Below are 72,089 nucleotides of genomic sequence, written 5' to 3'. Positions count from 1 at the left end.
AGAGGGAAAAGGCAGCGCTGTGTTTCCAATCCCTGAAATGCTGAGTGCTGCAGAGCTCAGACGTGAGGCGGGGGAGAGCTGCTGCTCGTGCAGTGCAGAGGCGACCCCGACAGGCTCCTTGCTTCAGCACCTCTGCACTGGCACCTCAGCACCCTCCTCATCCTCACTTGTGACACCTCTTGCTGCACTTTGCATCAGAAATTGAGGGTTATCCTGAGGGATTTTAGATGGGATGAGTCCTTTGGCAAGCAGGCTGCAGCAGTCCATTGCAATGCTCCTTACACGAGCTCTGGGTGGAATGCAGGGTGAGTGGAGGGGACAGAGGGAACTATATTGTCTTTTTTCCCTAATAAGAAGTGCTACAGAAAGAGAATACAGTATACAGTTCACCTAACTAATTTTCCACCCAACAGTCACTGCAATGTTCTCTCTAGGATCAGAAGGAACAAGGCAAGAGGCAGGATAATAAATCCAGACTGCCTTTTTGCAAGCTACAACCATATCACTATGGAAAGAGTTTAACGACATCCACTCTGGGGAGAAAAAATTAAAAACAGAGGCCACTTCAGCCCACCCTTGGCAACACGATTAATTAAAATTAAATTCAATAAAAAATAACTTTTAGATACCATCTGAATAAAATCTGCCATCTAAATAGTGCTCTCTGCAGACATAAGGCTATCTGTGCTGCTGAGCTGATTTGAATGGGAAGATCCATCATCTTGGGGTGCAATATATCCATTTCCTACCTGCCTGCCATGTCAGCCCACACTTGCAGCCAACACCCTTCTCCTGCCCTGAGAGACAGGGGCTCTGAGGGATCCTGGTGTGCAGGGCAAGGTGGGGAGCAGGGAGAGGGCTGGGCACAGCTGCACCCAGCCCAGCTCCTGCGCACCTCCAGCCCTGGCTAATGCTGCTCCTTCTGAATTAGTGAAGAGTGTTTGTCAGGCCTGGTTTAGCTTGAAGAAAGCGAATGTCACAGCACTGTCTCATTTCTGTGTGACATTGCAGCAGGAGCAGCATGTGCACACAATGGGCTGGGAAGGTTTTAATGTTTTAGTGTGCTTTGCTGGCCATCACATGGCTCCAGCATGGAGAGGCACCTGCCTGCTGCAAACCTGCTCTCAGCCTGCCCTGCTCATCCCCACACCTGTACCTGTGGGGTGCATCTCAAAATTTTAAAATTTTGGGCTCCAAATTTTAAAATTTGGTCTGCCCAAATTTTAAAATTCATGTACCTGCTCACCCTTCCCTGCTGTACCCCTTCCCAGAGCACAGCCTGTCCTGATGGAAAGGCAGAGCTTCATCCTCCCACATTTTGCTGGGCAATCTCCCTCCAAAGACGCATGAGAGAATTGATAGAAAGTCAGTCACCATTGAAAAGAAAGCAGAAATATCAGCTGGTTTTTGTTTGTTTTATTTTTTTAATTTCAGGGGACTTTTAATTCCTTTCTGTGGTGTTCATTTGCACACAACTCCCAGCGGATGAGAGGAGAGCCCAGATGATCCAGGCTGTATCACATTCTTATTAGATTAGACAGCATCAGCTTCCCCCAGGCCACAACCCCAAGGACAGGGAATTACATGAGTTTTCCATCTCTCCCTTCCTGTTATAATCGATAGTAAAAAAGTGAATTGCCAGTAGGGGAGGAGAGTTATGTCCCTGGGGGCACATCCCACTGCAGAGCACTTGGTCCCCTTTGGTTGCTTACAGTAACTCAGACTGTTATCTCTCCTGCTTCCAGTCCTGCAGATGTGTGGTGTCATCCCTCAGGAAAAAAAAAAATCCCAAGGGAGTAAATCACTATCTCAGAGGTTTGCCTCCATAAATCAGTATTGCTCTTCTGCCCATACTGGGCCTGCTTTCCCCTGCCTCAGTTTCCAGTCAATCAGTGAGAGCTGAGGCAGGATTGCTGATTTTTAGCCACCAGAACAGGCATTTGCCCCTTGCATATCTCTCACCACCAGTTTACTGTGTAACTGCATATTTAGATATGTCAAATATGCATCTAACATTAGAGGAGATAAAGCTGTGAATGGCTTTGAAGAGATGCTTAGGAAAGGTTTGCTATGACACAGATACACCTGAAGGCATGGAAAAGAGGAGATGGGGAAGATTTTGTTTCAGACAGGCTCTCCAGAGGCTCTTTGGTCAAGCAAATGCAGTGGCATTATTAAAAATGGTAATAATGTCATGAAAAATTAAATGGCAGGTGGCAGGCAGAGTTTAGGATGGAACAGGGGAGATGTGGATTGTTTTACTGCAGCCTGTGGATATTAAAACAAGGCATTTAGAGACTCATCCAAGAACAGTTTGCTGGCATCTTTCACTGACTTCAGGGAAAGCTGGATCAGGCCTTAAAAATCAGGAGGATGCTGAGTTCAACCCACTGAAGCTAATCCTGGTTTGCACTAATATGCAGAAGATCAGCTCAGATCTGTTGCCTAAAAATGCCTAGACCTACCTATCTGTATAGTTCTGCAGGTCAGAGAAAACTCAACCCTGCATTGATATTCCTCTACCTGCATTTCAAGGGACCAGAAATATCTCTGGATCTTCAGCTTTGCATGGTGCCTCAGGACACAATCCTCTGAAGGATCTGCCACCTTTGCCCAAACTGGCCTCGAGGCACAGCTGGCACTTCCTTGCACCATTATTTTTCATCTCCCTGCTCTGCCAAGGCTCTCCCACACCATGGACTGTCTGCCTCACCCCTGGTGCCCTCCTGCTCTTGTTTGAGCCTCCACAGATTCCTTTTATTCCTGGTTTGAGCCAGGCTGGGAGGCAGGGCTGTTGAGGTAAGAGCTGCTGCAGTAAGAGCTGTAGAGGCCAAGTTGCTTTTAAAAGCCACTTAATAAAGCTCGGCACAAAAACTAAAATGAGTTAAAGGAAACTAATGCAAATCTCAATTTTTAAAATTCATAACATTTATCAGTGTCCATGTGAGGCAGAACAACAGAAGTAAACATCAACTCCCACTGACTCCCCAGCTCCCTGTCCTCACTGCTGGATCAGTCCCTCTCCCTGTGGCTGGTGTTACTGTCTCAGGGCATGTTAAATGAATGTCTGAGCTACTTCAGCCAGGATCTTTTCCTTTGTAAGAGGCAAAGATCCTCCCCAGTCTAAAGGAGGACAGAGGCTTGTCCCAGAGCTCTGGGAAAGAGTGTTTGCTGGAGATCTTTTACATGCTGAACATCTCTGACACTCCCTGCAAGTTGCACAACTCCTGAAGCTGCCAGGAGGGGAGGGATAATCACCTCTGTGCTCCAGCCCTTCCTCCAAAGCAAAATGTTCCTAAAATTCTCAGTGTAGATGTGACAATTGCATTTGAGATGTGTTTTGAAATGCTGGTGAGAGTCAGAGAAATGATTTTGGAAATGGCCACTTGTTATTGCACATCCTTGGTTTGTAGGCAAATTCCTCTGAGACAAACCTGCTGGGCTGGCTGGAAATAAAGCCCAGAGTGTGCCTGCTCCTGCAGGGAGTCTCTGCTTGCGGAACTGCCATGGCACTCCAGCCCTGATGCCCAGAGGTGACCCCAGGGATTCTGCATGCCACCAGAGGCGCAGACCCTTCACACCTGTGCTGCTCACCCAGGAGAGCCCATGGCTGCTCCTGAGGGCTTTGCAGCTCCACACGTGGGTGTCCCATTCTCCATGGACATATGCCTGGTGACTCCAGGTACCACCAAGCCCCATGTTGGCTTATTCCCGGGACTGTAAAAAATTATGACCCCCTCAGCCTTGGGTAATGACCCTTGTGACTTGCCTCTGACCATCCCCCTAAAAACACACTGCTGAATTTTTGTTTTCTGAGCGCTTTTCCTCGATAGCATCCATCAGACCCTGTCTCTTTATTCCTTCCTTCTCTTACAAAGTCTCCACTCCAATTCTCTCCTCCAGATGAGACCCAAAGCTGCTAGCATTTATCACTGTCACCAAAGTATCCCTTTCTTCTGTTTGCTGACACTTCACCCACCGATCCCAATTACTGGCTGTCTTTTCTTCCATTCATACAAATTCCCCATGCAACTTTGGATCATCAATTTTCAGCAAATGGGCTCTTGGCAAGTTCCAGGCCCTGCCTCATCCCCCTTGGCTGACTGGCTGCTTCCGACACATGGTGTCCCTACTGCTCCCAGGCCAGATGAATGAAACTTTGTCAGGGGAATGAAGAAGAAAGTGAATGAAGAAGAAAGACCTTGTTTCCCTCGCCACATTCCTCCCATATCCACAGGAATTCAGCTCTTGGTGAAAAGCATCAGGTGGGCGATCACAGAAGTCCCAGATCCAGTGCCTGGTGAAGCACTTAGGTGGAGACCACAGGTAATGAAGCCCAAACTGACAAGAGAAATGACAATGGCCCTGAGGAGGGATGCAAGATGCACATTTATGTGGCCAGGATGGCATAGCTCTTGGTCACACAGTTCTCATCAGCAGGTCAAAGGGGGACCTCAGTGCAGTCCTTCCTGTGCTGGAAGTCAAACATTTATTTAACGCCTTGGGAGATCAGGCTAGCCCTTCTCCTCCCCAGCCTGCTGTTGGATTGCTTTGGAGTGTCTGGGAGCACTGTGGAGCTGGTCCCAGCTCAGCACTTCTCTGTCTGCATGTGTCTGCAGTGTGCTCCTGCCTCAGCACAGGCTGCACTGTGGCATTTCCAGGTAAGTGCTGAAATCAATTAATAACTTCTCCACAGCCCTTTGCACCTTCCAGCACATCCACGTGTCCCTCCTCCAAGTTCCCGGCTTGTGGAATTGTTATAGGTGAGGAGGGAGAAATTTGTATAGGATTCCCTTGTAAAAACCTTGAACGCAGGCACGTTGGGATGCTGGTAATAATCCTTCTGTTTCTTAGCATGTGATAACTGCCTCCTAAAATATTAATCAAATCATGTCATGTGATCCTAAAAATAGGCTTTCCAATTCCACTCTGTTCTCTCCTTAAGGTTTCTTGTCTGTTGTGGTTTAACCTTTTCTGGCATTTCACTGATTGTAGCAACTGCTTTTCCAGAGTATTGCAAAATCTCGTGCCCTTTCCCAGTGTGTACACACCAATGTTCATCCCTCACACACCACTCAGCTTCCCCATCACTTTGGCACAGGAATCTCCTCACACACATTAATGTACCCAAGGACACCACAGAAATTTATTCTGATACACAGTGCTGCATAATCCCAACATCTTTTTAGCTCAACTACCACCTCAGCTATCCTGGCCCCTCCAGGACAAGTCAGAAGATCCACACACACCCCTCAAGATTTTGGGGAAGCCAATTAGCCTGTGTACCCCTGGCAGGTCTTGGAGCACCCAGACTTCATTGCTTCCTTTCTGCTGCTGCAATGCTAATGGATGGAGTTCTATAAATATTTGATTGACCTGTCACTGCCATGCTGCTCTCATTTATCACTTGCTCAAGTCGGATCCGAATTACTTCGGAATATTTTGTGCTGTCTTTACAGAGTGTTCAATTCTTCTCCTGCCAACCCCACTGCCCCTTTCTCCACACCACCTCCAACACAGCACAGCACACAATGGAGCAGCTCCTGAAAACAGCCTTTCCTGGGCCAGGAAATGAAACAGAGCCCAGCGCTTGGGCCAGTGGGACGGAGAAAGTAAATCTAAAAATATTCAGAAATAACCCAGACAGGGCAGGGTGATATATGCAGGGTGAACACACCCTCAGTGTGAGGGAGTACATACCACAGTGTATGAGATCAACAGCCCCTCTCTGCCATTGCCAGAGTGCTGTGTCCCAAAAGTGGATCAGAGATTTACAAGAAATTCAGGTAATTTGCTCGTCATGTTACCCATAGGAAGTGAGTAATTCTCTTCTCTCACCACTCTAATCAGAGCCTGGGTATTTTACTAGCAAGGGCTCAGGAAAAAATTAGGATATATAGTCCATACAATCAAATTCTATTCTGTTCATTTTCACTCCTGTCTTCTCTAGATTTTTACATTTGGGATGAAATCAGCAGATTTCAGGGCTTGTGGAGATTGAAATGACTGTGTTTAGTGATGCAGACCCTGCTCATGCAGAGACCAGTGTTGCTGTGCTCATGGTAATGAGCCCCCGAGGGTGCTCGAAGCTGCCCTGGGCTGACACAAAGGCCTTTGCCTTGATCCCCCTGCAAACCCTCACTGCATCTGCTCCAGCACCCCCAGCCCCACTGTGCTCCCCACTGATGCCACATTCCTTTTTTCTGTGGATCTGCCTGCAAAATCCCAGGGCTGAGCCAGCTCTAGAAGCTGCCCAGGACTGCTGTTGGAAGTGGTCTATAAATCCCACGGACTGAGTTGCCTCTGCACAGACAAATCCTTCTCTCAGCCTTCAAAAAACAAAAGCCTGACACATTGAACGACTCCTATCATTAGAATTACCCCTCTCATTAGCTCTCCCCCTGTGCCCCCCCCCTTGCACGTGTCAGCAGAGTGCTGATCCATCCTGCTTACCCCAGCTCTTACCTGCACTCCAATTACTCTCCCATCTCCCCCACTGGCTGTTTTCAATACTATTATCTGCTGCATTTGCTGGATCTGGCTTTCAAGCGTTTGACTGATGCCTGATTCCTGTAACCAGAACATGTCTGTTGATTGGACTGTCAATGGATTTCTTGGCAGAAAGGGCACTGGGCCTTGCAAATGTGAAACTGTATTTCAATCTCATTTAGGAGGAAAGAGAAAGGAGAAAGAAAAATACCCAAAAGCTACATTTTCACTTGCTCTCTTTGAACAAGTGCTTTAGGTAAACAAGCATTTTACCTTTTTTTAATAAGGTCATTTGTGACATCACTTTCTTATCAGAAAAAGGAACATTTTGTGTTTTGTATTTTCAGCCCATCTTTATTTTTCAGCAAATGACCTCTTACAGATTGTGTGCGGGGAGAGAAAGAGTGGGGAGTGGGGTGGGGGATGTCCATCCATCCATCCATCCATCCATCCATCCATCCATCCATCCATCCATCCATCCCTGTCTCCTGGCTGCCTGCAGTGACACCTGGCTCCAACAGGAGCAAGCAAAGCCATCTCTGGTCAGCCCTCCCCACGCCTGCTTGCTGCCAGAGCCACTCTGAAAGAATACACCTTTGACTTTCCTAAATAACAATGCAATTACCTTCCAAAGCTGGCAGCCAAAGTACTGCTGAGAGATGGCCACCATTAAGAAGAAATTATCTGCTCTCAGGGAATGGCCAATTTGTTAACTCGTGAAGGAGGAGAAAGATCCAAGTCACAGACCACATGGGTGGGAGATTGCTGCTCCAGCTGGGGGGAAACCTCCTGGGGATTGAAGGATGAGTGCTGGGTGAATTGGATCTGGTGCATTTTGCTCCCTGTGCTGTGCAGGTGCAAATAAACAGCTCTGCACCATGCAGCTCCCCTCCATGCACAGGGCAGGAGTCCCACGGAGTCATTCCATGCATGGAAGCCACTCATGTGGAAACAACTGGATGGCCCTGCTGCCGGAGCTCTGAGCTCAAACAGAACTGACCTGTCACCTGCCTGTGGCTGAGGGAGGCTGCCAGAATTGCTGGCATCACCTGGAGTTCCCAAAGCCCCAGGGTAAGGAGCTGCATTTGCAAAACAAAAGCAGGGAAAAGACAACTCTTGAGACAGGAAAGACTGGGACATGAATAAATTACCTGATATTTAAATAAAAGACTTGAGGTTGGCTTCCGTTGAACTGTACATTTTGGGCTGGACAGGTGAGCTCTTACACACTATTTTTTTCCCCACTGCCTTACTAAAGGTTCTTTGATGGATAAAACCAGGATAACTGATCTGTGCAGAAAGACACAGATTCTGCTGAATGTTGGAGGTAATCTTTGATATTGCTCCATCTCTGTGGCATTTTCACATCCAAATGCAACCCCAAGAAGCCCACTAGTGAGCTAGCTGGGAATAAAGCTGAAATCCCTGGTGTTGACAGGACTATCTGAAAATATCAACATGTGCAAACTCAGAGATTTGCTTGAGACCTTTCTGGAAGACAAAAACACTTTCTGGTTGCTCAGAAATGGATCTGGTGGGCTTATAGTGCTAAATAAAGAACAGCAGAATCAGTGAGCTTTGAAGATGACAAGATTTTCTAGGTCACATTGTCTTTTTTTTCCCCCTTGGCCAATACAGACTCTTTTGTAGATTGTAGCCTTGAGACCTCCTTCCAAACCAACTCTAAACGTTACAAGCAACACAGTTTGACAACTACTTAGTGGATACACACAGGCAGCAGCTTTGTAGGTGCTGAAGCTGTTAGGGTATGGCTGGTAATCTAAGCAAGTATCTTTTGAATATTTATTACCTTTTTAAGAGGAATGAGCTGGGGAAAAAATATAGTCTGGAAGAGAGTTGTGCACAAAATCCCTCCCTGAAAAGGGGTGAATAGTCACTTTCTTCCCTCCCCACAGACCTGATCTGCTGCTCCCATGTCTCCCCCTCACCATGGGCTCCTGGCTGGGTGAAGCAGCCCAGATGTGGAGGAGGGGATGGACATGAAACCAGTGTCTTCTCAGACCTGGAAAAACAGCTAAAACTGGACTTTGCTGCCTAAAGCCTAAAACCAGAGCAGAGGCAGAGCCAGGGCTGCCATGGGAGATGGAGGAAGGAGAGGGTTGTCAACAGATGGCAGAGAGGGGTGCTGGAATTCTGGAGAGTTAGGTCCATTTCTTCTTATAGAGAGAATGAGTCTTCTTTTTTGTTGGTCTCCTGGCTTTTCCAATCACTGGTGCTGCCTGTAGTGAGGAAAAGGCAAATATGTCAGGAAATACAGACTTAGTGCAGACTACAGACTGTGATCCCCTCTGGTCTCAAAGGATGGGACATCATGTGGTGAACTCAAAGAGGGTGAGCAAGCACATCTGCCAGGAGACAAGTCAACTCCTACAGAGCTGTCTAGGAGACCTGGGCTTTCAGCTCAAAAATCCCATTCTGGGGAAGTGAAATAGACTCAGGAGAAGCTTCTTGGCTTCTCCAGCAAGACTTGAAGGAAAGGCATGGCTTCACCAGAACTGATTAGCAAAAATCCAGGCTATTTCAGTGGACTTCTGTGTTTTACAGATGCTTATGTCCAAGCCAGAACCTTGTTTCTCACAACCACATTCAAAACACTCCAGCTTCAGGCAAACCTATCCTGAGGCTCTCTTGCTGAGCCCTGAGGAGAAGGAGATGGGACAGGAGGCAGTTTTGGGTTCTATATGGACTTGTTTCTATGAACCAGGGACTCTGGGCTCAGTGTGGGAGCCAGGGAAGCTCCAATGTGACCACAGGCACCATCTCATTGCACTGCTGTCCTGCCTGTTGCATGGTGCTGGAGGGAAGCACAATCAGGGAAATGCTGAGAGACAGGAGGAAGAGTGAAGACCAGAGCAGCCTGAGAAGCAGCAGCATTAGTAGCAGGCCAAGAGGAGGTTATTCCCCTGATACATCTCCTCTTCCCACTCCCCATCATGCCAGCAGCCTCTTTCGCTTCACAGGGAGGTTGTGAGGATTCATTAGTTAATGTTTGTGGAGCTCTGTATAGATGGAGAGAGCTATGTAAGTGCTAAGTATTATTATTATTACAGACAGTCACTGTTAAGGCAATGGATATGCTCTTAAGTGTCATTTCATATTTAATTAACGTACAATAATTGTCTTCCTAAACCTGCAGGTAAATCTTTATTCCTGACACTCTCTTTAAAGAGACATTGCAGCAGAGCTGCTGCTAATGGGCCTCCTCCCTGCTGGTCTGCTGGGGAGGAGTGGGAGCTGCTGGGAGCAGGGGAGGCAGAGCCACAGGGAAGGAGAGGCAGCCCAGGCTTTTTGTTCTCTCCACCACACCTCTGTGCACACACAGCAGCCCCACAGTGAGCTGGTCTGACCCGAAGGGTTTGCTTGGGAGCCCCAAGGGAGGTGGGTGCTGTCCCTCGGGGGAGGGCAGAGCTCCTGGGTTTTCCCTGGGGTCAGGCTCCTGGCAGCATCAGCTGAGCACTGCACGTAACTGAGTAACTAAACACAGCTGCAGCTGTGCACCTTGTCATTATCAGCAGAATTAAAGAATTTAAAAAAAAAAAAGGGTCTAGAGAAGCTTAAAAGTGCAGAACTGGGAATTTCCCTGCTATTTTCCAGGGACATCTTTGCCAAGAAATGGTATTCTCAGAGCTAGGCTATGTATCTTTTACTGACAGAGGGAAGCAAGGAGAAATCATCTGTGGGGCCATCTGCTCCTCGAGCAAATGGGAAGGGGAAGCCACTTCTCCCACCTCCCAGCGATGTTTGCATTTTCAAGAGAGACAGGGGGAGTAAAAAAAGAAGCAGTCCATCATTATGTCAGAAGTAACACACCTACAGGAGGCACAGGAGGATGCCTGGGCCTTCTGGGTCAGTCTTTCTTACCCAAACACCTCTTTTCTCTAAAATTTGTTGACAGGTCAGTGCCTGTTATGAGCATATCCCCAAAAACCCAAAGGACAATTTTCCTGTAGGTGCCCAGGGGGAATCACAGATGCTGTGGAGGGAGTACCAAGCCCTGCACCTTCACCTTTGTGATCCCTTTCTTGTGACAGGCAGCTTTCCCTCACCCCACATTGCTCTGCCCTTACTCCAGCACACGCATGCCCTTCCAGTTCCCACAACAACCCTAATCTTATTGTCTCAATGCTCCCCACAGCAACCCTAATGTGATTGTCTGGATGTTCCTCATCAGCACTAAGTGCTCTGGAGGTCACAGGTGATAAAGCTCCTGGTACTGCCAAGGACCAGGCTTTGCTCCAGCCACAGCCCCAGCACCATCCTCCCTTTCTCTCCCCATGGCCTTGGAGGCAGCCAAAGTGACAGAGCCCTGGGAGCTCCCCCTCCAACCTCCCCCTTTCTTCCTCTGCTCTCATCCATTGCATTTGCAAGGCAAAGATTCTGTGGCTTTGGGCATCAGCTGGGGAGGGGGAGAAAACAGCAAGGAGGGGAGAAGAGGGGTGCTGTCAAGGTAGAGAACTTGGGGAACCCCTGAGAGCAAGCGTGTGTGGGCAAGGGGGGCTGCAAAATGCAGTGCAGCTGGGCAGGAGCTGCAGGGATGGGGAGACTGTCAGCTGGCAGCTCATGGTGAGGTTTAAAAATGTAAACTCCGATGTAAGGTCAGGCTGGGGGTTACAGGAAAATCGGTCAATTTTTTAGTCTGATTTCGGGTGTAACCTCTTGTGGTTCAGAACATAGCAGAGGTCAGTGAATTGGCAAAGTGCTGTCAGGCCCTCAGGATGCTCTGCTGGCATCTCAGGCTGCCACAATTGACTGTTTAATTGCCAGGTCGGGGGAAAGAGGCCAATGTGTGCTCAGGGAGAGATGCAACTGCAAGGGCTGGGGCAAGGGCCAGGCTGCTGCCTGAAAGGGATATTGGTGAAATTCCTCCTCGATGCAGGCATCACATTCCTGTGATTTGTGGCTAAAGGAAAAGCACCTCTGTAACAACACTTCTCACTTTCTCTGCAACCCAAGCACTTTTCAACTTTTCCTGGATTCCCAAAAGGCTTCACTTGCCAGAAATACCTTTCACCAAGTCTTCATTGTAGCAGACACAGGATCTGCACTCATCACCTCCTGCTGCCCTTCCTCTGACTGTGTCAGCAGCCCCTGCCATGCAGCAGCTTTTGTACCAGTCACTGGGGCAGTACAGGCTGCCATGACCCTGGTGCTTTCCAGAGCACTCCACCTCTGTGCTCCCTCACCAATGCAACCTTAGGTGCCTTTCCAGACCTGTAATTCATGGCTCATGGTGTCCATGGCACTTCTTTCCTTAAGGAACCAGATGGATGTCTTTTTGCTATCCAAAAGCCTTTTTCCATGACTTCTTACCCTGTATGTGTATTCAGCAGATGTTTGGGGACATGGTTTGCAGGGTCTGTCAACTTTCATTTCCTTCACAGTGGCTATGAGGAACCCCACAGTTAACCCCACAACTTTTTCTGGGTTGGTTTTATTCTTTCTACTCAGCCCCAGTCTAGAAAGGAGAAGCAGTGGAGATGTACTTGAAGAGGAGAGACCTACAGAGACACCTCAAGTTATCATACAAAATCAAACCCTAAACCCACAGAAAGTCTCAACAAATAGGTGAAAAATAATGTATTTACTTACTGCTGACATGACCTCCTATCTGATATATTGAATAATGGCATGAATTTTTAATCCATTTTCGGGGTAGAGATTGAACTTTCTCTAGAAATATATCTCATACATTTTGGATATTGCTATTAGTTAGGATTATCAATGCCCTCTTCCCCCCAAGTCATCACCATGTGTTGCAGGTTACCCAATAGATAATTGGAACAATGATAAAGAATAAGAAAAAAGAAAAGAAAGAAAGAAAGAAAGAAAGAAAGAAAGAAAGAAAGAAAGAAAGAAAGAGAAAGAAAAAGAAAGAAAACTTTAAGCACACATCACAGCAGATCTTAAGAGCAGATGCAAAATAATGTCATCACCAGTTCTAAAGGACAATACAAAAAAATATCATTAAGGAGCCTGTATTTCAACATATTGTCCAGAAAGTGTTCTAGTGTCGAAAAATACAATAACACTCAGAAGAATCTAGCATTTTCAGGACTCAAGTATGTTTCTACCTGTTAAAGGGAAAGGCAAGAGAAAGAATCCAGTTGCTATGGAAATCAGGCCATCTCCATGGGAATTCAGAAAGTAGAATATCCTCTTGGCCAGTAATTCAGTCACTGAGCAGCCGTTACTTGGCCATGGCATTGAACAAATCTGAGCTGCTCCAAGGTTGTATCATTTCCCCACCACTACTTCCCTGTCTCAATGTAAATTAATTTTATGAAGAATTGGGTTCTTACAGAAGTAAAGGACTTCTTTTGTGAGTTGTTTCTATGAAGGTGTGTCTTCAGCTCCTTTTACTGGGATCCAGATTTATGCGGGTGCAAAAACCAGAAATTCTTGGTGTTGCAGCTCAGTAAATGGTTTTGCTTTCACATTTGTTGTTGTGGAATAAAAAAGGGTCAGGTAGTTCAGCAAGGAATAAAAGAAAAAAACGCCACATTAACGAACAGCAATAAGAAGAGCTGACAGTACAAATCCAAGCCTTTTTCAGGGCTCATCCCTTTGACTAAGGAACATTGATGGTTTATCAGGGGGATCCATCCCTTGACCCTAGGCAGGTGTCCCTGGCTCTGCTGCTCCTGGCACAGGTGGGGGCTCAAAGCTGTGACCCACAGGGGACCCCATGCACGGCTCCCCTGAAGGCCACAGGTCCCCATCTCTGATTTTGCCCTGGTGTCACAGCATGGAGGAGGTCAGGACAAGCAGTCTCACAGGGTGCTTTGCTGCAGTGCTCTTCCCTTCATGTTTAATCAGTGCCATTTGGTCATTTAGCCAGGGCATTTGGTCCCTAGAGCCCAGGAGATATTGGATATTGCCTGCTGAAGGTGAAGGAAGCTCTGGCATGGCTGATGGGAGGCAGGTGATGGATTCTCAGTGCTGAAAGCCTGCTTTGACTGCTGTGCAAACACCGTATATTATATCTCTAAGTCCTGTATAAGCCAAGAAGATTAAAAAACACCTTGTTGGAAAGATCCTTGGTGGGATATGCCTTTGTTCAGAGGGATGGCTGCATTATGGTAGAAATGCATGGATGTCATTCAGCACTGGGGATGTTAATGGGGCTTTATTTGAATACATCTCAGTGGGTAAGTGAGGCTCAGAGACAGAAATGTCTGTCTGGTGTACGTGTGTCAGAGAACGCTGCCTGACAGTGATGGAAAGCTGTGTGATGTAGTTTCATCTTTCAATGCATTTAGATTTTTAGAGCTCAGGCTAAGTTGCCCAACTTAATTTGCAATCATACAAAGTAAGGGTTAAGTGAAGGTCACCGGCTACTCTCATTTAGAGTGAAACCCCTGCAATACTTGCATGCTTTGACCTTTTCAGTGTTTTCCAATTCCACTGACCAGCTGCACTCTTTATAGCACTGTTAACCTGTGAGCAGTGTGAGGATTGGTCATCTCCCATAGTAATGCAGAAAATTTTAAAAGGTTAAAATAGTTGAAAATATTCCTGGCAAGACTCTGAATCCCTAGGAAGAGATTTTGTGTATGTGCAGCAGGAACATCCTGCTCTGCAAGGTTTGCATTAGAAGTAAATCGAAGAGAATGCAAAACAGGGTTGTACACAGATGGAACCAGGTCACATAAGTTCAGACAGACCTGGCTGCAGGTTATCTCAGCAATCAGCTCAGTGGAGAGTGAGATTTAATAAAATAGGGATCCATGCTGTCTCAGGGCTCTAAAAATAATACTAAAATAAATTCCAGCAATAATGCAAAGCTAAGGACTCGTGTCTTTTCCAAACATCACACACATAACCCCAGGAAATGTGAGGCTTCAACATAACTGGAGTTAATGGCAATGAGCACTGGGTGTGCAGGGATGGGATGTGCTCTCTCACTTCAGCAATGCTCAAAAAATAAACTTCTTGTGATCCCCTATCATTTTTTATGCTCTACTTTTTTCTCCCCAGGTTCCTCGTTTTGCAACTCTCCCTCTCTCAACCTTTCATTAAGAGAAGTGGAAAAATTTTAAACCCAGACTGCCATACTAAGTCAAGTTTCTTGTCTTCCCAGTATTGTGTTTTCCATGACAATGGCTCTGGTCCCAGATATCTCCTAATCACAAGCTATCTCTTCATACACACAGCTTTGCAGTTTTTCCCAATGTCGCAAATATTTCCTGGAAAAGGGAAAAGCAGATAGTTTATTCTGAGCAGTGAAGGGGTCTTTATTTCATTGTGATACACTCCAAACCTACAGGAAGGGTCAAAAGTCTCAGCTTTTGCCCTAGGAGTTCTGACAGCCGCAGGCTACGCCTCTAACTCTGAGATCTGTGTAAGAGAGCAGTGGGAATTCACTCCTCATTAAAAATTCAAGTTGTCCAATACATTGGTCAAGGTCTAACAGAGTTTGCAGTCTGCAGCTCTGAGGTAAAAAAAGAATGGAGTGGGAGGTAGAGACCCACCTGATCATGCCCATGAAGGGCCATGGCTTTCTCCATCTCTCTCCATCCTGACACAGCCAGGAAGAGCAGGAAATGCCATTTCCCAGGCCAGAGCCCCTCTCAGCCTGGCAGGGGAAGGAGCTGCAGGCACTGCTGGCTGTGGTACGTGATCCGCAGTCAGCAGTTTGCTGCAATCAGAGCTTCTGCTGAGCACGTCTAAAGCCTGCCCCTCTGCTGTTAATTGAATGTAAGCCCTTTGGTACTCGTGTGTCTTTGATCTCACTTCCAATGAGACTAAGGCTATTAAGGCAGAGGAATGGGGTAAGCACAATGCTGGCAGTAATCTGTGTCAGGATGAAGGCACCGCACGCAGGAGAGAGGAATGAGAGGAGCATAATTCCCCCCCTTCTTCAGATCCAATACCAATGGGAGCTTTTTAATATTCACTGGATATCAACTACAAAGTGATACAAGTGATGGACATGAGGGGAAAAAAATCATGCAACCAACACATATAAAAAATCCTGTTTGCACTAAAACACCCCAACACTTCTAAGGCAAAGACTACCTGCTCACCAGGGGATATAAATGACTCTTTGAAATAAATGCACATTACTGCATTCATCAGGCAGCTTTACTGCAGGATTCGAGCGCTATGAAACACAGTGCTACAAAGAAGTGCTGATCATATTGAAAGCAAAACAATAAAAACATGCAAATTAAAAATATTTGGAGTTAATTTCTTCGATTCATTTTGTGCCTGGAGCAGTTACTGTTTGGACTAGGGATGACTTGTAGATCTAATAGGTCTGTGATAGCAAAACCAGACACAATTTTAATAGTTAAAATGGCACTGTTCAGGATCATTAGAATAAAAACTTACCTCCCTATCCTGGTTCTGAATTTTATCCCAGGATTACCAAAGTCAGTGCTTATATAACATGCTACATATTCCATAGCAAATTAAAAAATTAGCTAGTAAATGCACATAATGCTTATTTGAAGGGCTGGAGGTGAATGTACTGCACCTTTCAGACAGTGTCATGCTTATTGTAACATCATGCTTTTCAGATTTAGGGATCTAAAACTATGAAGACAAAGTATCTGGTTTTGGGACCTATGAAAAAGTTTAGTTTTAAACTGAAAGGACATCAAAGTTGGTTATTATTTAATGATTAAAGTTCATTGGGATTTTTCTGAAATATGGTCCTAAAAATATGGAAATAAAAAACCGAAGAAAGTAGAAGACAACCTGGAACAACTTTGGTCTGTTTGTTTTCTGGTTAGAAATCAAACAAGAAAAAATTATGCAGAACAGTTTTAAAAAAAAAAAAGCAAATAGCAAAAAGGTATTTTTAGCTAGCTCAGACCAGAACAGAGGATATACACACAACACTGGCAACTCCTATGTGCTACATATCCTCATAGTTAATAAAAATCTGACAAGGAATTTTAGCATCTGCAATCACTGGTCTGATGGCACTTTTTTATGCTTGTCCATTCTGTGCACTCAGAGAGGCTGGATGGTCTGTGGTTTTGCTACGGCTTATTCCATATCCAGCAGCCTCCGCAGAGCCCCAGGTCTCTGGTGGCACTTTTTCAGCAGGGAAATGTGTTCCTGGAGGTGCTCTGAGAGGAATGAGCTCTGCCACAGGGCAGCAACCCCTTGTCCATCCGCAGCCCCCTCCTTCTGCAGCTCTGTGGTGCAGAGTCTCTCCTTGGCTCTCTGTGGAGAGTCTGGACCCCGGGCCAGTGTCCCATGCCTCTGTCCTGTTGCTGCTGACAGCAAAACAACAGCAAAACCTCCTCAGCTGAGGCAGGACATCCTCCAAGCTCTCACCATCAATGTGTTTGTTTTCATGGACTCTTGTGCCAGCCCAATCAATCCCTCCTTGCTGATACAGGGCAAAACCCACCTGCAGCAGCAAGTCCTGAGCCTTCCTTTAGGAGACAAAGGTTCCTGATGGACAGCTTGATTGTCTGTTTTCAAAATATAGTCACAAGCATGTGAAAAATAGGATCAAACTGACTTGCTTCCTATGAAAACAAATTCCAGTGCTTGGAAACTGAACATAATTTTAAATGTTATCATCCAACTAATCATGTTTTACCTCTGTTGGTATTCCATTTTTCTGGTATGAACCTAGGTCAGTTTTGCATATGTCCAATCTATTTTATATATACATGTTCACTCTATTTGCACACTCAGATGGGAGACATATGCCTCTTCTCATTTGGGCAGGCCATAGTGTTATTAAAATGGAAATGTGCAGGCTTTGGGATCCAACTGCAACATATGTTTAAAAATGAAGGATAATTCTTTACTTGTAACTACCAGAAGAACTCAGAGCTTTTGACTCCATATATAATTACCATGAGACCTTAACAGTTTAATTCACTAGGTAATTACATGGTTATTTTTTGTTCTATAAAAGGTAAAGAGGTAATATTTAATTTACAGGGTGCTGCATAATCCTGTAATTACTCAGTAATTTCCATGTCGTCATACAGTAAAAGTAGGGGCCTTTCCATGGCCCAGATATGACATGAAGGAAAGTCAAACGGAACTCAGCATTGTCAGGAAAATCAGGGGATTTCTTGGCCTACTTCAGTTATGAAATTGAGAGAATGAGGGGTTGAGAAAGTGAAAGACAAGGGCCTTTAGTGCAATGACAGCCGTTTGCAAATAGGGAATTTCCCTCTGGGGCAGAGCCGTCTCTTGCCCTCTAGGATTTTGGAGAATCAGCATTGCCATGGGCTCAGCCCTTCCAGACCCCTCTTCCCTTGCTCCATGCCTTACAGCCCATCTATTAGAGCCAATGCCCAGATGAAGGGCCTGTGATGTGGGTTTGCTTTCTATAACTGGCTGATTATTGTTTCTATTGCCCAATAACTGGTTTGGCTGTGAGGATAAGCTCTCCAATTCTCCACAGAATGGAGTAGCAGTGATTACAAGAAAGATGGCAATTTCTCTCAGAAATAAACTCAGAGCTCTTGTTAAGAGCCCTTCTCTCAGTCCTCTGAGTTACTTGACATGGAAGTGACTGCATTGTTTAAATGACAGGTAGGGCATTTCCAACCCTACAACATCATGCATGTTCTACTTGTTCTCAGCATCCCCTTCTCCCCCTGCTCCCCCAGCACAGGAGTCAGGCCTTCATCCAGGGTGTCTGAACATGTAATACTGCCCTTCCCACTCCTCTGCAGATTTCAGCATGATGTCCTGTCAAACAGGGCTTTGGCAAACACATGTATCCTATTTACCTAGAAAAGATCAGCCAAAGTCTTGTTACATCTGCATCGCTTTCCTCTGCAAATTGTGATGTGTTCAGAAAGGCCTTTGAAAATGCCAGGACCTGTCCCCTGATCAGCACTGGGCACCTGCAGCTTCCATCACCGCTGAAGGCTCTGGTGGTGCCCCCCACACCTGTGCTCCAGCCTGTGCTGTGACATTTGCTCTCAGGCAGACAGGCAGTGTGAGAAAGTTTCCCTCTCCAAAGTCCCATGGGAGGATTCATCCTGGGCTGAGCCCACAGTGAGGAGAGCAGTGCACATTTATATAAATAATAGCAGCACCTGCAGTTCCTAACAATAAAAGAAAGAGCCTATTAATCTTCATGTTTCAGGGTATTGGTGGCTGCTGCCAGGAAATCATCTCCCCACAGCCTGGGACAGCAATGCACAATTGCCTGGCCACAGACACCAGGGTCTCTTCCTTTCTCTGGGCTGTCCCTTTTCCTCTCTGGCAGTCTCATTTTTTCCATGCTGTCCTCTGAGCTGCAGTGAGCTCCCACTTGCTGAAAGCAAGTATGAGAGGGCAGTAAACATGATTTCTAAGGTGCAGCACTCTCAGTGCACACCGCAGCCCTGGTTAAAAAACATCCTTGTTCTGCCAGTGTACTTTAGGCATCCACTCCCCTCCTCTCTTGACACAATAACCCATAAAAACTGTGCTCTAATGCATTAATAATCTGTGAGTAAAGGTCCCAAAGTGGCCATTGACATTATAGCCATTAAGGTGCAGTGTGTCAATAGCAATGCATGGCATGAGAGCAGACACTCTGCCTGTGTGTGTGAGCACACATCCCCTCTGCTGTTTAATCCCACGTAGTCAATTCCAAGTCACATCAGCTTCTCTCTGATCTTGGGGGACTAACATGACAAGAATCCCCTACCACTGCTACCCCCTGCATTTAACAAGAGCTGTTTCAGCACAGGAAGGATGGAGAGATTCTGAACCTGCCTCCTCTCACACGTACAATAATTTATTGGGCTGACAGAGCCTGACCACAACACTGCTCCTGCACTGTTAATTTCTGTGGCATTTTCTGTTAACATGAACAGAACAGAGCCCTCCTCTGGGATGCCAACACTCCATAGATCCAGGCATCTTCCTCAGAGATGGAGATATTCCATGTAGGCCTATAAAAAGGAAAATTAATTGTGTCTACACACCCACACACTTCCTTAAAATACCACTAATATTTTACATTTCTCCAGTGGCTTTCATCCTAGAAGTTTAGGAAGCACTTTGAAACCTTAAGTCTACAGATCTCACCCCCACTCCCTGAGAAAAGAGCCCTCAGTGCTGTGCAAGGCAGCAGCTGCTTGGCAGCATCTCAGAGGCACCAGCAGATCAGGACAGGACGTGAAGATGTCTGTTCATCTCTTAAAGAACAGCTGATGAGCAGAAGGCAATTTAAGAGAAGCGATAGAAAGGATCAACTCCTGCCATATTACAAGGGCATTTTAAAAAAAGGCATTTTGGAAAGGAGCAGCTTTCTGTAATATGTCTAGACTGCCCCAGAGAGCAGAAGAGCTGCATGTTGGCTGGGTTAGCTGTGCCATGTGCCAGGAACTCAGCAGAGCACTCTAGACCCCTGGGTCATTTGGGGATCAAGATGCACAAATTCAGAATTTGCAGTCCTCTTACTACTCCCTTTACTTTTTCTACCCTTCTACAGACCCTTGGCTTTAAGCCCTGGGGTCACCCATTCTCTAAGTGGGCTTACAGATATTAGCCTAAATACAGTTACAAGTTCCAGTTCTCCTCTTTCTTGGAGGTGGGGAAAAGCTCCAGTGAGCACTCCTGTGAGGTTCTCAGCAAGGGCATCTGGTGCTCAGTGCCCACACCTTGGGACATTCTTGATCTGCCCCTCCCCTGGCACACTCTGCACCTCCTGAAGGTGCAGGAAGGGCCTGGAGCCAGGACCCCCAGTGTGGCTGCTGCCCCAGAGGCTGCCACTGACAGGCAGGCACCAGCTCATTGATCCAAGCAATCTCCACACTCCCATCAAGGCTCCCTTGCTTACACAGACCTGAAGCAAAATGTGGATGCCGGCTGTGAAAGGCAACAGGCAATGCTGACCTCCTGCATGAGGCATGAGATGGCTTGGGGAATCAATAACAACTTCAAAAGGCATCCCTAAAACTTGGAGAAAGGCTTACAGGTTGTCCATCTAAGCATGAATGAGCAGTGCTCCTTGCTGAGGGGGGGAGCTGACTGTTGGAAGGAATGAGGAGCAGGGATCAGACTGGGGCAGGAGAAATCAGAGCAGCCTAGCAAAGGGGAAAACTGAGCAGCTGTAAGTGAGCTGCAGAGACAGAACCGGATAGCCCTGTCAAACATGGTCTAAAACTATCTTTTACAGGGTAATCAATCTTCCCAGAGGGACTCTCACTCAGGAAAAGAGATAAACATCTCAGACTAGAGACATCAGTGGCCCTTGTGCAGGGCCCATCTCAAGCCCCAGTGACTGTCTCTGGGACACAGGAGCCCAGGGAAGGGAAGGAACCATTTGCTCCTTACTGGGCCAGAAACTGCCAGCAGAGCTCTGGCTACAGAGAGCCACACTGTGGTCACCACCAATATGGGGATGGTGCACAAACAAACTCTCTTTGGCCCCCCTGAGAAGGCTCAGACATAGATCTGGTTGACTGCCCCTCACCTGGTGTTGGAGCAAAGGGAAAACCGAGCTGGCTTCCTGAAAGGACCAGAGCAAATGCCTGCAAATATTCTGCTCTGCCCTGAGGTAGCAAGGAAGGAGGAGCACATCATGTTGCTGACCCACAGCAGAAGAGACTGACAGTGAAAGAGGGATCTGTCTGGCTGCCCTGTGACACTGAATTTAAAAAAGAAAGATTGCTTAGTCCAACCAAGCGAGAAATCTTCTGCATTTTCCCAGAATATATTTTCGTGACTTGGTTAACTCTATGATTAACCCTAGGCCTGACATCAGAAACTCTGCTCACCAGAGAAGGAGGCATGTGGAATGTTGCTTATTTCAGTCTGATACAGAGAAAAGGCCAATCTACAGGCATACTGACACGATCAGCCCACTCTTAAATTTTAGGGGAATAATGGTGCACTGCAGAAAGCCTGACTCAGACTTCCAGAAGTTGCAGGAAGGTTAGCAGAAAGCAAGAAAAATACTTAGCATAAAACATCCCAGTTTCATCCACACAGGCTGCCAAAAGAGAGGAGGAGGAAGAGGGAGAGCAGGGGTTTGAATCATGGGTTATCTCTGTGTGGGAAGCAGGAATCAGGTACCATGCACAGCATCTGGCCCACATCCTGCACTCTCAATGCAGCCAGTGGGATTTTAAGCAGATTGACATAGATGTAATCAGGAGCAGGAGCAGGCAATGTGCATATTTGCTATAGGGAAGGCAGTCAAACACTGGTTCTGCACATCAGGGGAATCAGTGACTCCCACAAGTGGAACATCCTCCACAAAGTATTGCTATTTTGAACTTGGTGGGTCTCAGCCCATCATTTCTGAACTTAGTGAGGCTTTATGAAAACCCCAAGGATGTTGAAAGTATTCTGCTCCTGAAAAGACCAGTAACAGTAAAAAGCTGAAGGCTTGTGATTCACTCTGAAGAACTAGAAACAGAGATTTCAGCTGGGTCAGCCCCTGGCAGGAGATGTGTAAAACACAGCCAAGCTGAGGAATGGGAAACCATAGAAGCTGCTGTGTGGAAGCAAATACAAGTGCTGGAAGTGAAAGGCAGTGTATTTTTGAAGTGCATTTCCAGGCAAGTAGGGCACAAGTAGTAATGCAGCTCTAGAAAATGCTAAACAGGTGTTTCATGGCCTTCAATACCGAGCAAGTTCCCTGCACTGCTTGCTGGGGCTGACTGAAGTGAGCTGGTTTCCCTTCGCAATGTTTCTTGTTTTAATTCTTGCACAGATGCCAATGTCAGCATGATGCTTGCTCTGAGATCACACCAGAGGGTAAAACTGCTCCTTGTGTTACACACAGGGGACTTCCAAGGGGGTTTTGGTAAAAATTCTATAGTGCTGCAATTTTTTTTCAAATTGTGGTGACAATCACATTTGACTCACGCCTCCTACCCCGATTCTGTGAACAAACCTCATCTGAACTTTGAGTTAATTGCCCAGACACAGCTGGTCTGGCTTGCAGTGCCACTGTGCATACTTCAAATGGCAGTAATTTCTAAAGGAGAAAAGGGGAGCTGGGTTTTGCTGAATGTGACATTTTTTTGCCGGCTTGCTCGATCCCAACGTCACCATTTATGAGGAGTTCTTGCTAAAAGAGTTTGGCACATTGACACTCATCTGGCCACAATGCCAAAGGACCTTGGACACCCTGTGACTGCTGAAATGCTGCCCAAGGACACATCCTCCCTGCTCCCAAGGCTATTTTGAAAGCATTCACCCACAGAGAGGGTGGCTTCAGCTAAACTCCGTTTATGCGTACGGAGGGCCAAAGGCCCACTTTTGTGGTTTGCTCCACACACTTCAAGGCTGCTCAATATTTCTCTTTCACCTGTTTTCATGGATGCTGGGAAGGCCAAAGAGGTCTCTGTGGAGCTGCATCCCCACCCTCTCAGGAAGCACAGCAGGTGTGCTTTGGTCTGAGGTCTGAGTGTCTGTTCATGCAGAGTTTGAGCCACATGGCAGAGGGTACACATTCAATCCTGGCATCAGAACTGCACACAGAAAGCCTGGAGACAGGAAAGGACCTCTAGATGCTTTAATCACCTTTATATTCCATCTCCTAATATGTGCACAAGGCATCGTGAGATTCTTTGATACGAGACCTCAGCTCTTTGCCACGATCTTTCAGTTTTGGAAGAAATTTGCAGGTCAAACCCCAAATACTAGTCCACAGCTATCCTTGTGGAGGCAAAGAAGACAAAATAAAAGAAAGAATGTGGGATATCACAACCTTTGGCCCCAGATTATCCTGCTTAGAGCTATCTAGTTAGAGAGGGACAAAGGAGAAGGGAGGCAGCAGCATGGTCAGCCCTGAATAACTTGGCTTCCCCCATCTCTTTCAGAACCCTTCTCCTAATTTTCATGTCAATTTTGTTGATTAACTATAAATTATGCAATCAGTCCCTTCCATTTATGTCTGTTCCAGTAACAGAGGTCACTGGTCACTGCCCAGAGGACCCTGATTTCTGCCAGTACCTCTGACAGCTTCCTCCCTTCACCCAGATGAGGGGCTGCAGCCCCACAGCCCCACAGACCTGGCCAAGAGAAGTGTACTTCCCACCTCCCAGCAGCAGAACGCTTCAGGGAAGGGGGACAGCACAGTGTGAGGCTGCTGAGCAATGACCATGCCAAATGGGATTTCCCAAAGTGAAGCTCCACTGGCAGAGAGCCTTGCATCTGAGAATTGTCTCCCATGGCTAAGGAGTGCATTCATGAGGATGGAGAGAGCAGCTCAGATGGCTGACTCCCTCGCTGTGGAGAGCTGGCAGACTGCTTAGCTCAACTATTTGCTATTATTTCTGCATGGCACACGACCGGGCACATGGAAATCTTTCTCCTCTGTGGCTGCCTGACAGACCTTTTAAAATAACAGCACAAGCCAAACAATCACGCGACCAACAAAGCAGGAAAGAAAATGCTTTCCATTTCCAGAATGAATGGAAGAAACTCTGCCCTCTTATTTTTTTTCCTGTTGTGAATACCAAAGGAGCACTGAAGTTCAGCAAATCAGATTGGAGCAGTTTAATGGCATTTGTGCCACTGTGGTGACCGGGGCTCCAGGCAAGAGAAAGGCTAAATGGTGTGTAAAGCACTGCTCCCTCCTGCCCAGCTCCTGCCTCAACATGCAGGATAAGCCCATGGCATGTGCAGTGGGATGCTCCCTGTACCTGCACACTGCCCTGAATTCTTTCCTGCAGGTTCCATTCTCTGTCCCCCTGCACTGGTGGGGAGGAGATAGATTAAGCCCAGGAAGCAGGGAGGGGTGGGTGAAGGGTATTTTAAGATTTGGTTTTGTTTCTCATTATCCTACTCGGATTTGATTGGTAATAAGTTAAATTAATTTCCCCAAGTTGGGTCTGTTGTGCCCATGATGGCAGCTAAAGAGTGATCTCTTCCTGTCCGTATCCCAGCCCACGAGCCTTTCATTATATTTTCTCTCCCCTGTTCTGAGGAAGAGACTGAAAAACAACTTTGCTGGGCACTTGGTGTCCAGCCAGAGCCAGCCCACTGCAGTCTCCAATTAGCACCAATCAATCATTTTCATGAGATGTTGGTGCATTGTATGAGATGTGCTCCTGCAGACTCTGACAGGTCTGGCCGTAGGTCAGGTTCTGAAAACCAGGCACATTTTATCACCAAAAAATTTTACTTGGATGAGGTGGAATGAAGACACTGGGCTACCTGGGTTTATGATAAAGTACACCAGGATTTCCTTCCAAACTAGGAGCCTTTGGGAAAAGATACCAAGGTGTTTAGAAGAACATGGGAGAAGCCAAGGAAGGAAGCTGGCACAGCAGAGCACGTGTGGTTGATGACAAAATCAAAAACTACATCTGGTAACTGGGGCTGTGGCAGTGCTGGCTTTTGGTGCTGTGGAGTATAGAAACTCAGGCAAACAGGATCAGAGGCAGGGAATTTTACAGCAACAATCTGATTGGACCTGAGCAAGGATTTATCAATCAGGATCTGGAAACCACAGCCAAACTGTACAGCTTTTCCCTTCTAGCTCCCAGTGGTGACTCATGGCTCTGCAGAAAGCAAGGTTGGAGCACTTTTGCCAGCCTCTGTGAATTAGTGGAGACTGACAAAGGTCAGTGACACAAAAACCAGATGGCTTCACCCAGACCAGGAAAGGAGGTGACCTTAAACCTGAACAGGACTTAATCCTTTGCCTGACAGCAGGAGCAATGCAATCATCATCACAGTGCTCAGGATCTGTGTGGCCTCACATCCCTGGTGTGAAGGATGATCACATCCAGAGACGAGGTTTGGCCAGTGCTGGCAAACTGGGATTTGGCCCTGCACCCCCCAGGATTTTTCTGGCTTTACAGACCAGGCTTTTGGTGTGCTCATAGCCTGCAAAGGGGATGGTAAATAGATAAAACTACATGGCAACCTGATCTCTTAGCGTACACACATCAAATTTGTTAACACTCACTTAAAAATTGCCAGCCCTCAAGAAAATAACTTGATACTCTGCAGAATTTTCAGAGTCTCCAGCACAGCAAAGTCAGAGCTCTGGTCTAAGACCAGATTATAACAAGTGTTGAGCTCGACAGGCAGAGAGGGGCTTCATTTTGACAGGCAGCCTCTGGCAGAGCTCTCTGTAACAGGCTACCAACCCAGCTGTCTCCCTGCCCCTCTGCCTGGGATAAGCACTCACTGCCTCTGTGTTAACTTATTCTGTCAGCGTGGAGTCTGGTGATAAATCACTGTCTGGGGAATGGAGAGCATCACAGTGCAGACAGAAACACCTCACCCAAATCTCAGCCTCAGAGGTCACTTCCTTTGGCAGGGGAGCTGTGGGCACCTTTGATTGCTGCAGCAGGTTGCAGCAGTAAACATAAGGTCCAGAGCTCAGATCATGCCCTTTCATTTTCCAGCACAAACCTCCCCCTCTTTGCGCAACATATACCATTAAAGTGAATCACCTGATCCATCTACTTTGTTTTATTGAAAGGAGAGAAGAAATAAGATGGCTGTGACTTTCTTAGAGGGGGAAGGCAAGGGCTGACTACCCAGCTTTCCGTGTGAAGAAAATTGCAAAGCAAAAGCACTCACATTCCCCTTGCTGTGAGACCACCCAGCCTGCCCTGGCACAGGTATTTTGCAGGCTGGGAGCTCCAGCCCAGCCGCTGTGCCAGGTCCCTGTGCAGGCAGGCTGGGATCCCACAGCTCACCTCCCTCCTCCAGACGTCTCTCAGCAGTGGGAACAAAAGCCCACAGGTCTAGACAATTAAATCAAAGTACGAACTGAGGAGGTGAGTGTGCTCCCACGTCCCTATTAAAATGCATTAGCATCACCCGAGGGGGCTGGAAGACAATAGGCTTTGAGGAGGAATCCTGACGGGGAAGGAAGATTGTGTCTTATTTGAGAAGGATGGAACCGAGCAGATGTGGTCAGTCAATGCAAAGGGCTTAATTTCAACAATCATCATCATCGTCATCATCACTATCAACCTCGAACTTCAGGGTTTTCTTAGCTGAAAAATGATGCAGCTCATTTGGTGTCAATAAATCTAGCTCCTCAGTGGAAAAAAAACCTTAAATATTTCAGCACTTTGGGGCTGACTCATGCTGAGCTCGAAATTCAGAGGTTTGCAGCAGGAACTCCAGCTATGCTTGAGCTTAATGAAAAAGTACACAGGCAGTATCCTCAGGAGCTAAACTGGCTTCTGCAGCCAGCAGGTTGGATTTTCAGCATTGCCCCAAACTTTATTTTCTCTGCTACAAACCAGAAAGCACTCCCCAACCCCTATCACAAAGATATGAACTTCTGAGGCTTCAAGGCTTTAGTGTTTTCCTTCAGGGGCTCACTGATCCAGGGCATAAAAGCAGGAGCCTGTCCACACTTAAACAGCACCAAAACAACATCCCTGCCACTGAAGGTCCCTTCTGTCTGGGAGGATTGCATTGTATGGGCCCAACTTCTGCACTGGAGAGTGCTGAGTGCTGTGCAAGGTGATGGAGACTGGGAAGATGAAGTGTAGGATCCTGGAAAAAAAGTAAAGAGATTCTCAAATGGTCCATAGGAGGGAAGGTTGTTGCAGACATCTTTTTGGGAAAATCCTTTCTTATGATTTTTCCTGCTGAAGCTGAGAAGTTTCAGCAACAAAATGTAAACAATGATTATCTGCTGCTATGGAATGCAACAGGTCCATCTGTGATTGGCCCATCTTGGATGTTTATAATTAATGGCCAATCAAGGGCCGAGCTATCTCGGACAGAGTCCTAAGACAGCTGCCTTTTGTTATCATTCTTTTCTATTCTATTCCTAGCTAGCTTTCTGAGGAAACCTTTCCTTCTATTTCTTTTTAGTATAGTTATAATGCAATATATATATATCATAGAATAATAAATCAAGCCTTCAGAACATGGAGACAACAAGAGAAGGTCATGGGGGGATCCCACCATGAAACCCATTGTGATGGGAGATAAATGGGGAGCAAATCAGCCAGGGGGCTGTGGCTGGACACAAGGACAGTGTTTAAAGGAGGGATCCCATATTTGACAATGGGACTTTGCTCAGCAGGGACAGGACATGGTGTGAGCCAGGCCCTGCCTGAGAGGTTAGCACAGGACAGCCAGCAGCTCCCTCAGGAGAGAGCACACAGCAAAGGGAAGGGAACACCTGGCTCCAAGGATTCCCCATCTGTGGGAAGTGTCTTTTTCCCATGAAATGTGGGAGCTTTGTTCACCATATAACTGACATGCTCAAGAGGATGTTCAGCCCTGCCTTCGTGGTATCCTGTTGCTCTGCTGGTTAGATGTGGGGGAGAATCACGGGATAAGTTTCCTTGGTTTCTATTTGCCCATGATTTTTTTTGCAAGCTGACTCCCCAGGTGCCACAGGGGAAAGCAATAGGGATAAGGATCCAGCAGGTGAATTCAAAGCAGACACAGATTACCTCAAACACATCGAGGTCCCAGGGAGTATTTGGAGCTGTTGTCACTGACCAGGCTTGTGGTAATGAATTTTTTACTCTAGGGATCAGATGTTCCCCTCGGTTATATTAAACTGATTTCTGCTCTTGATAAAGCTGAACTTTCTTTCCCTGCATCAGAAGTTTGGCTGGGGGGAGAGACAGAGACAGGGAGAGGGTCTGGTACCTCAGGCCAGCCTGGAAAGGAGGCAGCGGGAATATGGATGGGTTCAGGTTAGATATCAGGTCATACTGAGATTAAATGGGACAAAGAAACAGTGGCATCAACAACAATAGGATTTGTAAAACTGCATTTTCCCTACATTTCCTCTCATTTATCCCTTTCCTCCTTGAAATATGGGGACAGAATAAAAAATATAAAAGAGAAAAAAAAATTGTTAGGCCCTTGCAGCAAGAATACAAAAAAAAGAGAGGGAAGGAGAAAAAGGGAGGGCCTGCTGGAGAGCATCTCTTTCCTTTGGGCACTGAAGTGTTCTGACATCAAACCTTGTGTCCTCATTAAGAGGCCCTGTGTCTACCGTTGTGACATCTTTATTCACACACCCCAAGACTTCAAAGACTTCAGGAGATTTCCTTGGTGGATTTAACAAAAAAATATCAGGAGATGAAACAGAGGAAAAGGCAGCCTGGTGCATTCTTGTTTTAATTAGACCTTGGGTGGAGGAAGGGGGGTGAGGGAGGAACAGAATCACTGAGATGCACATTAAGGTGTGAATGCAAACACACACACACAGACAATCTTGATCGTTGGGACTCAGCTTCTGCTCTTTCACAAGCTTTTGGAATAGCAAACAGACCCTGAATCTCAGAGTAATGATTTTTTCCTAGCCTCTAAAACAGATCCACATTCATCTCAGGAATATGGAAGTGCTGCAGGTGAAATACATGTTTCTGTTGCCTAAACAAAAAGCTTCAAGTGTAACTAATGCAAAATTAAGGACAGGGACAATAAAAAAGGCATTGAGAGTACAGGAGAGATGATCTAAGCATTCATTAACAATGAAACATGGGTCTAGGGAGAATCATTCCTGTTTTGTGAGTTGTCTTTTTCTTGCCCCCATTTTTTCCCCTTTTATTAAGTATTCTATATTCCAGTGAATTCCCAAGCCACTGGTTTGACCCATGAGTCATTGGTGCTGCTTGAAATGTGCAGTGGCTTGAGTATGTAGGTGTTACCACGTGTTCCTTGGCCCAGCAGGATGGCACCAACTCTTCATGCTCTACTCTGATCACCACTGAAACTGCCTGTGATTCCAAAGTGAGAAACTTGGGGGGGTTAGGGGGTGGCTTGGCAAATAATCTCAACACTTCTGCGAAATTTTGTCTTTTTTGGTTACTGCCTCACCTAGCAAAACTTCTTCCCTTGAATGTCCGTGGGAAGCAAAAACCACAACGAACTGCTCTGGAATTAATTTAGAGCAGTTTTAATGCATATTTATGAGTCTTTCTTCTCAGTATCTAACCAGTTCTAGGACCAAGACAGCTTCTTCTAGCAAAAAGGAAATGTCAAATAATAATTAAAAATGTAATTAAAGAAAATAAAAGTCCACCTCTCTTCAGCTGAGATGGCTCTTGGGCCACCTCTGGTAAGAGCCAGGGGAAACTCCCATCTTCTGATTCCTGCTTTTCAAATGTTAGAGCCCAGGTTTCACAGGGTGTCTTTAACTGACACCAGCATTGTTTTCAGCCCTCGGGACACAATGTGCCCCGGGGCCAGGTGGATAGGAATGGGGACACTGCTCTCTTCCTTGATATATTAGCTATTTTCTATGGGTAATCCCTTATGGGAGCACCCACAGAAGCCACGACTGCTCTGGAGGGAATGTCCCCACAATTCTGGCACGTGAACAAGATGACTGCCATCTGCAAAATCTGAGCAGCGTTTCATAAACAGCTAAACACAGCGAAAAACAAAGAGAGAGGAAAATCTCCCCGCAGCCCCGCTCCCGTGTCGAGGCCCGATAATCTACGCTCAATTACAGCATTATTAACTGAGCCCTACACCTGGGCCTACTCGATTGCAGCTATTCCTGCTGACAATGGCACTGATTAGCTGGTACAGCCCTGAACTGGGTCTATCCCTCCATATCCAGCACCCTCCCACAGTTCACATCTCCCAGGCAGAGTTGGTTTGCAGGGAGGGAGCGAGGTTTGTGCAGCAGCAAGATGGGATTCAGGAGGCACCAGCTGCAGGAGAAAGCTGCCCCCCATGTGCACACCAAACCTACCCAAGGACAGGGTAATAACTCCCCCAGCAGGTCTGAATTCCAGTTAATTACAGAACCAGCTGATGGCTGATAAAAATAAGGCAGATCCACACCTCTGCTCTCAGTAGCCTGTGGCTGCCAGCCAGTGAGAAGAGTGTGAGTATTGATTTGATTATCTTGTTTGTCCACCTAGACCTGCTAGTTGCATCTGCTCTTCCCAGTTCAAATGAAGTGTTTTCCACTGATTAATTAATTTTAATTTGTTTTTGCTTCAAGTGCAAGATTTGGTTTTCATTGACAAGTGAGTGCCCACATTCCAAAGCTGCCACAGTTAACAGATGCCCCTGTGCTGCTCAGAGCTGAAGTTCTCTCATTTTGCTAAAAAGTGCTTTATGTATTGACTGAAACCTCTCCTTTTTGTCTGTGTGATTTCCAGAAAAAACAAAACTGCATCATTTAGCAGCTCATCTCTGGGATGGAGGCCTGGAGTGTATGGAAGTCCTTTTGTGCCAGGCCTTGGGATTTCTTCACCCCCGTTCCCCAGGTTCTCTCTGTGCAGGTCTATCCACGCTGCTTTTATAGCCAAGGAGGGGGATTTCCCCAGCATGTGAGCCCTGCCAGCATTCCCAGTGACACACCCATGGCCACAGCTGTGAAAGGGGCCAGGCAGGTGAAGTTTCACTCCTTTCCCTTCAGTTAGTGCCACCAACACATTTGCTTCAGCCCAGTTCATTAGCAACTAGCATTTGGGGCCAGAGAAATGTGAATAATAAAATGCCTGACTATCAGTATTTTGCCTAATGCTCCCAAAGCACATCAACCAGCTCTAAATGGCAGTAATGCCAAGAGACAGGTAGTGTGAGGGAATTTATAGGGTGGCAACACCCATGTCTGGCTGTCTGCTGCTGAGGGGACAGGCTTTTCCTGTGCCAGCAGCAGCTGTAAAAACCTGAGCCCTCCCTGCACATTAGCAGTGTTTTACAGGAGATTTGCAAAGGAAGGAAATGATATTTACCTCTCTGGCAATAGAGGGAAACTGGGGGAGGAGGAGATTTTGGAAATGTCCCAGCACAGACCAGGATCAAAGGCAGGACAGGAATGCAGCCCAGCAACCCACGGCTCTCCTGGGACCCGTGGCACAGTGAGAGCCATCGGTGAATCGTGAACACTCCCTGAATTTTCCCATTTACCCAGAAACGTGCAGGAATGGACAGCAGGTTGTTTTGAGCTGCCACCTTTTCCTCAGTGTCTTCCCTGGGGAAAGGCAGCTGTGGTTTGTATCCTGCCTCCTCATGCAGCAAAGACAGATGTTGCTGTGATGTTGCCTGAAAACACTGCACTGCCCAAAACTTCTCATCCCACTGGTGAATTAGCTGCTCAGTGGAAAGGAATCGAGCCAGAAAGAGATCTCAGCCAGCTTTGGATATCATCAGCTAAAGATATCATCAGTCAAGCAGGGATTGCTGGCCAGGTGTATCTCAGGATTATGTCTTAAACAGGGATTTCTAAATTGCCCCATGCAAATAAGGCAATCTGGTCTGGATGTCTCTTTAGAGGGATGGTGACTCTGCTGCTGGGCTCTGGTGTGATGCTGTGTTGGGACATCCCCCCACCTTGGTTAGATCCATCCAAGGCTCCCACCAGCAGAAAAGCCTATGGATGTGTTGTGGGTGCGAGAGATGGGCCAAGTTGGAAGATGAGGTGAACAGCAGGGCACAGAAAAAGACAGGAAGATTAATGGCAGGGACACAATCAAAAACAAAAGTTAAAATGAAAATGTTAATCATTTAAAAGAGGGCCTCAGTGGAATTACTTGCTTTATGGCTTAGAATGAAAAATAGAAAGGGGAAAAGAAGGAGGAGAAGTCCCACTAAGAATAATTTAGTGCTTTGTGTAATGAGCTGCCTTTCTTTTCGGTAGTTCCCTCTGGTGTCTTATCACTTACCCTGTGATTGACTGAGTCCTCTCTTTGCCTGCTCCTGCTAAATGGTGATTTGCCATCTGGTAGTCATAATTTCTTTTCTTTTTTTTTTTTTTCTCCTATCCTATATTCTTTTGTAATTAGAAAATAAATTACTTTTTTTTTTTTTTTAAACTGAAAAAGAAACATGTCTAGCATATTACTTACAGATGACAGTTGGTGTGAGCTCAGCAGCGAGGCAGAGGGAAGGGACTTGACTCCTGTCTCATTTGGACAGATCCCAGCTGACATGCCAATGGATGTGTCAGCTTTACTGCTGAGAGCACCGGGTGCTGAGAGAAGCAAGCAGTGGCCAATGACTTCAGTGAGATGAAAAAGCTCCTATCTGAGGAAGAACGGGAAAGATGAAGGCTCTGATGGGCAGCATGATGGCCTGAGCCTGCTGCTCCATGCAGCTCTGCACAGGACCTGTGTCAGACTTGAGCTTTGCATTCTGTCTCTGTTGGTTCCAGCTGTGGAGAGAGCCCTGAGTGTGCCAGATGCTGGAATCAGGGTGCAGGATCTTCCCCTCAGGGCCAGCAGATGAACACTGCCAATGCCTAATTGCAACCCCATTTCTCTTCATCTTGTTTCACCCTCTTCTGCGCAGCCTGTGTGCTCGCCCTGACTGCCACACTCCCATTGCATCTTTGTACAGCAGCAGCTCTCTCTGCTCTCATTTCAGTTGCCTCCTCAAGGTGCTCCAGTAATTCAAGTGATAAATAATAACAATAATAACACAGAAGTCAGTTGAATTGAGCTTGATTACTCTGTGGCTGAGTTTGGGCTTGATTGACTGAAAGCAGCACACATCCCCCCAGTTGTTATCCTGAGAGCCTCATTTTCTCAGTGAGATGTTGCTTCTTGTAGCCTCAAACCCATCGGGCCTTGAGGCCTCTGCCAACATGCAACCCCATCATTTCCAGAAAGACCCCACTCCAAGGCACTATTTGAATTTGCATTTTTGGCACATCATGTAATGAGGCAAGAAAATGACAGGGAAAACATCCCATTTCTGTTCAGTGGCAGCAGAGATGCATTTTCCCTTGTTTTCTAGCTCAATGTTTTCTGGAAGGGAAGGCATTGGTTTGATGTGGCTTCAAAAGGCAGTTTTTTCCTGGTTCAACTGGATGCATCCACACATTCCTGTGTATTACACCACGTGCCTGATGGGTTATGTATTTGTGTGCATTAACTTGGAGGGAAAGAAACACAGCCTCTAAGGCAGGAAAAGATGCAGTGGGCATGTATTCAATTGTTGGATATCAGCCTTTGCCTCAACATTTTCCCTGCAGGAGCCATGAATGGTCAGTCATTGAGCTGCCTGGTCTCCTTCCATCCAAAACTGGAGGCAAAGGGCAGTTCCCCAGGGACAGCCTGGTTTTTTAGGGTCAGCCTGGTTTTTTCTTTCCCCTTTTACACTAACTGTGTAAACTTTCTTTCCCCTTTTACACTAACTATGCTCTGCTCTGGTGCTTGCATCTCTCTCTGGTGTGGGTCTATGCAGTGTTCTCAAGGGAGATGATGGTATCAGTAGTGGGTGGGGCATTTGGTAACACTTTGGTTGAGCCCAAGCAAAACAAGGAAGAAATTACCTCTGTGAAAAGGAGGGTGTGGTTTTTTGGCTTAATATGGATGAATGAAGAAAAAGGAGGGAAAGAAAACAACTCATTTTTACTCATTCTCTAAGCAGCAGCCACTGTAGTGCTATAGCCAGGAGCATCTGAGAGACAGAAGGAATTTGAGTAACAAGAAAATGCTGTTGTACAGACCTAATTATGGTGATTGCACCTGTTGGAGAAAACAATAAGCAGTAAAATGAATAAACCTTCCTGGGACTTATTTTATCAATGAAGCGTGACCATGTGAGAACTCTACAGAGAAAATCTACAAGGAAGGCGTGGTGTACCCAGACCTCCTCCTCGCTGATGTCCCCTCCTGCAATCAGATGAACAGGGTAACCAGAGTAAGCCTTGTGCTCATCTACTGGCTGTGTGCAGATGCAGATGTCCTGTTATAAGGATACCTTCTCTGTTTCAGTAATATTTTCCCACTCAGGGCATTTTCAGACATGTGGCAGCAATCTTCTGATGCTCAGGACAGGACTGTGCACAAGTCCTCAAAACCCTGCAAAATTTGACAGTTATCCTAAGGGTGGTGGGGAAGTCTGTTGATTCTCCTCAGAGTCAGTAGATTGGTCAGGGATGCTTTTAAAAAACAGTTCCATCTGTGGTGATAACAAGCTCTTGGGTGCAATCCCAGAGTCACTAGGAGTGGTGTGGAAAGGACTGTGTTTTACGTGTTTCAAATGTGTTAACATATCACTCTTCATGCAACATGGTGCAAAATTGCTCCTGCTCCACTGCCTTCCCACCTCTCGTGGTCCCACAGACCCCACCTCATTCCTCCCTCAGCATCCACAGGGTCCTGCTTGGTGTCTCCTCCTTCTGAAGCAGTTCCTTGCTCCTGGCTGGCTTTGCCCCTTCTCCCCCATACTTTTCTGAGCTCCCAATTATAGCTGCTCTGCAGTGCAGAGGCACATCTAACGCTGAGCTTTGCATGCTTCTGTGGTTAAAGCACACAAAGAGGATTAGCCTCTTTAAAGAGTTAATGCTGGGTTTTTGCATCCAAAGACCTCAGAGCAGGGGAAGTGTCATTAGCAGTGTCTTGTGGATGGCAAAATTGAAGCATGAGGAGATGAAATGAATTTGCTTATTGGATGATTATTCCCTTGCCCCATTTGCCTCACATCTCAGAGCCCACGTCCTGGGCCAAAGCCCTATTATATGACATAGGGCCCAGACAGAGGCAAAGCCAAAGAAACAAGGAATCCTGTGATACTAAATCTCATTTCTTCTTTTCTTTTTTCCAAGAACGCTGGCATGTACAAAAGGACAAAGAAACATCCCAATCTTTGTGAAATGTCTGAGTGACAGCCCTGGTGTCTGCAGTCCTTCGGGCACTTTCTGAATGTGCTGAACAATGACGCCTCCAAAATATTGACCCAACAGCACGCCTCGGCCCTGACTCGGGGGGAAAGAGATGAATACTCTCTTTGATAACTGTCACCATTGAAAATCAGCCTGTGTTATTGTCAGCTGGAACAAGAGAGCTTGCAAGAGTCACTTGGTGATGCAAGCTTTGAGTTACCAGCTTCTGGGAGCTGCCTTCGAATCACTGCTGCGGAAAATGGTTTTTTCCACTCTTCAACCAAGTCTGCCCTGGTAGGTAAAGGTGTCCATAACTAATTGGTAACAACTCAGGCCAGATCTAAAGGAAACTGGACAAATAATTCCTGATGAATAATTTATTGGATGAATTTTGCCTCTTTTTCTATTTGTGAATTTTCTATGCTTGCAGTGTTGATTTCTCCAGCTAATTGGTTGTTTGAAATTGTTTGCTGATGCAAATACTTCTTGGTCTGCTCTTTTCTCTAGGAGAAGTTCATTAAGAGTATCCCCAAACCAAAAGGAATTGACTAATTTTAATTGGTCACAGAGGCCACATGGCATAAATGCATTTTGTGGCATGAATATATATTTTTTCAATTCACTGACTAAAAGTATTCTTTGAGTCTGCTGTTTCCTTTCAAATAGGCTGTTCTTGTGAGCATCCCTTCTAGTCAATATGCCTGCTGGTTATTCCTGCTAAAGAAGCTCAAACAGATTCCAGAAGATGATCCAAAGATACTAAAAAAATAAAACAACAAAAACCTGGAAAAGATGTTTGAATGGAACTGGATGTGAAGTTACTTCCCTGTGGAATGCTTGTATTTGTGTACCTGCCTAAGCACAGATATTGATATTTTATTCAAATTAGTTTAAAAGAGACTTGCATTTGCTTATAGTAAAAAGATAAACAGACACACAGAATTAAAAACATTAAACTCTGCTTCTCTTCCAGGTGACACTGCATTATTATCCCTGCTTTTGGCCCAGGCAGCATCAGCGTGTGCTCCAAGACACGTACCTGCCACAACATTGTTTTGTTGTCCTAAGGACTTCAGAAGGGCTGCCTTAAAGAAAAGCTGAACCTTTGGCCTCTTCCACCAGCATGAAACTCTAAGCGCACATCTTGTATCACAACATCTATAACATACAGCAAGCAGCAAAGAGGTTCAGACATGGAGCAGGGAGGGTGAGAACAAGCCACCCAACCTGATAATGAAAAGCCAGCACTTGGCCTTGGTGTGGAGCATCTCAGATAAGTAGTTTAATTGGCAAGCTCTGGTGCTGGAGGGAGGGAAATCTAAGCTAAATTAAAAGATTAAAATGATATTTTTTCATCAAGTGGCAAAATGGAAGAAGTGGACAAGTCTGCTCAGGAGAAAATGAGCAGAAAGGAACTGTGAATGTTGTGAAAATATATCCATTAGACCTGCCTTATCGAAACGTGCTTTTGCCAAGCATCCAGCCCTGCATCTCCATGGCAACATGGCCTCGTCAACAGAGAAGAAAGTGTTTTTGTCAGGATGGGCCCAAACACGTAAAAGCCATTTCGATTTGGGGGCAACACGATCTTCTTCAATCAATACTGCACACATAGTAATGACTCCTGCCACTTTTTTCATAAATCCCCACTTTCTGCTTTCATTTCCTGTGGTTTGACATCACTGTGAACTGGAACTAGGTTTAAATTTCCTACAGTTTCCAGCCCACTCTGCCCTCATCTGCAGCACATGAAGCCTCCTGCAGCAGCTCCCTCCTTTGTGACACACTGGAGGATACGGAGTGCTCACAGGTGGGATTAGCCTGGTCTGAAATGTGAGACAGGCTTTACAGAATGCCCCAGTGGCACCATCCATGGGTGTAACAGCTGGAATTCTGGTCATGGCTTAGATGGGGGGCCTGGCAGAGGATGGGGACTCTTTCTCTCTAGCACTTACCTCTAATGGGATGCAAAATTTAATGCCCTGAGCGTCTTAACTTTCCAAGAAATTGTGGTTCCCCTTCTGGGCATGGTTGATAGGTCTTCTCTCCACGCCTGTGATGGTGTTCACAGGGGTTCTTGGATTGGGGAAGAGATGAGGATATGCCTCCATGTTTCAGAAGGCTTGATTTATTATTTTATGATATATATTACATTAAAACTATACTAAATGAATAGAAGAAAAGGTTTCATCAGAAAGCTAGCTAAGAATAGAATGATAACAGAGGTTTGTGGCTCGGGGTCTGTGTCCACAGCCAGCTGGACTGTGATTGGCCATTAATTCTAAACATCTAAGATGGGCCAATCACAGATGCACCTGTTGCATTCCACAGCAGCAGATAACCATTGTTTACATTTTGTTCCTGAGGCCTCTCAGCTTCTCAGGAGAAAAAAATCCTAAGGAAAGGATTTTTCATAAAAGTTGTCTGCGACACACGCCCTGTGAGTAAAATGGGGTTTCTTCTCCATTTTCCCCCTTCATTTCCAGTGTGAGATCTTATTCTTCTTGCCTGCCAGTTGGATGCATTGGACTTTCCAAACAATCAGCTCAGCAGTATAACCACCACAGAAACCACCACGTGGCCAAAGGGATTTCTGTGTGCATGCAAGAGTCTGCAAGGATGTGTGCTGGGGAGGGAGAGATGGAATATGTAGGAGATGTAAATGCCTATCTCTACTTTTCATTTAAATTAGTGGGTCTTAAGCATATGATCCAACATATTGCAGTAGGCTGCTAAATGCTTTACTGTGGAATTTACTAAAGAAATATAAAATATCTTTTTTCATAATAACTGCAATCTAGCTAGACTTAAAGCAATGCCCTTTTTGTTGTTTTATATTCTATTTTGCCATTTGTAGAGGGATTTTTGAACATATCTCCAATTGAGAGAACATATTTAAACACCATTGAGAACTGTGATCTGGTGAAAACAGAGGCAAAGAGAACTCCACATTTGTGTATTTTACAGACAGAGGGAAGCTCTTTGGACAGACAGGTATTGCTGCTTCTGAATATTACATGAGGGTCAGTGATTTGGATCTTGCCTGCTCCCTAGAGGCCTTTGGGTTTTGAAGAGGGGCCATTTGGTGATTGACATGTTTGATTCTCAGATGAATTTCCCAGCCTCGTAAGCACACTCTGCATGTTGGTGTGGCACCCTTCAGTGCTGTGGCCACAGCCTGGAGGAAAAGAATAGAGGGAAATGTGTTTAAGTTACATTATTGGTATTAAATTAATGTTATTAATTTAAGTTACATATACACAAATTAATGACTTGAATTAAGAAAGAGGCTGTCATTGCTAAACCACACACTGTTTACAAATGGGTTTATGAACTCTGGGCTTGAGTCATCCCCAAGTGAGGCAGAAGATTTCTCCATAAGGGTCTATCATCAGTGCAGCTCTACATAATCCACACAACCAATCAGTCTCTACCACAGCAAGCCCTCAAATGACCTGCTCTTGCTTCATGTACCTGGCACAGTGAATATAAACCCCTCTGAAATGAGTGATGACACCTCCCTGCAGGCAATGATACACCGGATGGGTGCAAATGAGGATCCGTGTATTCTGTTTGTCTGTCTATGTGTCTGTCTAACTGAATGGCTGAATGGCCGTACCACCTGGAAGTTGTCAGTGCCTGGCAAGTTGTGTCCTGAGCCAGAAGACACTCAGAAAACACATACCAGAATTGTTGTGTTGGTTCCTTCATTCCTGTGTAGAAATTTTCATGGTCATTTGATGATCTGGATGAGTTTCCTCCTTGGTGACTGCAGCAATTGGTGAGAGAATTGAGAAGGATTTGGGCAAAGACAGTTTTTATGAGCATCTGGTGTTGACATGGGCTCATCCTTTCCAACCACTGACAGAACAGTCCTGAAAATGGTTCATGGACTGAAAATCATGAGCTAATCACATTTTGACAGTGGTTTTTCAGAATTTTTCCAGACTGATTTTTTGGTAAAGGTAAATTTCTTACCACCCTTCTAAAGTGAAACTCATCTATTGGAAATGTGTTTGCTAACACTTGAAGGTAGCACCAGGGGAAAAAAGAGACCATTTTCCTCTTGGCTTCTTTTGGAACAGGAAAGATGAAGGTGGTGGCAACCTTCAGCAAGAGAGCATTTATTTTCTCATACCTTGTTTTCTGCTCTTTCTTCTTGCAGAGCAACACCTTTCACGTATTTGGTGTCCTGGGGGTTGAAGAGGGACTTGGTCTTACAAAAGCCAGATTAGAACTAGCAACATGAAGAGAAAAAAACCCATTTATGTCCTTTCCCCAGTTTAGTGATTTCTCTCATTCAGCCCTGCTTCTGAATTCTTCTGAAATTGGAGAGTTCAAGTGAGACCAGGAGCTGTCACTTTACGACAGTTCAATTTCAGTCCATCAACTAAATACATCTCTTAAGAGGCGATTTATGCTCTGTCCCCTCCCAGTTCTTCTTCATCTGCTCTGGGCAGGGGGAGCCCTTTTCCACTGAGGTTTGGGGTAGGCTTTGGACTATCAAAATCTGAATCTCTTGAATCCTGCAATCAAAAATGTCATTGCAGCTCAGTATGGGGAGGAGGAATGAGGGTTAAAGTTTGGGTAAAAGCTGGCTCAAAAACAGCACACCACAGGGTTTACTCCATTCAGGGGAAATCCAGGACCTGTGCAGGATGCAGCAGATTGAGTTCAGCCTTTTTGTCTTTGAACTGATTGCTTCCAGTCCCTCAACACAGATGGGCTTCACAGGGCTGGTGGAAAATGCATCCTAAAATCACTGGAATCTGGAGAAAGGTTTTTTTCCCTGCCTGCAATCAAGTCCAGGGATATTAATTAGATGCTGTGCATATGTTTGGTTCATTGAGACAAAAGTTAAGGCAGCCTTTTCTCAGCAGTGAAAGCCATCCCACTGGAATACTGATTAAAAGGAAGCAGGCTTGATAGGAGTAGATGAAAAGGAGGTGAGTGTGTGAGGTGGACCAGTGAGCTGGGAACCAAGATGGCAGGGTTTATTTCTGCTATTAATTCTTTCTGCAGCCTGCAGAAAATTTGCAAACCTGTCAGTGCCTCCATCTCCAAAATGAGAACAGCTCCAAAGTTATGGTGGTGTTGTAATATGTTTTTTTCTTTAGTGAGAATTAATTACTGTCTAAAAAGCACTTTGGGATCCCAGAATGAAAGGAGCAAAACAAATGCAAAGCATTCCATTGTTTAGTATTTCTCCTACAGACCAGGATGGAGGCACCTTGCCACTCACACAATTACCTTCCTGCAGCTGCAGCCTCTTAGGCAGTTAATGTATGCTACATCTCTGCATCTAGGTCTGGAGAAAGACCCAGAGCCTCCCACCCATCATTTACTCCCCCTCTCCTCATCCTTCCCCTCCTTTGCTCCCCGTTGCATTAAAAGAAGAGATGGCATTAAAGTAACTTTATCTCTTTGGTGCACACATCTCCAGACCCAATGGCTGGCAGTGTTATGAGGCTTATTGCTGAGTGGGTAATGACTGCTGCTTTTTTGGATGAATGAATTCAGTGGGTGACAGGTATGTAATTCATGGCTTTGTAAAAAGCTTTGAGAGGAAGTGTATGAAATGTACTATATAAATGTCAATACACTGCACACTTTAAAGCCTGTGGGTTTAGTCATAGGGAGGGTAGATTTAAGGGGGAGACCATAAATAGCAGAAGAACAGCTGGTTTCCCTGGGTAATGATGACTGAAGATCTGAGTGGTGGCTGCTTAAACATACCTTGGAGGTTCTTGCATAGACCTCTCTTCCACAGCCTCCAAGCACGTCACACTCTGCAGTGCATTTATTCTAAAAATGGGAGGGTGTTATTTCAATATGTGGAGTTTGGGTGTCTCTGTGGGGAGGAAAACAGAGAGGGGACCCCTGACCCACCTCACCCCCCCAAAGCCTAAGCATTGTTCCTCCAGACATGGTTCCTGTGCTGCTGCTGCCTGAGCTGAGCACAAATGGGAGCTTTGGTGCAATCCTATGCCCACACCAAACCCGCTCTGCACTCCCAGCACTGGCAGTGTCCTGTGCCTCTCCTCACACAGACAGGAAGAGCCTGGTCCTCAAGGGATGGGGACACTGACCCCTCTGCTTCAGAAACAGCAAATATTGACAGCCTCTTGCAAGGGAGCTCTACTTATTTATCCTAAACCATCTTATATTCCTTATATATATATATATAAAATACATATATATAAACATATATATATAAACTTCATACATACATATATATATATATAAAATACATACATATATATATATATATACACACACACACACATATATCCTAAACCCTTATATTCCAGGGTGGAATACAAGGGCTGCCAGGGAAACCTTCACTGAACTCAAAGAAATGCCTGTGGGTGCCAAGGTCTGATAAGAGGTTCATATTTTTGTGGCCATGAAGCTCCTGCAGCAGCCAGCTCTGCCATTAATTGTTTCCCTGCAGTATTTTTGTTATATATATGGAGTAATACCTGAGGGAGCTGCATAAAAGGGCCTTTGGGGCTCTTGATTCTCTTGTCCAACTTGGGAAACTTCAGCTCCAGTATTTATCCCCAATTAATGTCTTTGCATGGCTGATAGTTGTAAAGTGTTTTCTTGGCTGAACAAGCATTGCTTTGTCCAGAAATAAGATAAAGATACATGAGGAAGTTACCAGCATAAGCAACAAGTTACCATACATCAGCACATGATGCAAAAAAAAAGGCATTTCAAGTTAGCTTGCTGCTTTTTTTTCCCTCCCTCCCTGCAGATTACACTGCCTAATTACACTGCCACATGAGAGAGAGATTGCACATCCCTTTCTTCAAACATCATGTGAGAAAAGACACTGAAAACCCACAGCTCTTCTCATTAAGGTGTGCAAATCCACTTGGGTCTAATCTGGAGAGAGGATTCCTCATCACACAGGTTTGATTTACCTCCACCCTTTGGTTGTGCCTTTGTAGGGAGCTCAGCACAGCCCAGGATGCCTGTGGGCTCCTGCAAGGCATCCAGCTGCAGCACCAGCCCTGCCCACGGCTCCTGCTCTGCCGGCATGCTCTGCTCCAGCCTGAGTGAGGGCCTGCAATTAAACCTGGAGAAATAGTGCTCTGCCTCTCAAGAGCAGCTCCACAAGCAGCAAAGGCAACTGGTGAGGAGGATTTATTCAGTTTCTTGAGGAGCTGGATATGTTAAATGTTATGACTTTTTAAGGCTCGCTGCAACAGAGGCCATAAACAACGTGCAGCTGTAGAAACGAGCAAAACAAAAGTCTCTAAATCCCAGCAATATGAGTGAGAGCTCAGGACTGCTTCTCGGTGAGCGCACCTGTTCTTTCCAGGGCGAAAGGTGTGAAACATGATTTTGTTCTGCCAAAGCCTCTGCTCCTCCTGCGGGACAGCAGCTGCTTCAGATATGGTGTGGATATGGAGTCCCTGCTACAGGTGAGCACCAGGAGACCTTGCATGTCAGAGCTGTCTGCACCAGAGGGAAATGAGGCACACAAACTCTGTCTCTGAGTTTTATGGGAGCATTTATACCTCTGAGTCTTCATCTTGGGCATTGGGCTTGGGCGACCAAACCAAAACCACACATGATTTTTACTTTCTTTGCACAGTACTCACCTCCAGGTGCCCACCTCCACCTTCACCTTTCGACACCTCCAATGTGCAGGAGAGATACCATTTCCTTGGGGAGAACCCAACCCAAAGGTTTTTTTTCCTGCCACGTTCACTTTGTGGCCTAGTGACTTATTTACTGCTCTCTGCATCCTGCACTTAATACCAGTTATAAATTTCCATGTGGACTTTTTCCTACAGTGATCCTCACCTTAGTGCTTCTCAAAGATTAAATTATCTTCCTGTGTTTGCTCAGGTTCACAGCAGAGCTGCAGGAAGAGGTCCCAGCATGGGATCCATCCATGGAAAGGCTGAGGAACACTTTCCTCTCCCTTACTTAGAGATGCTGAGTAATGCAGGGAATCAGATTTTAAGAGGCATTGCATTTTCTGCTTTCTCTGTACTCAGCATCCTTCTTGGCAGTGAATGAATATATAATTTTGGGGGTAAAAGAGTGCAATCTTGTTTCATGAATCTTTATTCTCCTCTATTCTTTATAAATCTTTATTCTGCCCTTTCACTTCCTTTTTCTTTCTTTCTTTTTTTTAAATATGGTTTTCTCTCTTTTCCTACTGTCTTCCCCCCCTCCCCCCCACTTTTTTTTTGTCTTTATCTTTCTTTTCTTCTGATGCCCTCCCAGCTTTTCATTACTGTCATCTTTTTTCCCAGCCACTGAACCCTTGATGTTGTTCTAATTGACAGACGGGGTTTAAAAGCACATTCGAAAGCGCCTGTCTTTTTAAATAGACTCCTGTCTCATCAAAAGATGTACAGCAACATTCCATTAGAGCACATCATTTGAAAATAGATTGGGCTTTTAGCAACTGCACTCATATTTTTATAGTTAGGCTGTTCTGCTGGGATCGTCCCTCCCCCTTGCCAGCCCCCACCATCTCCTCTTATGGGGAGGGAAAGGGGAAAAGATACATTAAAGAGAGATAAATGAATGTTTTGTTTTGTTTGGGATTTCTCCTCTGTGTGGCTCTTGTTCTGCATGTTATTTCTCATGGCCACAGCACTGAAAGTTTGGAATGAAAAGGAGGATGCCAGATGCAGGGATGCTGTGAATGCAGACATGGCTAAAGAGCAGTGAAATGTTGGCTCTTGTTGCACTGCATTGTCTGGAATTTCATAAATGGGGTTCAGCCATGGCCTCCTCAACCAGTATGTGCTCAGGGAATTCAGAACCTGCTCTGCAGCAAGGCAGACAAGGAGTGATCACTGAGAGGTAGCTGTGCTCCACAGCCATGCCCATGTGAGCTTTTAAACAGGATCTCCTGGATATCAAACCCACGGTGACTGCTGGAGCTGAAGGGGCTGATGGGGACAGCAGAAAATATCTGGAAAATACCCAGTGGTGAAAAAGCCCTTAACCCACGTCGACCTTTGTCAGTTGAAATCCAAGATTGCCACAGCTTCTGTGGCCTTTGGGTTGTGTGGGGATGGAAAGGGAAGATCAGAAGTGAGGCCAGGCTTTGGGTCTTGTCCCATGTCTGATGTTGTTCAGTGTCCCTGTCCCTATGCAGCCACCTCAGCAGCTGTGATCCTGAGTTGGGTATGAAAGTAGGAAGATTTTAGGTGTCCTAACAGAAGAGAGTGAAATGTCTGAGGGAATTGGGAGCCAGGAAAGGTACAGAAACCCTGAGTTTCTCCTGGTGGAACAGACAACTGAGCAAGTCTGCACTATCCTCCCATTTTCTTCTGGGCAGCTGCAAACATCTGCTACAGTGTGCATTTTTCCTTCTTGCTTGGAGTGATGGTTCTGCTCAGTTTTTACATTTAGAACATCAAAGAAGATGAAGATGGAAAAGGTCTTGCAAAGGTCTATTAGATTATGTAGTTCCTTCCGTTACCTCTACAACCCCTCCAAATATTGTGTAATGAAAATTATTGTGTTCCTGAAATTGCTGAAGTTTAATTACCATCTACTTGGTAATCATATTGAGATGCAACAATATACTTTATGAGGTCATCATTTATGAACTACAGTTCCTTGCTGTTCAACATCAGGGCTACTTCTGTCACCACCAGCACAACACAGCAATTGCTCTTGCCTGAGCCTGAAGGCCCCTATGGCTTTACATTCAGAAGAAAACTGGTCCAGACTCAGAAGTTGGATCCTATTTTAACATTAAGTCTGCTTAGACTGGGCATCTAGTGTGTGCTGGAAGAAAAGACAAGATTCCCTTTCTGGAGTCAGAAGTGGTTTTTGTCCAGAGGCAGGAGCACTCAGAGGGCATGGCACCCATCTCTGCACTGTTTGCTCCCAGTTATTGGCATTTTCCATGGCATACTCCATCCTTTTAAAACCCTGCTGAGGGAAAGAGGAATGGCCAGTTCTGACTTGCAAAGGAGATGGGTATGCAGGATATTTATTTACTGATTTTTTCCAAGTCTTGAAGATCTGCCTTCATATACACTGTCCCTTCAGTCACAAGACAGTCTGCTCACAGCTTCTCACTGTTTCACCCAGATGTGCCACTGGAAAACATCATTTATCTTGGGGGCTAAGCTTTCCTTCCCAAGCAGAGGTAGTCAAAAGCTATTCCAGTTCGAAACCCAGCATTGATCAATACCTGGGACTTAATGATCCCCTCTCTCCACACCCCTGCCCTAGTTATTTACTCCTGCTATGCCACTATTAATTCTGACAGGTACAGAAGCAGTAGGTACAATTTTCAGTCCCCACAAAGCAGGAGCTCAATGCTTCCCTTTTGCTTTCCCTGTCCCTGTTTCATGTGTAGTAATGATAATCTCTGTGGCTTTGTTGGATCCTCACAATAAACAGCTTCTCAGATTGATTAAAACCTCCACACTTGGCTCTGGCTGTGCATTGATTTTAGCTGCTGCTTTTTGTTTTGTGTACAGCACATCATAGAAATCAGAGGTGGAAAAGACCTATTAGGTATCAACTTAAATGTCTGAGTTTCCCCATCCCCCTCAATCATCTGTGATCTAGCAAGGGATTATTCACTGCAATGTATTTGTGGCAACTTTTCCCAATCCCTTCACAAATGGCCCAGGAACTGTTCTTCCCACACAAAACCCAGCCTCCCCTTACTACAGGGCTGGCATGAGCAGGGAGGCTGGTTCCTGGCCTGTTCTCCTCTGTACTCAGTACAGAATGTCTCTCTGGAGCCTTCCAAATACAGATGCTTCCTTGGGACTCTCTTCTCTCAAAGGGAGACAGAAACAGCCCAGGCTTTGAAGCTAATGGGTGTTTGTGTTACTCTCAGGAAGGATGCTTAGGTTCACACAAAGAGCATCCCCACCCTCCCTATCGTTTTACACCACCCTTTCAAGAACCAGTTTTCCTGCACAGGTGAATAGGCTGGCTGAGAGGATTTATCCTTGTTGAAGATGGGAGCTGTTGCCATTGATCCACCCTCCAAGTTTTGATTTCTCCAGAGCAATTCCTCTCTGATGCTGTCTGGTTGCCAGTATTTCCATTACCCGAATACTTGGTCAAAAGTTGGATTCCATGACCCTGGAGGCCTTTTCCAACCTTAATGATTCTGTTCTTGAGAGCCTGAAAACTTTTAAGCCACTGGCTTAAAGGCTGTTCTACTTTCTGCCTTCCAACATGACTCTCAGCCACTTCAGAGATGGATGGACCTCTCAGAGGAGCTGTGGAGGGGAGCAGGATGGGCAGAGCTGCTGTGCTGGCCACTTCTTATCACACACACACACACAGATCAGAGACCTCCTGCAGCCTATTGATTTATGGGGGGACACTTCCCAGCACAGTGCAGTAGAGGCAACCCTGCAGAAGTGAATAACTCTGCTTGTTTAGCTCCCCCAGGCAGTGCTGTGCAGAGGACAGGACTGCGCTGCATGGCTGAGGGCAGATGCAGGTGAGGCATCCAGTTGTTGGCTGCACAATAAATCCCATCCTCGGACTAAAAAGCAGGAAGGAGGGATAAGGCAGCTGGCAGACAACTTTTACACCTCCCTGTTCCCAAAAGTGTTGAGCAGCTCTTGGCTTGGATGAGAATACTTTCCATTTCTATTGCCAGTGAAGTGCAGAACAATAGAGAACCATCACTTGTTTTCTGCTTTTCTTCTGAAAAAATAGAATTTCTGAGGACACATTAAATGGGCTGGATGCAGCCAGCACAAATTCCACCCAAGTGCTCATTATCTCATGTTTCCCAGGGTTTGGCTCTAAGCCTGCAGAGGCACCCAGCCAAGAGGAACCAGGCTGCTCACATCAGGAGGGACAGGTATCTCCTACAGTGAGACCTACAGCCCTGAATGTCCGTCTTGGAGACCTACAGAGGGAACTGTGGCTCCTGCACAGCCTGTGGCCCTGGTTTCTTTTTTCAGCGTGGTGCAGGGATGGAGGAAGCACCAGGCTGGCTCTGGATGGGGATTCAGGATGTGTCTGAGGTCTGCCCTGGATATCAGGCCCCTGAAGGGCGCTGCAGAACCACAGAGACTGGGATGGACATGGGTCAGAGAGGGAAAACAAGTTCAGAGGTGTAACCAATCTGTAGGAGGAGTCCCAATTCCTGGAGAAGCAAGGGGCTGTGCTTGGAGAGATAGCAGGCAAGCAGTTTCCCAAGGCTATTTGTTCATCTTATTTCCAGGCTAATAGCCAGACCTTCATGCTTGCTGTGATTGCTGCCTCTCTGAAGTCAGCTCTATTAACATCAGGGCTTGTGTGTATTGAAATAGAAAAGGCAGAGAGCAGGGGGAGGGAAATGGTCACATTTATTTGTGGACACACCACATTTCACCATCACTCACTGCCCTTCCCTCTCAAATCCTGCCACTGAGCTGCTCAAAGCCCCAGGCACCAGCACCAATCCATCCACGTGAAAACTATACTGGCCACAAAGGTGGAGACCTAACAAACATGGAAATGAATGGGCACCACTCTCCCCTACACCAGGGCCAAACCCACTTCGATCCCTTTTAAAGCCTCTTTGGAGGCTCTGAGAAGGGAATTTTCAGCATTGGAGGAGAGGCCAGTAATGCTCCCCTCCTTCAGCTGCCCTGTGCTGATGTACTGCACACGAAACCAACCTGAACCAAGCAAAATGTGGGTTTAACAAGAGACTTCAGAAGAATTCCCAGCCATTTGCTCTGGTATGCCAACGTGAGAGCAAAACTTTTATCTCACTGTGCATGGTTTTGTGTGTGTGCTGTAAAAGCACTGTGTTATCACTTAAAAAGTCGGAAGAAGTTTGGTAAAATTTCCTCAAGCCTTTCTTTCAGGCCATGTTTTTCTTTCGACATGGCTTAACTAGAAATTGGAAGCTCTTGCCTGGTAACTTGTTTACTGATGATAATTTCCACAAATAACTATGTATTTTACAAGTTTCCTTATCATTTCAGAAACACCATTACCCAATAAATATTTCAACCTCTAGATACAGGAAGGGCTGATATTATCCTCAGCACAAAGTAGGGCAGTGAAATCACTGCTGAGGAGAGAGGATTGAGCCAACCAGGCTAAGCAAGGTGGAAATGAGAGAGACTTAGGGGAAAATCAGCCATTGACAAAATGGGTTGGATATTTCTGGTAGGTGGCAGGAGCTGGGAATCATTTTTGTACACCCATCTTTCTTCTCATTAGCAACAGTCTACACCCACATGAGGAAAATCAATAAATTAGACTGCTTCTGGGAGGCAGCAGGCTTGGCATCTCTGCCAGTCACTGGCTGGCTGTGTGACCCGAGGCACTCAGCCATAACAAATTTCTCTTCTGCTTTCCTATAAGAAAGGAGGCAGAGGCAGGCTATAAAGCATGCTGGAAACTGCAGATGAAAAACACCAGCAGATCAGAGCTGGACTTGGGTTCTCTGATAATACATCAAGAATGATTATAGTTACTTCAAAAGGTTTTCCACTGGTTCACAGACAGTCTTAATTTTTGTTTGCCTCTCTTTTTTGGCATTTGTCCAAAGTAACTTTCATTTTGATAGTGATGTTTCCACTCAAGTAATTTTCTAGCTTTGTGTTTTCTTAAGCAGCTCCCCAAAATAATAATAATAAAAAAAATAATAAAAAGAAGCACACAGCCTACCTGGTTAATTGGGAGAGTTGAAAAGTTTAGATTGCCTCCACAGGTGTCATATCCTAGCTACTGACAGCAGTAGGGTTATCATCTTTACTGTGAGCCTCTGCTGTTACTGCTGCCCTGTTTCTATCAATTTCCTTGGATGGTTTTAGGCTCCTTTTCTGCCACCCAGATCCTCAATGGCTCTGCTATCCTTTCCCCATCCTTGTCCTCCCTTTTACAGTCTCAGGGTCAAGGCACTCAGGGATGCTCAAACCCAAACTTTTGCTGTTTTAGCAGCTGAGCTACAAGGTATTCTCACCAAAGGTTTGCACCCTGAGGCTTCTCTGAGATTTTTTTCCCCATGTGTGTGAACTTGCATCAGACCATAACCTCCTGTCAAAATTTGAGATTTATCCCCCAGTAGGGTGAGGGATGAGAGGCTGGGTTTAGGTTTGCACCAAAATCCCACCAAAAGGGGCCAGTTTTCTCTGTGCCAGCAGTGGTTATCATCCCATAGTGCACAGCCCATCTGTGCTGGTGAGGTGAGGCCTCTCCCTAGGACTGAAGAGCATTAATAAACTTTTATAAATCTGAGACCTTCAGATGGGCCACAACACAGATCATGTGGGACGCCTTGTCCCAACAGGTAGTGCAGACACTTCAAGTAAGAGAAAATTAAGGTGTGTGTTTGATCTTTAGTAATGAGTACAGAAAAGGATTCTGCCCCTTGCTGGACCTTGTGCTACTTTAATGAAATTAATTTCATTACAGTTTAAATATGAAGGCCTACTGGAAGATCAAATTCTGCATATAATGCCCTAGACTGACAGCAATGTGTTTGCCATGTAGTTAAACCAAAAGATTAAAGAAAAGCTCCAATTTTCAGGTAACTCTACAAGCATAAAAATAACAATTTAGTAGGTTTGGACAGGGTATTTTTTCCTTTTCATTCACTTGGCTCTAAAGCAACCTCATCTTAAGAAATTAAATTTGACAGGCGATTAGTCCATAATGTGGTGCATTCACTTCTGGTATTTGAAGGAAAAATTGAAAACACACTAGATGTTGAACTTTGAAATGTTTGTTTCAGATGTTATGGGCAAGAAATTTAGGGGTTTTTTGCCTCAAGTGCAGGTGACTTGCAGAACAAGCTGATCTCATGCCCTGAGGCAAGACAGGCTGGGTGAGGCTGGCTGTGATGTACAGTGGTAACCAGCATGGGTCTGCTCTTACCAACTGGGAACTTTATTGCTGCTTCACTGTGTGCTAAGTGAACTCACATTCTTCAGAACAGATTATAAAGTCCAAGTCTCCTGCTTTTATTATTCTGCAGTAAGTTGTTTTCTGGTCCAAATGATTCTTTTACAGCAACAGAGTCTGAAATGTGCACTTGGGGAGCGAGGTCCTGAATTGCAGCTTGTATAGGTGTTCCCAAACTGCTCCATTAGCAGGCTGAAGTTTGCATCTGCACTCTTGTGCCCGTGAGCTGAAAAGGGAAGTGATGGAGGCAGCTATGAAATGATTTCAGACTCACTTTCCAAGCAAGGGTCCTGCTGCTTTGGAGTATTGCTCCTCTGGCTGTGAAATGTCCTCACTGCAATGCAGAATTGTCACTACAGGCTGCACAGAGCCGTCCCTAGCACAGACCAGTCCCTTTCCCCACTGTGTCTTACCTTCATGGGCAAACAACTTATGCGCTCTGTTTTTTGATGACTGTAATTTACAGAGAAATTCCTTGGCACTGCAGCGTGATTGTGAACTGGGAAACAAGGTGTGCTGTGTGATGAGGAAGAGAGGAGGATGAAGAGGATGTTTTCTGACACAGGGGCCGAACCAGGTGCAGTGAAATGCTCACCCACAGTAAGGACTGTTCCCAGGGTAGGGACAACAAAGAAACACCAGAGCACTCTGCTCTCCTGTCACACTCCTGGGCTGTTTTTGTAGGTCTCAACTGTGGATATTGATCCTCAGACTAGGAATTCATTGTTCAGATGTCAGATAAATCTTCCCAGCCAAGCTGGACAAATGTATGGTCATGGATAGGGGCCAGTTATCTTCATGAAGCTTCAGCTGGCCAGCTGGGAAGGGTGGTCAGTGCTTTCCCCTGCAAAGATTTTCCATGAGGAATTAGGAAGCTGCTTTCAATGTGAAGTCATCCCTCAGCAGCATCTCCAGGACAGTCTGGGATAGGGAAGCATTAAATGTCAACCAGCACAGGTGACACTCTTCCTCAGAAGGATGAAGAGAGCTCAATAGCATCAACACCCCTTATTTTTAAATGAGTAGAGCTCTTCTGTCTTTGGACATTCAGACCAAGTAGAAGCTGGACAGGGTCTTCGCTTCTCAGAGTTTTCCAAGTTTCTTCTCCTTTGGCAGGAAAACACCCAGGAAAGGACATAAGTTTTTCAGTGTACTGGCACCAAGTCCAGCTACCAGTAGCAGGGACTATTTTATTACTTTCAGTAAAAAATCCTCTCTCCCTTGCTCTGCAACAGGCTGAAAACAGCCTGCAGCCTCCAGTGCCCTCCTGGAGTGACTGCATGGCTGTGCATGGAAATATTCTCCATGTATAGCCTGAATTCCTCCCTGTATTGGAAAGAGAATTTTTAATGTCTGGTATAAATTGTTAACTTAGTGACAGTCTGGATGTAGTTAACATCCTGGGGTAGTCAGGGGCTTTTTCCTCCCATGCCAGCTTTCCCTAGTAAACACTGATAACACCAAGGGCTTTTCTTATCATTCATATTTTGACAAAACCATTTTGTGTGCTCCTCAAATGCTGCTGCTGAGTTGCTAACTCATCTCAGGCAGTTGATGCAACAACAGGAGAGAAAGATAAATATACAGATACTCACTGCAGAGATAAATCCCTTCCTGTCCCCTCATGTCCAGCCCTCTCCAGGCACCATTCCTACCTCCAGCCACCTCTTCTCTGATGGGTGCAGAACTAACCCAGCCCAGAGCATGCAAGAACTCATGTGAGATGTAAATTTAGAGGTTGTCTCCTGAGGAGAAGCTCCAAGAGAGATGAAACCTTTGCCCTCATCAGTCACAGTGGGATGAGCCAGTCAAAGCCTTATTCCTGCAGGAGAAGGAGGCACAGGCTGGGCTTTTCTTGATCAGGGTTACAAAGACCAGCTCTAAACTCCCTGTATAACTCAGCTGTGAGGGAGGAGGTTCCAGACAGGGGCAGGAGCTGATGGAGCTCACCTGTGGACCCCAAGGTACCACCCCCCGCCCCCCCCCCCCCACCTGAGCCCCAACCACCTCAACCAGAAAGCAAAAATTAACCCCCATGGCACCTGGGGCTGTGCTAAGGTGCCCTTGAAGGGGGTCTTCCATCTTGAGCATATTGGTGCTACTGTTAGACAGATGGGAAGTGAGAGGGCAGCCTGATGAGCTCTTTAACTTTTACTGGCTTCCCTCTTCCAGACTCTTAGCTATTTTAATTCCCCTTTGAAGGCAATAAGGAGAGAGATTTTAGTTCACCGGGCTCATCTGAAATCTCAGTGGAGTGACTGAAACTCTATGTTAATATTCTCTGTGATTGCTGATCCTGGTGGCCACTTTCTGACTTCCATGGCTTTTGGGTTTCATTCTTTTTAGCAAATGCATGTGCTTGTTTCTCCTCCAGCACAACAAGCACACAGATGGCTGTGATGGTTTTGCTAGGCCAGAGCACTCTTGGCTGGGCTCCACAAGTGAGTGCTGTGGTGGTAACTCTGTAGTGTTTCCTCTCCAATGCTAAGCAGGGAGGAAAAATGAGAGGGATTTATCAACGGGTTGAGGAAGGGGAAAGCCAGATAATGACAAAGTTGGGGAAATAATAACAGTATGGTGTTTTTGACAGGATTTTTGACAGGATTTTTCCTTGACTAACCTCGGCTGGGCTCATCCTAACTTCTGGAAAATTGTAAAACAATGTGAGGAGGTGGGGGGGAAACAACAGCTTGGCAGATAAACATGTACATAATTTTTTCTTTCATTTTACAAATGCCATTAAAAATTGGGCCTGAAAAAGCAGCTTAGAGATGACATTTCAAAGGGGGCTGGGGGTGGAGAGAAATTGCAAGGTAAACAGGACATTTTCTATCTTTTCCCCTACCTCCAGCCTGTGTGCAAGGGAAGATAACAGCAGCAGGAGGAAGCAAAGTCTGCCATGGAATTTAGCTCTTCTTTTTTCTCTTGTAGCAGGGAGAGAGGGAGAGACCACATGTGCTTCTGAGGCATCTCTGTCTGCTTTGAACCTTATCAACAGGGACTGTGCAATGCAGTTTCTCTTTCTCCCTCTCCTCTAACTTTTGAAGCAAAACACTTACGTGCAAGGAATGTCAGAGCATCTGACAGCCAGGAAGATAGGGGAGCAAGCCAAGGACTGGGGAGGAGGGGGCTATTGCTTCCCCTCCTCCTCCTCCTTGCTTTATTTTTTATTATTTTTTTCTTTTTTCCCCCCTTGTTTTCTTTCTCTGATTAAAGGAAGGAGGAAAGAAGAGAACAGTGTGGAGATGTCTTTCCCACCCCTCCCTTAACAAGTCTCAAGAGCATGGCCTGTGTTGAGTCAAGCAGATTGTTAGGGGAGAATGGCTGTCAATGGGATCTCAAAGATGCAATTCTTTTTTCAGGAATAAAGGAAAGAGAAAAGGTCTCTTGTCACAGCTGCTCACTGTTTATGAAATGTTTTGCCTCTGTGAGACCTACAGGGAATCTGGGAGTGTGCTGAATCTGTTGATCTTCCACATTTGCTTTGGAAGGGATCCCTTGCCACATACCTTTGCAAGCAGAGACAGTTTGTGTATGCATCACTACTCACTGGTTTCCAGGTTTGTATACTCTATTAATAGGCATTCTGAGAGGCTCCTCAGTGTGGCACATAGGTGGAAAACAGGCAAGGAGGGAGAGGCTGGGATAGGCAGGGGAGCCGTAGGATGCTGGGCACCCCTGAAAGCCAGGCCAGAATTGGGGATATAGAGTAGGAGCTGAGCTCAGCTTGGATCCAAGAAAGGATTCTTGGTATCTTGCACCATGCTTTCACTGCGCCCTGGCAGAGTTTGAATGAGTTAGGCAGAGGTTCAAATCAAAATCCCAAACCTGGACTTGGAAGAAGCTTGGAGCCAGATCTGAGCTTTTGCAGATGGTCCCTTTATCTATAATGAGGTCAATCAAAACATCTGATCTCAATACCCTTGAACTTTTGGAGCAGGGCATGAATTTGAGCCCAGGCATATGGGATCCTCTGGACTGTGCACTGGTGTTTGCCAAGTGCTTTTCTTTCCTGGCAGCCTGGTTGGGTCCTAGCTCTGTTGAGTTTCTTTAGATGCTCTAGGTATAAACCTGAAGAAAATGAGCCTTCCTAGACAGCCTTTCCCCCAGGCACTTTGTAATTCATGTCTCCTTTCAGGAGAGGAGCTAAAGGTGAAAAGTGGATGACTTGTTAAGCATCTCTTGTATTAAGAGAAGCCTTGAAAAGATTGTCCTTTCTGGAAGCCCAGTTTGCCCATGTGTGAAACTGAGCACAGGAAAGGGAAACTCTTCTCAGCGTAACCAAAACTCCCAAACCTGGGGGTTTTTTTTGCCGTTTTCACAGGACAGCTTACTCTGCTCAGGAATTGCTACACAGAAATAATGAGGAAGGTATTAAAAGTCTCAGGGTTAAATGGGGACTGTGCCTGAGTGCCAAGGGTCCTGCAGGTCTGCTGCTCCATGATGGGACTGAACATCCAATCTAATTTATCAGCTACCTCCTGAAAGATGGCAAAATCTGCTACTGGGCTTGCACTACTGTTATTAGAGAGCAGCATGTGTGTGGAATAGATAAACCAAGCTAGGAGGAGTTTGGGAGATGGGGAGTATTGCTTATAATAAAACAAAGCAACCCTGGAAAATTACAGCCCCTCCAATGACACAGCAGGGAAGAGAGTGAATGCAAATCCAAGATGCTGAGGGCAGTGCTGTCCATCACCAGGTTAGCAGAGAAGGTGTGGACATGGCACAGGTCTCAAGGAACAAGGGAGTGGGGAGGTCATTGCAAAGAACCCTATCAGGCAGTGACTGCTTCAGGCATGTGAGAGCAGGTGGCTTCTTTTTTCCTGTGTGAAGAAGTGAGAAAAGTGGTTTTGATCTTTCTGGGGTACCAGGCTCCTGTTGGTTCTTTAGAAATCTATTTATGGTATTGTTTATACTGCATTACAGTTTTCAGACAATCTGTGTCCTCAACTGCTGCTCATGGAAAATAAGGAATTAAAGAGAAAAGTGGGTGTTTGGAATAATGGAGGGGGAGGGCATGGATTGCATGCTGTGTTCAGCTGTGAGACAGCTAAAAACGGAGAAAGGTGGAAACTGGGGAGGTGAAGGACCAAGCCAAGTGAAGGTATGTGTGGAGACCAGCTGTTGAATGCAAATGCAGGGGGGACAACGCTCTAACCCAAGTGCCATCCAGAAATTCATCTCAGGCCAGATTTCAAGAGGAGCTCATTTCTCCTTTCTGCCTTCTCAGAGGGCTCTGCTGCCCTGTGCAGCTCTGTGATTGCTGCTGTTTCCTCCTGCTGTTTGGACTCACACATCTGGGCTTGGCCTTTGCTGACAGTGATTTGCAGTAGCCTGGGTGGCTCCCACTCATACTGGGACCAGTTTAGTTGATGCCTCTCTCAGCTGCTGTCCCAGTATGTCCTGGCCCTGCCTTGAGGTGCAGAACTCTTCCCTGCATCCCAAACATCCTCCTTGGAGCAGCAGCCACACAGAGCTGGGCTGATCTGGCATCCGTGCTTGCCCAGTTTCCCTGGGAAGGGTCTCTTCTCCAGCCTGCACCTCCCTCCAGGGCTGCCTCTCCCAGCTGTGACAGAAGGAAGGGTAAAATCTCTCCCTATTAGTCCCAGACTTCCCATCACACTGTTTACTGGGCTGCTCTTTTCTTGCAGGAGAGGTAAAAGAGATCTGAGAGATCAACACCAGAATGGGGATCAACGGCCTGGAGTAAAGGAATGTGCAGGTGCTAGAAATGTATTTCAGATAGGAAAAAGGGTGCCAAGTGCCCTACAGGTAAATTTAGGGTGGCAATTAAGACGTTCTCATCATTAGATCCACCATGTTGTGTCACCACCCCTCTTCAGAAGGGACGGTGAGGCCAAAGTGGGGTTGAATGATGTGGTGCTGGCAGTGACAGAGCTCTGGGACTCAACAGCTCAGGAAGCCCTTTCCATCTGAAATCCCTGAAAATTAGCAGTGTGCTGAGGGAGTTAATGGGAATTCCTTTAGATCACAGGAATTCCAGGTGGGTTTAGGATGCAACACCCCTTGCAGGGCCTTCCACAGGGAGCCTCCTTGGAAGCAGCTGCTGGGTAAATGCTGCAATTGAGCACCCTTGGGGAGGTCTGGCTGTGAGCCAGGCTGGCTTTTACCTGGACACAGGCTGGGTGCATAGCAGACCATGCCCATCAAGGTGCACTTGGGATGTTTCCTAGCACAGCAGCTGTGTCCTGCAGTCACTGTACCTAAAATAGACTTTTAAAGCCAGACATTCTGAGTATTGTAAATTCAGGAGCACTCCAGGTGCATCTAGGCAGGATGCATCTGTTAAGCCTGGTGCAGTGATTTTAAAAGATCACTGGATTTTGCTTGTGCTAAACCCCATGTGTTCTTCTGCATTTTCTTTTCCCAGTAAGCCAAGTGTAAACAGAAATAATACTCAGGATCTTCTAATTGCTCTAATCTGTGTGCAAAAACACCATTTGAGACAGATTTTCTTAGGAAGTGAAAGGTAAATTACAAAGTCACTCCTGAAATGATTCCGTTCTAGGTGAGAAATTGAAACACTAAATTAACATGACATCAGGCACTTCAGAGTGGCAATGGATCTAGTAAAGAAAATAAATAGGGTAAAATTCCTGCAGGACCAATAGAGACCAAACATATCAGATCCAAGTGCTGCCCAGAACTGTGCGTAACCTAGCTAATATTTACTTTGCTAGCAGCCATGTGTGAAATCAGATATTTTCACAAGCATTTCAGAATTTGATCCCGGCTGATACCTTGGCATTTGCAGTGAAAATCGCTGTTTACTAAGAAAAATGTCCCCAGGACTGCAACAGGGATACAAGTTTTCTGTCTGCACAAAGTGTTGAAACAAGATACAGAAGCAAACACCAGGGACACCATTCACTGCAGAAACAAGCTCTCCTTCCAACACCTTTGAAAGACCTGTGAGAAGGAGCATGGCTCAAAATAATACTGCTTACCATGTTGCTTTTCATTGGGAAAATAAAATGAGCATGTTATATGTTTATTTTTCTCTTTATATCAAATTACCTGTTGTTACTTGACTGTTCTGAGTTGCACCAAAGACAAAATATTCTTTATACAGTGCAAACAGTGAAGTACCTGCCATAACCAAATGGTTTCTTATGTGCGTGGGAGGAATCGTGTGTCTATTAAGAACACATAAGTGATGGTTATTTGTCTTTTGGGGGTTTAATTTATATCCTAGAAATATGAATGTCTCCTTTTTTAAAGTGACAGCAAAGGGCAACTTTGTTTAACTTTTTCTACAGCAATAACAATTATATATTGATTTATATATAATTTAAAATTAGTATATCTAGGCTGTAAAATATAAAATGCTTGTAAGTGCATTTTAATGCAAGTTTATAAAGCAAAAACAGGTTTGTTTTGGAAAAAAAAAGCAAAGATAAACTTAAAATGTATCTTCATCCTTTTGGAGTCAAGGTACCACATTGAAACAATCAGATTCATAATTTTATTGACTAAAAAGACATTACTGATAAAGAAAATTCTTAATGTCTTTTAAAAGTTCAATATATTTAATCCTTAAAATTTTAATCCTTTCTTATTTATTTGGTGCTGCAAACCGAGACAATCCAGTTCTTAAACAGAAAGGGATGCAATACCAACAAATGACATAATGTAGTGCCTGCCTTTAAATATATGACTACTCAGAATCAGACTTCTATAGAGAGTCATTGTGTAAAAACATATTCATGTTCAATACTGCAAGTATTCAGACTACCCCTTCCCAAATTGAGACTTGTGCTGAGAAACAAGGCTTCTCACACTTCACATAAGACACACTAAACTAGAAATGGTCCTTTTCCCATTATTTCACACAAATTGGTCTGTACCCATCAGTCTGTGTTTCCACACACCATCCTAGGATATAAGTAAATATCAAAGAGAACAGCTGGAGAAAAATAGCTGTGCCTTTATTTAACAGATGCTGCCCATGAATTGGGGTTAGAGGGAACAAGGAGGGGCTGCCAGGGGAGGGAGCAGGGCACAGTTACAGCAATGGGACATGGGATGGCTGCAGAGGCTCAGCCCTGGGTGATGCTGTGAGCCACCCTACCTCTCTCTGCTCCTCTGCTCTCTCCAGAACTGATAACAAGAGACAGTGCAGAACTGATAACAAGAGACAGTGCAGTCCTACTGGATGGGTCAAAGGAGCTGTTGAGTTCTCCCTTTCCCCTAAATCAGCCAACCTGCTGTGTGAGTAATTAGCCTGCCAGTCTCATCCTGGTGGCACTGCCTTTGGAGTGTGATATATTCAAAGGGGTCGTGAGCTCATTGTTTCCCCCACCCTCCCCTTACTCTTTTTTTGTGTCACAAGTGTTCTGTTTTTTAATGACGCCCTCCTCCAGCACAAATTGACTCGGGCAGTAATTTGTCATGTCATCTTGACTAAAATTTTGAACAAAACTGTGGAAGATTCATGGAGGAGCAAAAGTGCCACATCTTTTATGCATTTCAGATGGTAAAGTATAAATCAAAAGGCCCAGGGACCTGTTTGCAGGAAGACAACAAGAAAAAACCAAGTAAACCATAGAGAGTAAAGTTAGATTGTATCTGTGTTGGATCCTGCGTTGACTACTCTGGGATTTAATTTTTAATTGTTCAGGCTTTGTCTTTTTGTCAGGGTGAATGCAAGGGATAAAATAGGTCTGATAGAGACCCAGCACACACTCCTCCTTGCTTATAAAATCAGGGTGAAAGTTAAACCCTAAGGGACACAGGTAAAAGATTTCATGATGAGGGAAGAGAACTCAGGGTTAGGACCTGATGTTATAACTGCTCTAAGGGGTTGGTCATTCTTAACCCTGGAGAAAAATTACCTCTCTCAGATGTAAATTCAGCTTCAAAAATCTTCTGCATATCTCTTAAGTGAGGATGAGTCCCCTGCTCTGACTTGAAGGTCTGAAACCATTTTAAAACTGAGCAGTTAAATCCCATCAGAAGTGAATGGGAACTGGCTGAGCAGCTTCTTATAAATCACCTTTGCATTCTGAGGGTGCAGCCTCTCCCTCCAAGCTAGGGCTGATCCCTCTTTCCCAGTGTCCCACTTGTCCTGTTGGTTTTGAGAGCAAAAGCTTTGGGAAGGGAATTTCCTCGTCCCTCCTTCCTGAGCAGCCTCCAGTCCCCGTGGCCTCCGTGTGTGGCTGCAGCAAGCACAGCATCAGTGAGATGGGCAGGGCTGGCTGCAGGCAGCTGCTGGGATGTTCACAGCTGGATCTGCGTGCACTGCCTGCCTGCATATCCATACCTGCCTTGCCCGTCCCACACAGCTGGAGGAATTGCTAGGCCAGCTGTGCCCGCCTCTGATCAACCCCCTGCTCCACTCCAGCTGATGTTACAGGCACAAACCTCCTCACACAGCCTCCTTTTCCCTTTTCTTTCTCTTTTCCTAAATGCATGATCGATCTATTTTAAAAGTACACACAGCTATATGGTAGGGGAGACTAAACAGCAGCATAGAAAAAAGATCTCCTGTAGGGAAATCTGATTATACCCTTTTAGGAGGGTTTTCTCGTTGAGAGTCAGCCTGCATATTTCCACACTGTATTTGAAGGTCAGTCATTGTCTTATACTGCTTCCTACAACAAAATTGAGAGGAATATGATGAGATCTCATAGTCACCAGAGAGCTCATTTGTTCAGCAAATCCAGCCATGACCCTTTCTAATGTTTTCTTTCCCTTCTTTCCCTCACTTCTGCTGGCTTGTTTTAGCTGAAGGCTTCCACTAAAACCTCCCTATCAATATTCAGAGATGATTTCTGAAGTTTGGATAAAGTCTATCAAATCTAGCAGAGACCAAAATGCCAGGGATATTTGTAGAGTCTAAACAGCTGTCAGAGAATACAGGATCAAAGTCTTCAGATCATTTCTGCTTCTTAGGTGGAAGAGGTACCATTATGAATTCTTTATTTTACCATGCACATTTGGCAGTAGCTCATGTGTGAAGCTCAGACTGGCCTAGCTCTGCAAGTGCAGGCACTGCAGATTTTTTGCAGGATTTGGGAGCAGCCTGCAGGGACAATGAGCATACTGTGCTGTTGCCTATGTTTGGTCCTGGTGCTGGTTCAGATGTTCATGGAGAACAGACCCTGTGGCCAATTAAAAGTGCTCTGTTTCCTTTTGAGTCTCTTCCCCATGTGAAAGGCAGAATTAAAGCTTTCCAGTGTATGAAACATCAAATCTATGGACACAGAATCTGCCTAAGCACAGGCTAGGAGCACTGAAAAATCGTTAGAAGTTTGGAAAGGAAAGGCTTTAAACTCAGGGATTTGTAATCTTCTGTTGTTGTTCTCCAAGCAATATTTCTGTCTGCCTTCTGCTTAATGAATTAGCAAAGCTAAGAGAGTAGCATGAACTTTCAGAAGATTCCTTCAGTGCCCCTTATGGCTGATCTGGAAAGGATGCTCATTATAGCACCCTGTGAGCAGGATAGGTAACCCAAAGATGTCAGGGAGGGCTGCAGGCTAAAAAGATAACCAAAGGTTCTTTTTAGACATTTTATTCCACCCAGGGATGGCATTAATAGCACCATTAAGTTTGTAGTTTTATTTAATTTCCAGGGATGGTGCCAAATCAGAGTTTTCTGTGAAAACAGTATCAGCCTGCTCCAAGACCCATCAAGATGCCCAAGAATGAGAAATGGAAGCAAAGGCTGGGCCGGGAGTTTTCCCCTTCCCAGTCTGGCAGGAGCAGCGTTCCAGACCCTGAGCTGTGGCAGAGCTCACTCCTGAGAGGGAAGGGAAGGCTCAGATGGGACAGGAGCTTTCCAGGGAGGGAAATGAACCTTCCAAGGACCTTTTCCATTCCTTGAGGTGACCCATTCTCATGGCCCAGTGTGCCCTTGCCCATGAAGAACGTGAAGGGTGGGCTCAGACAGCCAAACCAGAGGGTGCTGCACTAAAGAGAACTGCTATCAACAGGTTTTATTCTGTGGGTCTAATTACTTAAATATATTTACTGGAGATGAGGGGAATGAGGGTGCCAGGAAGAGGGGGATGGGTGGGAAAAGTTCTTTCAGTAATTGCAATCAAGTGATCAAAAAAATTCAGCAAACCGGAACCCTGCTTTGCACTGCCTCCCTCCCTCTCCCCCCCAGGTTTCATTATTTGTACAAAGGAGCACTGGGGAGATTATTTATCTTTGATCATTCTGGGATCAATCTGCAAATGTACAGGCTCACTTTAAACCCATGTTTGCCAACTGTTAAGCTCCACATTACAGCCTGGCTTTTAAAGGCCTTGGGAAGATGTAAACTGGAGACAAAGAGGAGATGGATGATTTCAAAGAGGAATTTCAGGAATTGTTTGAAGAGAGCAGCTGCCCCCCATCCTGATTAGCTGCACAGCACTCTGCCATCTTGATTCCAAAAGCAGGTAAGGGTGCAGAAAAGGGGTAGAGAGAATGCTTGGAGAAGGGAGCCAGCCAGCAGCAGCAATGCTGATTTTTCTCATCCTGTTTATTCAGATGGCTTGTTAGGGATTGTTTTTTTCCTGATGCCGTTTCACACCTTATTTAATACTTCTCCATATTTTTGCACCCTTCCTAATTCCAAGGGTTCAAGATGGCTGTTTTCTGCAGACAGCTAATACCTTCAGAGAGGATAATCTGGGGATTCTCTGTGTTTGATATACTTACACACTGCTGCTCAACTCCCATGCTGTGCCTCAAATAGTTATTAAAATAAAAAAAAAAAAAAAAGGAAAAAAACCCCCAAACCTTCTCCAGGCTGTTTCATCCACAGCTTTGCTGCTGAAGCTTCCCATGCCACCTTCCATGGGGAGCTTGCAGGATGCTGATCTTTTTGTTTATTCATTTGTTTTTGAAAGCATCACTAGCTGTCTCCAAAGAAGGAGGTAAAGGCATTTGCAAAGATAATTTGTAAACATTTGTCATGGCTCTGCCCAGGTGGGCAGGCACAGGCTCACTCTGGAGCCACGTGTGCTGTGTGGGTGATGAACTGCCCTGTCCCAGCCCAGTGCTGGCTGCACGCTGCCCATCCACCTACAATCTGCATTTCACTTGCCTGGGGCTGCTCTTGTTTCTGCAGAGGACAGGGCAAAGATCCAGCTCCAACAAAGACTTTTAAAAGTAAGACTCATAAAAGTGTGCCAGGAGCTCAGTTTCCTTATGTTCAACCAAGGTAGAGAAAAGTGAGGAAGATGGCTCTGTGTTTGAATTGCTGCTTTGTTGTGGGTTTTTTGTTGTTGTTGGTTTTCTTTTTTTTTCCCATGAATTACTAAATATTGAGCAACAAGAGTTTATAATTTGAGCAATTTTCTCTGCCAAGATTTGTATTTATCCTTACTGACCGGCTGTAAGGTGTGCCTAAAAATTAGACATAATACTGTGTCTTCAGTTGCCAGGACAATTCTGGAAAACAGACCTTTGTCCAGAATTGGAGGGGAGTCTCCAGGACACTGTGCCATCCCAGATTTTAGGAATGGCATGTGAAACAAGGAACTGTGTGTCTCAGGACACTGTATTTTCCCTCTCCCATTCCTTCTAGGACACAGCCCTTGGCAGAATGCTGTCTCCCAGAACAGAGGCAGAAATTAGGCTTCTGGCCCCAGACAGTGTGGACATTGATGGGTGACCCAGTACAAAATCATGATCCTTGTTCCCTGGAGGGCATGAGGCTGCTTTTAGATTTATTAGCCTGGATATTTTTCCCTGGCTAGGTTTGCTTGCCCTCCCTCCTGCATGAGCTGCAGGAAAGCCTGGTTTTCCAAGCAGTGGCTCCTGGACCTGCAGAGTTTCTCAAGGCTGGCATGGACAGCACACAACCTCTGCTCAGAGAGGCTCCTCTGTGGTGCTGTAAACCTTCCTTGCACTGTCCTGCCAACCCCTGCTTCTTCTGCTTGATGGTCTGCAAGATAAAAAAGCCTCTACAGAACCAGTGCTGTAGGCAACAGGGCCCCTGTGGATTCCATCAGCTGGTGGCGATGTTGATGATATATATAGAAAAGGAAAATACATTTAACAAAAGAGGAATATTTGTCCTCTGCATGAGACTTTCTCCCTCTCTTCACTCCCTTTCTGTTCACTGCTGCAGGGAGGTCCTGACTGGCTGGGCAGCACCGAGCTGAAGCGATGCTGTCCGGGGTTGCTTGGGACGGGAGCGGCTGGGGCTGCCCGGGGGTGGGAGCTGGGGCTGGTGTGGGGCTGGAGATCCTCCTGTGGGGCTGGGAATGGGCCTGGAGCTGTCATGGGGCTGGAGCTGTCATGGGGCTGGAGCTATCCTAGGGATGGAGCTGTCCTGGGGATGGAGCTGGGGCTGGGGCTGGAGCTGTCCTGGGGATGGAGCTGCTTTGAGGCTGGAGCTCCTGTGGGGCTGGAGCTGGGGCTGAATCTCCTATAGAGCTGGAGCTGCTGTGGGGTTGGGTCTCCTGTGGGGCTAGAGCTGTCATGGGACTGGAGCTCCTCCTGTGGGGCTGGCCATGGGGCTGGAACTGCCTCGGGGCTGGAGCTGCCATGGAGCTGGAGCTGGGGCTGGAACTACTGTGGGGCTGGAGCTGCTATGGGGCTGGAGCTGTTGTGGGGTTGGAGCTCCTGTGGGGCTGGAGCTGTCATTGGATTGGAGCTGCTATGGGTATGGAACTGTCATGGGGCTGGCTCTCCTGTGGGGCTGGCTCTCCTGTGGGGCTGGAGCTGTTTTGGGATTGGAGCTCCTGTGGGGCAGGAGCTGCCATGGGTCTGGCTCTTTTCCAGCTGCAATGAGAGAATGGAAGCTCCCCTGAAGGCACCTTTGTGTCAAAGTCCCCAAAGAGGACAACCTCTGCTCCTGAGTGGACAGGTAAATTTTATCTCTACACTCTGCAAGAACATCAGGGCATCTGCCAGAGATTTCCAGCTGCTTTCTGTATTCCTGTTACAATGTTATTACTTTTATTTTTCCCTTTATTTTTTTTTTCTTTACCCTAACTCATTTCACTGGCACTTTTACCAGCATTTCCTACATTTTCTTAGATGTGATAGTCTGGCTTTTTGATGACCTATTGCAAGAGAAAGTTGGGCTACTTATCAGTGAAAGGTATCTTGTCAACCAGCTTGGAAGCAGTGTTATATTTAAACAGAAGCAGATGAAAAGCCATGGGGAATAGAAACCACTGCTGCAAAGGTATTAAAGAAGATGCTGTTGTGTGAACAGGGATATGGGGGGAGGTGAAGTTGGAGGCTTTGGAGTTTGCTGTGGGCTCAGTGAATAACTTATTCTGTCTAACACTTGCCATGAAATATCCTAACAATACTCAGGCACTAGTGGTAGCAGAGATATTATCACTTGGGGAGACAACAGAAATGGCCTTATCATTTTGACAATGGCTTTTTTCCCTTATTATCACTAAGTAACAATATCTCTATTTCACTGCCACTACCGAGCCATTGTTTTTTTGATAAATAGAGTCCTTTTTGTGATTTCTTTTCCCCCACTTGTATTTTATCCTTTGTGCATGTGTGCATGTGAGCAGATTTTAAAAAAAGATGTTCCACCCGATGGTGCAATATTAAAGACTGCATCTCTTAAAAACAGAAGAAGCTGTCAGAGGGGATATTACACAAATGTATGGCTTACTTGGTGTCTCAGGGACTTGTGGTGCCCCTAGGCTTAAAAAAACTCCATTCTACCTGGGTCTTCATCCCCTAAATGAAAAATGGGAGTGTATAAGAGGTGGAGAACATGAGATATTAGTACCCACTGGTCAGCAGGGATGCCATTTTGCATCCAGAACTGCCTATAACAAAATCTGCATGCTTTGGTGCCTGGTTTGTTCTCAGGTGCTCACATAAAGGCACCATCTCCAGCCTGGATACAACTCATACAAATGCAGTGCTCTGTGTTCTCCTCAGGGGGCTCCCAAAATGCTTCAACACTTGAGGCCTCATCCCAGATTTCCTCCAGCCCTGTCCCAGAGCTGGAAAACCTGGATGGACCAAACTGAGGGTATGTAGTTCCACTAGATGTGGTATACAGCGACACCTGGGTTTATTCACCTTTGAGCCAGCTGAACATCCATCCTCATTCACCCTCTGCTCCCTTTCCATTCCTCTCCCAAGCCCTTCCCCAAGGTGTCTGAGCACTGCTCTCTACCTGGCTTACCATCAGGGTTGTGGGTTCCCATCTGCCTGGGCTCTGAGCGTGCTCTCCCCACAGTGAGAGAGCCACAGTGGCCCAGTCTGGATAATCCTCTCTGCTGATACCATCAGCTGCCACTGCCTGCTCTGTGCACCAAGAGAACCCTCCACCAGAGCCATTGCTATGGTTACAGGCATCCTGTGGGCAGTGGGACCAACAGGAGCTGTAAGTGAAGGTACCACTGCAGTATTTGCATAAGGACTCCCTACCTGCTGTGGAACAGCCACGTTCTCCACAGTCACTCCCACGAGTTCCTGTCACTGCCTTTCCAAATCTGCACGGATGGGACATTGGGGCTCAATTTACACTTTCTTGGCTTGGACTCATAGTGAGAACACTTTCCATAGAGGAGGAGAGAAAATTTATCTTAGAAGATGACAGTACTCAGCTCCCTTGAATGTGAAATAATAAGAAGGAAGATCAGTTTTTGCCCTCTCCCCACCTTTGCATGCCCTGCTTTGCAGAGAGCTTGAACCAGCAACGTGGTAAGATACTTGTTAGCCCCCAAAGCCCCAGCAGCAGGGAAGGGAGTCATCTATCATGCCCATGCTCCATCACTTCCACTGCTGTACTAAATGATGCGCTCAAAACCTGCCACTAAATGGAGGGAAAATGTGGCCAGCCTAACTGCTATCAGAAAGTTAAATGCTTAAAATAATGTCACTGGAGGATCTCAGGGAAAGGACAGGAGGTAAAGTAGGCTATTTTCCTTGCCTGTGTTATTTTTTCCCCCCAAACAGAGGAGGTGCATAGTGAAATTAACCTCTACTCCTTTGATATCCTCCCCTCTGCTCTTGTGCACACACTCTCTCTTTCTCTCTCTCCCTCTCTCTCTAAGGCTTATATATAATGATTCGATGCAGGAGGATTTTTCATTAGAAGATATGAATAAGGCTTTAATACAAATCAGTCCAGAGAGTCTTTTGACAGGATTTTTAAATGGTGCCCCTTGTCTCCCTGATGCAGCCACACACTATCTTGTTCCCATGCTGACCTCTTAGTCTTTCCTCATTAAAGAGCTGGTCCAGGCTGCTGAGCTCTCTCTCTTTTTGGAGGTTTTCTCTGCTTTGTCTCATGTACAGGCATTCCTGCTGCTGACCGACAGCTCCTCATCCCCTGTAATTTCTGCACTTCATTAATTCCTCATTAATCTGCATCATGATTTATGAGTCTTAAATGATGGAAGAGTTCTAGAGGAGTGCTTCTCATTTGGCCTGCTGGCTTTTCTCCCTTGCTCCTTCACCCTCCTTCCTCAAAAGCCAACAGACCTCTTCTCCTGCACAAGCTGTCTGCAGAGCATTGTCTCTGTGGATGGTGCAAGTGGGGAGAAACAGGTTAAGCATGGTGCTTTCTGGCTGCTTTCCTGGTGAATTATCTGAGCAAATAAATGGTAGGGAGAAAAGGGACCCACTTTGCTTTTCTCAAGAATTCTAGTAGCTGCTCTCCAAGTCTGTGACTGCAGTGGCTTTGGCAGCCCTGGACAGTGCTGCCAAAGTCTTTTTGGAGTTTGGAGAGGTTGCAGCAAGGAATTTTTAAACCACCCTGCAGGGATCAACCACATTAGCAAGAGGGACGGTGACTCCTGGCTGGGCAGGGAGCTTGACCTTCATGCCAGGGGTGGATGAACCTGGGCATGTTGCTGTAAGGCTGTGTTAGTCTAGCTCAGGGCAGTGAAAAGAGAAAATCTGTGCACTCCCTGTACTGATTTCATGGGACTATGCTATAGCCCTGCATCAAAATTATCTTTCCTTCCATTTTCAGGAGTATATGCAAAAGAGAATGGAAAATTACTCAGCTTCAGTTACCCACCAGTACTTTTTGTGCTTCTCTAGAACTCCTGAATTCATAGAATCTGAGGCTATAAATAGTGATGGGATTTCCTCTTCCCTTCTGGTTATTGCTACATGGCTCTGGTCCTTGGGAGAGTCAGAAAACACAAAGAGGTGGGAAATGTTTTGTTTGGAAGACAAGAGAAGAAAATGCTGAATGCACCAGGCAGGGCTGACTAAAAGCAGCAGAGTTATGGCAGCAGTGGGAAAGGGAATAGCACAGTCAGGAGAGATGAAAGAAGCAATGGGTGGAGGTTGATTACAAAATTCTTTGTGCTCTGCCCAGACTCCACAATGCTCAGTGAAGCCAGTGAAAAATATTGCTGTTGACTTCCTGTGAATGTATTCAGGTTTCAGACAATTAATACATGCTAAATTTTAGACAGAAATACTCCTCGTGGCTCAATAGCTCATGAATCATGAACAGGATTGTCCCACCAAGAAAAAAGAAGGAAAACCACCTGAACTTTTCCTTTGCAGGAAGAGATTTGATTTCAGGTGAGTTTAGGAAAAGAAGATTTGTCTCAAATCTTTATTTTCCTGGTTCCTTCGCTATTTGTCATATTCACAAACTGATTCAGATCTTCTCACATACAGTGTGTGAAGCTGGTTCTAGCTCTCAGGCTGCCAAACTGCCAGAGACAGTTTAGGAAAGCAGTGGTGACCAGGACTAGCAATAAAGCTTGGTTGTCACTGCATGAATATGTAGATGAATATGCAGTTACTCCAACAGCTACAGGGGAAAGCTGTTTCTTTGGGGGCTGGAAATAGAAGGGGAAAATTGCTCAGCTTTTTAGTCAATGTTTTAAATTGATATTTAGGAGAGCAATTTCTGTGTAGCTTGGAAAAGAGGAGAGTGAGAGAGAAAATCTTCATGTAAAAGTCTTTCTGATTCTACTTTGTTAATACTTTAAATCTTTTGAATTTGGGTAGCGTGACTCAAAAGGGAAAATCAGAAATTGTCTCTATGTTAATAGAGCTTTTACAGAGAGCACAAAAGCTTGGGGTGGGAAGAGTGTAAAAATATTTTAATAGGTAACCTTTTATTCGGCAAAATATGTATTACTTCCTATTATGATAAACAGTTTGCATATTTGAGATGAAAATGTTTATACATATACATTACAATTACATATTCATTTGACTTTATATTACATACACAACTCAATTTGAATAAATGTCTGAAGCCAAAGGAATAAATTAGTATTGGTGCTGAGTACTTTCTTTGCCCTTCTCCATTGTGTTGCAAGATTTGCATTTTATAGTTGCACATTAACAAATATGCATATTTCATTATGGTTTTGGATTAAAAGGTTATCATCTCTGTTACCCATTAGTAATAAACAAACACAGACTTTCCATGTGAATTTATCCTTGGCTCAGCTGTTTGCTGATTAGGTTGTTGTCTCTGGGTTTCCTTGTTTTATCCTTGTGGAGAATCCCTAAAGCGGTTTCTAAAGTGCTTATTGTCCTCTGGGGAGCAGTGAATGAGAAAGGGAGGCAGGCAAAGAAGGCCCAGAGGCATCCTAAGCTGGTGAAAAGATGGGAAGGTGGGGTTGGGTCCAATCTGGAGCCTTGTTTGGGTAGGTGGCCCCCAAAGCCCTGGCCTTGTGGCAGAAAGGAAATCCTTTGAAAACCACTTTGATGGCTGGGCAGGGTCAGAGGGGAGAAACCTGGTGCTGAGCCGGAAGCAGTGTGATCACCCCAGTGTCCAAAAACATAAGAGCTTCAAATCAGGAGGTACCTCCTATGCCAGGGTGATCCAAATTCCCGTATCTGCACACAGGGAGACCTTGGATCTGGATAACTCAAAATCAGCTGGGAGAGGAGAAGAAGGCATCACAGTTTTACTGGTACCCATTGGGGGCCTGAGCCCCAGTGGAGCCATGCATGGGGCACAGTCCTGGAGCAAAATGGACTAAACCAAGCAGCTTGCAGTAATGTCAGCTCTTATTCCTTGATATCATCTGTGTCCAACATCTTTTGTCAAAAACCCCCTCCTTGATCAATTCTGTGTCTGCAGGCATTATTTGTAGGGTGGAGGTAAGGAAGGATCAGGGTTGAAGGATCCCCGATTGCCTGAGCTGGGGCCCAGGAACTTTCCACCACTCTGGAGTGAACAGCACAGATTCTGGGAGAGATATTTTGGAGTAGCTGAATTTTGAGGAAAACCAGCATACAAAATATAGCAAGAACCTTTTTCTGCAGGTAGCACTTGGAGGAGGCTGCCCTGTGAAGTCAGCATGGGCAGAGGGCTATCACCTCCCAGAAGGGAGAGGCTTGTCCTAAAGCCAGGAGTTATTTACCAAGCTGCTGTGGGGCTGGGCTTGTGTCTTCTTGCAATGGAGCTGTGCATGCCATGGGATTATAGACAACTGCTCACCTTCTGCAGATAACCTCCATATGCAAAAACCTATGGAATTTCAATGGATTTTTACTTCATTGAATTTTCCTTTCCTTGTCTTTTTAATACAACTTTTCTAAATTCAGTGGGTGGAAATGCCTCAAAAGAAGTCATTTCTACTTATTTTCCCTCTTATTCAAGGGAAGGAAAACAAAAGGATTCAGTGCTTCTTCAGCAGAAGAAATAAAAATAGAGAATCTCAGGGTGGTTATCTACACAGCTCCTGGGATGCAACTTGGGGTTCATCTGATGTGCTAAAAGTGGTCAACTTGCTGCTTCTGCCCTCTGTTTATTCCCTAATCCTACATGAAAGTCCTTTGTATCCCAGATCATCTTACAGATGACGTCACAAGTGTTACTGCCCAAAGCTGTCCCCTGCTTAGGCCAGGTCCGGACACTCTCTACCAATGCCCTTGAGGATTTCCAAGTGCTAAACCAATGTTTCCCAAGTTTTCTGCTCTGTTCCCTGGGAGGAGAATGATCTCCTCAGAAACAGGGCAATGCCCCTGTTCATGTTTTGCCTTCTCATTCACCCCCAGCCTGGCTGTTTGCCTGAAATGCAGACTTTCATATCCTTAAGGCAAACTTAGATCAGTTTTCCTTCCACTTCTCCTGATCCTCCCTGTATCCATCACAAGGATCCATTGCTTCCTCACAGCTCCCTGTGTAGGTGGCAGCTCCAGATGGGAATAACCTCTGGGACAGTAAATGTTTCTCTGCTGATGCAGAACCTGCTGATCTCTCTCAGGGGTGATGTTGTGATGAGCTGATTGCTCTTTCCATCCATCCCTGCCATCCCACCTGGAAGCAGCTCTGAGATTGGAAGCCAATCAAGGGAAGGAGCACTAAAGGTCAAGGTGATAGTAATGCATGTTAATAAAATTTACTCACTGAAATGGGGCATTCTAATAATTCCGATGTGACAGAGCAGGGGCTGCAAGGGAGGTTGGAAATACCACAGTGGGAGACTCAATTGCCCCAGCCAATTCAAATGGGATAAAGGTCTTTTCCCATTCAGCTCCCTAAATAGTATACAAATTGACAGTAACTGTCAATTGACATCCATTGACACTGCCATCCATCAACACTGAAGGGTGTTTAAGGTGGCCTGTGGGTCCCTATCAGGTCCCTCACATTGGGCCCCCATCACAGAATTGTCTCCCACATGCCTTTTGCATGTGGAGCTTTAGCAGAGGGATCACGTTTTGGCTGCCAGTCCTTGCAGGATTTTTTCAGCTGCTACACTGCCCAGCCATTTGTGATGGAGATGTGATGTCTGTGATAAGTACACAGCAGACTCCTACAAAAGAGTCTGGAGGTGGCAATTCAGTTCACCTCGACCACCAAACAACCATCAGATAATTGTAAATTTGGAGTGGAACTAAATAAGCAGTGCATAGCTGCAAGGCTTCATTTCCAGCTCCTAATCCTCTTAAATTATTGAGTCACCCTGTAAACTATTAGCTAAGTATTTTGAACAAGAGTCTCTGCTGTGTGTAGCCTCATGCAGCTACAGATTTCAGGCAGAATCTAACTCAGTATAGCAATAAATTGATATACTCACATGGCATCTAAACTTTGAGTGCATGCTTGAAGCTCAGAGACCCCAGAGCACTGCTGCAGCACTGCAGAGCCAGGAGCTTTCATGGAACTGAAAAAGTTCAGTGGTGTTCACAAATAGATTGTGCCTTTGGACAGGTGTCTTCTCCAGATACTGTCTCTACTTTATGAACATTGAAAGCAGCTCTGATCCATAGCCATAAGAAATCTGCAGTCATTTTCTGCAGTCCATTGAGAAAAGATTTTCAGAGCTTTTGCACATGAATACCATCATGTTGGAACTGGTCAAATTATCCACTGAAAATGATTTCTGCAAATGATTTAGCTCCTTTAGCAGTTTTCTCCTTGCCAGACTATCTGCAAGCAGATTATGAGTTTTATTAAAGTGTTGATTACTTGCAGTTTCACAACTGTTCAAACTATAGTCAGCACAGCCAAATTCAAATGCTGCTCCATCCATGTATGGCTCTTGCAATGAGTAAGACCTGTTTCTGATTTACTGCTTGTACAAGTGGCCATCCATGGTGTGCAGTCTTGTTTCTGCTGCTGGGATGGATGGGAGGGACACATTAAATGGAAAAGAACCCCTTTATTCAAATATTGTTAGGAAACATGTGGAAGTGCTCTGCTAATCCATTGTGTGAGTAATAAATAGGAGCCATTGAGAGAATCTTGAAGCACACTCCCAGGAGGAATACTCCCAGCTACTTAACAGCACCAGCATCTCTGAAACTCCTCTATCCCCACTAATATTCTTGAAATAAACACCCAAGTGTTCATGAATAAACGTATCCTTTCTGACTGATGTGAATCCATTTGTGGCTATACATTATTCTGAATGAATACTGTAATTCACTCTAATTTATACAAGAAAAGGGAAATTGATGGAGGAAATAATGAGGTTTGGGGTAATGTAAGCACATCTCCACACTCTCAAGAAAGACTATTGTAACATCTTCAGGTTGGAAACTGTTTTCTGAAACTGAGTTGCCCCTGGCTGACACAAGGCTGAAGATGTTGTGGTGTTTGTGTTGATGCTTACAGACACAGATGCTGGTGAGGAACCAGTCTGGTGGTGGCCAATTTTGGCAACAGGAGGTGGCACCTCATGTCCATACCCTTCTGGGGACACCTTCCCATCCCTCTAGGAGCTGTGGATTCCTTCAGGTGGGAAGATACAGCTCCTTTTGTGGTGCTCAGAAAGCATTCAGTGCCAAGTCTGGCAGTAGCCTGCTGCTTTCCTGTTCCACATGAGCTGAAGGGAACCCCACTGAGGCAATATGGCAA

Source organism: Melozone crissalis, unplaced genomic scaffold (genome assembly GCF_028551555.1).
Source record: "Melozone crissalis strain CALT ecotype California unplaced genomic scaffold, PUWL_Pcris_2 ptg000029l_1, whole genome shotgun sequence".
NCBI classification, from domain to species: domain Eukaryota; kingdom Metazoa; phylum Chordata; class Aves; order Passeriformes; family Passerellidae; genus Melozone; species Melozone crissalis.
This window is presented reverse-complemented; position numbering follows the sequence as displayed.